At 35.5% G+C, this 72,089-nt stretch overlaps 6 protein-coding genes and 1 long non-coding RNA gene across 8 annotated transcripts; 5 read left to right on the plus strand and 2 right to left on the minus strand.

Annotated features, from left to right (window-relative positions):
- Window positions 1-4,066: 4,066 nt before the first annotated feature.
- Window positions 4,067-10,368, minus strand: LOC101898830 (uncharacterized). Its single transcript, XM_059127739.1, has 5 exons — window positions 9,954-10,368; window positions 5,188-5,284; window positions 5,040-5,128; window positions 4,381-4,514; window positions 4,067-4,322 (listed from the first exon to the last, which is right to left on the minus strand). Exons 1-5 carry the CDS (start codon window positions 10,005-10,007, stop codon window positions 4,238-4,240), a joined length of 459 nt encoding a protein of 152 aa, XP_058983722.1. The 5' UTR covers window positions 10,008-10,368; the 3' UTR covers window positions 4,067-4,237.
- A 1,404-nt stretch (window positions 10,369-11,772) lies between these two features.
- Window positions 11,773-15,599, plus strand: LOC101900378 (uncharacterized). Its single transcript, XM_005183287.3, has 3 exons — window positions 11,773-14,803; window positions 14,870-15,154; window positions 15,223-15,599. The coding sequence occupies exons 1-3, from the start codon at window positions 14,738-14,740 to the stop codon at window positions 15,433-15,435; spliced, it is 564 nt and encodes a 187-aa protein (XP_005183344.2). The 5' UTR covers window positions 11,773-14,737; the 3' UTR covers window positions 15,436-15,599.
- Window positions 15,600-20,418: 4,819 nt separating this feature from the next.
- LOC131804645 (uncharacterized) lies at window positions 20,419-21,921 on the plus strand. The gene is made up of 3 exons (XM_059127702.1): window positions 20,419-21,125; window positions 21,192-21,476; window positions 21,545-21,921. The coding sequence occupies exons 1-3, from the start codon at window positions 21,060-21,062 to the stop codon at window positions 21,755-21,757; spliced, it is 564 nt and encodes a 187-aa protein (XP_058983685.1). The 5' UTR covers window positions 20,419-21,059; the 3' UTR covers window positions 21,758-21,921.
- A 9,767-nt stretch (window positions 21,922-31,688) lies between these two features.
- Window positions 31,689-33,305, plus strand: LOC131804678 (fibrous sheath CABYR-binding protein-like). Its single transcript, XM_059127736.1, has one exon. The coding sequence runs from the start codon at window positions 32,566-32,568 to the stop codon at window positions 33,256-33,258; it is 693 nt and encodes a 230-aa protein (XP_058983719.1). The 5' UTR covers window positions 31,689-32,565; the 3' UTR covers window positions 33,259-33,305.
- A 4,524-nt stretch (window positions 33,306-37,829) lies between these two features.
- Window positions 37,830-39,212, plus strand: LOC131804658 (uncharacterized). The gene has a single exon (XM_059127719.1). The coding sequence runs from the start codon at window positions 38,167-38,169 to the stop codon at window positions 39,118-39,120; it is 954 nt and encodes a 317-aa protein (XP_058983702.1). The 5' UTR covers window positions 37,830-38,166; the 3' UTR covers window positions 39,121-39,212.
- An 11,653-nt stretch (window positions 39,213-50,865) lies between these two features.
- LOC131804668 (uncharacterized) lies at window positions 50,866-51,732 on the minus strand. Its single transcript, XR_009343216.1, has 2 exons — window positions 51,658-51,732; window positions 50,866-51,543 (listed from the first exon to the last, which is right to left on the minus strand). It is a non-coding gene; the product is annotated as an uncharacterized LOC131804668 (long non-coding RNA).
- A 4,588-nt stretch (window positions 51,733-56,320) lies between these two features.
- Window positions 56,321-60,083, plus strand: LOC101898662 (DDB1- and CUL4-associated factor 7). 2 transcript variants are annotated; one of them, XM_020036672.2, is made up of 5 exons: window positions 56,321-56,966; window positions 57,459-57,698; window positions 57,765-58,224; window positions 58,288-58,469; window positions 59,081-60,083. In XM_020036672.2, the coding sequence occupies exons 2-5, from the start codon at window positions 57,508-57,510 to the stop codon at window positions 59,277-59,279; spliced, it is 1,032 nt and encodes a 343-aa protein (XP_019892231.1). In that variant the 5' UTR covers window positions 56,321-56,966; window positions 57,459-57,507; the 3' UTR covers window positions 59,280-60,083. The 2 variants fall into 2 exon arrangements, with proteins under 2 accessions (XP_019892231.1, XP_005183334.1); XM_005183277.4 differs by having other exon boundaries at window positions 56,323-56,966; window positions 57,500-57,698.
- Window positions 60,084-72,089: the final 12,006 nt, after the last annotated feature.

A 72,089-nucleotide genomic window follows, 5' to 3' on the forward strand; every position in this document is an offset into this window, starting at 1 on the left:
TCACTATATATAATTTTTCACCAAAGAAATGAAATAAGTGCGAAATGCTAACTGACATCTACCTTTCAACTACAGGGCCGACATCGTGGTTCAGATGGAAGATGCGAACACATTTAAACAACCAAAAATTACAGAAGAAGCCTAATGGAGCTCATTTCAAAGCGTGGACCTACTTCATTTATGTGACAATCCGTCCAATGAGAGCTCAAAATGCAAAATTCTTTGGGAGTACAATCAGTAAAATACCAAATATAAAGGGTGCAAAATAATAGAGCGAATGGGACTCTTAGTAAGAAAAGGTTATCTATCTTTCCAGAAATTCTTCACAATCATTCAAGATACCTTAAATCACTTTTGCAGGTCATGATATCGATTACTAACTCACGATAAAGGTACATCCCGATTTCATATTTATATAACCATCATATGATTTAAGCTATTTTTGGGGTCTTGGCCACTTTTTTCATTGTTTGGCCCTTATTTGGCATCTTTGTTTCTAAGGTACCTCCTGATTTTACCATATTTCAAAGGATTTGGCTAAAAATGTCTATTTGGGGGGTGAAAATCCTTCACAAAAATTTCAACATATCTACAAATTTTAGAATTTTTTCCATATAATAGTACCCCCTCAAGTCCACCTTTTGGCGGACAAACACACCGACATGGTTAGGGGGACTTATAAGAACTCTAATGGACAATCTGAGGTGCTAATGACTTTAAAATAGTATTTAACTTTGGCTATTCTTAATTCATTCAGCCCTCAATTATGAGGTGTACAAAATGCAGCAAATTCCAAATTACTGCTCATTTGACTGGAATATTTTGCTACGATTTGTACCATACTAAAAATTAGTTTGATCCCTTACATGGGGATAAGATTGATATATACTTTTTAATAGATTTGTATAGCACATCCACACCTTTGAAGCCCACGGTTTAAATATTGAAGCCCACGGCTTAAATATGGGTACAGGTATTTTAAAACACTTTTAATCGACCAGTACGCGAACACTTATATTAGTCATATCTGTGAATAATTATGCTTTGACAAATATGCATAATAGACAAAAACTACGGGCCGGCAACGCGGTCCGGGCCAGCTAGTATATATATATAATACAAATATGATTCTTTGTCTGTCCGTCTGTGGAACTCACTCTAGCTTCCGAACGAAATGATGTGGGTTGATAAAATTCTACTCAAATGTATATTATATCTGCAGGACTTTTGGTATTGAAAATGGCCCATGTAGGTCCACGTTTTGGTATAGCCCGGAATGGTTTCAAATTTTGTATTAGAAGTTCGTAATGGATTGTACAGCCTAAGACAGAAAATTGTCTGTGCAGGTCCACGTCTTCGTATAGCCCCCATATAACGGTATCCTTGATATTCTGTATTTTGATCATTTTAGCGACACCTTTCACCGGGATTGTTTCAAATTTGGTATTTGATATACGTAATGGATGCTACGGCCCATGACAGGAGATTGTCTGTGCAGGTCCACGTCTTCGTATAGCCCCCATACAACGGTACCTCCCGATATTCGATATTTTGATGATTTTAGCGACATTATTCACCGGAATTAAATTAAATTTAGTATTTGAAGTTCGTAATGGATACTACAGCCTACGACAGAAAATTGTCTGTGCAGGTCCACGTCTTTGTATAGCCCCCATATAACGGTATCCTTGATATTCTGTATTTTGATCATTTTAGCGACACCTTTCACCGGGATTGTTTCAAATTTGGTATTTGATATATGTAATGGATGCTACGGCCCATGACAGGAGATTGTCTGTGCAGGTCCACGTCTTTGTATAGCCCCCATATAAGGGTAACTCCCGATATTCGGTATTTTGATGATTTTATCTACATTATCACCGATTTTTTAGTTTCACATTTGAATATTGTAATGGCTTATGGCAAATGTTACCTATGCAGGTCCATGTTGTCGTATAGACCCTAATATAACAGCCACATTCGGTATTTTTAAGATTTTAACAGAATTAACGGATTTAAATATTCCATAATATAGGTAAAATCTCGAAATTTTTATGAGAATTAGGTTTGGCTACAAAATTTGGTACAATTGTTTTTGGAGAACGAATGGAGCTGGATATAATGAAAAAGTCGTAAAAGTTAATAAATATTAAACATGTAATATCGGGGTATTCGAACAGATGGAACCTTGGTACCTTTCGTAGGTTCTTACAAATTGGATAATGTTGACTCATTTCTTGATCTTGGTGTCATATTAGACATAAATTACGTTTCAATTTACATATTGAGTCTTGTGTTAATAAAGCAAAGTCTTTACTAGGATTTATAAAACGTTGGTCAAAGGAATTCGACGATCCTTATGTGACCAAACGCTTATTTATCAGCCTTGTTCGTCCTACTTTAGAATATGGCTGCATACTTTGGAATCCTTTCTATAAAATATATTCAAAAAAGATAGAGTCTGTACAGGTTCAATTTCTTTTGTTTGCTCTGAGAGGTTTAGGATGGAATTCAAATGAACTTCTCCCACCTTATGAGAATCGGCTTAAACTTATCGATCTTCCTACACTAGAAAAAAGGAGATTAATGCTTAGATGTATTTTTATCATCAAACTTTTGCGTTGTCAAATTGATTCTGAGTTTTTAACTGGTGAAATTAAATTCAATGTCCCCTCGCGAAATACGCGTTATTAGATACCACTTAAACTAACATTAGCAAAATCGAACTATGAAATAAATAATCCTCTCCGAAGTTTATATGCTGATTATAATAAATTCAAAGAAATCATACAACACGATTTATTTGTGTGAATCCTTGCATGTCATAAAAAACTCTATCCTACGTTCTTAGTTTATAAAATAGTTAATAGTAGACTTAGTTTCTATGATTTAATATTTGTATTGTTTAGCTTTACTGTAGTTTAGTTTAGATACTTTAATTCTTTTTCTCTCTTGCCATAAAAGAAAAAACTAAAAAATCGCATAAAAAGATGCCAGTAATGATGTTAATATAGATTTTGTAGTATTTTGTGACATTTTTTTAATTTTTCGCATGCGATTTTTTCAATTTGACTTATAATATTGAAGTGAATATTTTGTAATATTTTTGCACCTTACAACACAGGTTGGGGTTATTATATACAGATTGCAATTATCGTCCTATCCTCACGAAAATTTTCACAAGTTTAGGCTTTTTCTCAGAAGGGATAGGCCTATTGTTTTCAAAGATGTCCGCAATATATTTAGGAGTTGAAATGGATAAACAACTAAACGTGTTCCTGATTTTGCAGCCGTTATAAACGTCACAAATAGAAACGAAACAAAAAAAAATACATACTATTCTACCGAAAATAAATTACAGGCGATATCCAAAATACATAAAAAAGGCGAACTTCTGGCTTTTTATGCTGATTTCGTTGACGAATATAGCCACATATCGTAGACAAGCAAATCATATAGATGAGTCTAAATTTATTGCTTTTGGAGATGACCGCAAAATATTTAGGGGTTTCAAATGAACCAAAAACAGAAAAAATTTCCTGATCACACAATTGAAACCAATCGACACGCTTGAGAAGAGAGTTCAGGACTGGGAAGAGTTCTAGCGTTTTGGATGACCATTGCGCGACGGAGTGCGTAAATATTGGACAAATGTCCCTGGTAAAAATGCTAAGGGTAATATCTGGGCAGCGAAATCGAAAGCGAAATCTTCCAAATTGGCTTTAGACATAAAGGCGCTTCTAACATATTGTAGTGTCGTAGGGTATCACATTGTCGGCCCCGCACTGCTATGCTTTCTTGTTATATATACGATGTAATGTATACAAAAACATTTGTCAACTACGTTTCGAACTTGAATTTAAATAAAACAAATAATTTTGGATTTGGAATTATGAGATCGTGTATTATTTGCAATTTCAGCTTGATAGATACCCGTTAGCATTGCAGACTTGGTTATGTCGACTCCAAAAGTAAAATGAAAATGCTTTCCCAATTGTAACCACACCATTTCTAAGTAAATTTATTTTGTAGAAAGTATTGGTATAATTTGCTACTCTAATGTCTATATAAATAACGGAAAAAGTAAATGCTTCTAAAGGCACCGTATGATAAATCTGCTTTGAATATATGAATATTAGTTTATAATTACATAACAATATACAAATTCATGGGGCCAGTCAGTATTCAAGATCTATATCAGGTAGTCTGGTTAGAGGTCAGCGATAAGTAAGGGTTTTTATTTTCCTGGTTGAGGAATTTTGTAATTACGCTGTCTCAGCTCTCTCAAAATGCACATGCCATGGCTGTGGGCATTTTCACATCTAGAATTATTTTTTGAAATAAAATCGTTATGTCTCCTATGTGAGGTGATATACTTACTTCTCTGCTATCCCCTCGTTTTCTGTGTTGCAGATTTTCACAATTTCTTCCAAGTCGTCCTTGCCATCGGTGTACATCATAGAAAGCATATCGACAGTTTTTTCCTCGTCCAATGTTGTTGAGCCCTCAGCAATCTTTTGAAAATGTGTTTGAAATTTATAGAAATAGCGGAAAAATATTAAATAATTGAAGTAATACAAAGGTTGTAGGCCAAAATGGAATACAATTAAACTATTAAATAATGAAATAGTTCCATTCGAATTTTCCTATTTTTTATTAAAGAAAAGATTTTTTATATTTTTTCGAATTACAAATATAGACACATCAAAAACGAAAATTCAAGGAAAAGAAAAAAGAATTTCAAACGGAATACAATAAATGCAAACGGAATACTTAAATAACAATTAAAATGTTTCAAATTACGTCGGTGTAGTGACAAATAAATTAAATTAATATATAAATAAATTAATGAGTAAAGTTGTTAATGAGTTCTAAATAGAGGTATTCATTTGCTCTTTTCCCGAACTGCAAGAATTAACTAGCTTTTAATTTTTTTTCTAGTCATCGTAAAGCGAAAATCGGTTATCTTAGTAAAAACTTGTACATTCTTGCAGTTCTGGAACAGTGTAATTACAAGTTATTTGCATATCCATATTTACCAATTCAAATTCATGCATGAGACAATGTCTGAAACACTTCGAGCTTTGATGGGGGTTCTCGTCGTTCTTAATCAATTGCCTAATGTGTTCTGAAAATGTTCGATTTTAACTTATTCGGGTGAATAAAATAAATAGCACATTTATGTACCTCTGTCCGGTTTGGGGTCACAATTTTCACCGAAAGGTTCTAGGGCATCGATTAATTCCTCAGAGGTCATACCAATGTCGTCATCATCGTCATCGGCCTGAAAATATTTTTCATAGTTCAAAACATAGTAAAACATTGAGTAAAAATTTAATTATGAAATATTTCTTCATCGAATAATAATAATCATACACGCTACGATTATAATTATAATTTAAAGTTCAAAAGACTCAAAATGCCGAAGCATTTGTATCTTTTAAATTCGGACTTGTATTGCCCATTTGGTGCACAATTAATTTGAAATCGGATAAAGATATATATGGGAGCTAAAATCGATAAAATTTGGCAAAGATATTTCTGAGCGGTATTTTATATACTTCCCTGAATATCGTTGTTACGGAGTGCATATTACGGCAGTGTGTAACAAATATAACAAATCGGATGAACATTATATATGGGAGCTATAGCTATATCTGAACCGATCTTTTTTTTTTGACATGCTAGCTTCTAGACTCAATTCGGTCGTAAGTGCCAAATTCCATCCCATTTGGACAAATATTAGACGTTTGGTGCACAAAAAAGAGTAAATCGGACGAAGTTATATATGGGAGCTATAGCTATATCTGAACCGATTTCAATAAAATTTGATAAACGGACGAAGTTATATATGGGAGCTATAGCTATATCTGAACCGATTTCAATAAAATTTGTTATACTTATTTTCAAGCCTATTTTGGTTGTATGTGCAAAATTCTACAATATTTGGGCAAATATTAGACGTTTGGTGCCCAAAAAGGGGCAAATCGGGCGAAGATATATATGGGACCTATATCTAAATTTTATCTCCAATTTCAATAGGGTTCGTCCTTGGGCCAAACAAATGATTTGTGCAAAATTTTATCTGGATAGGGCAATAAATGCGAACTGTACTTTGTTTACAAAAACACATGGACAGACGGACGAATGGACATGCATAAATCGACTCAATGTGATTATGCAGATCATCAAAAGGAACTATGAGTCTATCTCGTTCCCTTTTGTCTCTTACAAACAAATGCACAAAGACATAATACCCTGACCACCTTGTGGTGTAGGGTATAAAAATAAAGAATAAAGTCCGTTAAAAAATTTCTAAAATTTTAAAAATACCGCATGTAGCTGTTATATTAGGGTCTATACGACGACATAGACCTGCATAGGTAACATTTGTCATAAGCCATTACAATATTCAAATGCGAAACTTAAAAAAAAACGGTAACAATGTAGCTAAAATCAACCAAATACCAAATATCGAGAGGTACCGTTATATGGGGGCTATACGAAGACGTGGACCGGCACAGACAATTTTCTGTTCTGGGCTGTAGTATCCATTTCGAACTTCAAATACCAAATTGGAAACAATTCCGTTGAATAATGTCGCTCAAATCAATAAAATACCGAATATCGGGAGTTACCGTTATATGGGGACTATACGAAGACGTGGACCGGCACAGAAAATCTCCTGTCATGGGCTGTAGCATCCATTACAAACATCAAATACCTAATTTGAAACAATTCCGGTGAATAATGTCGCTAAAATCATCAAAATACCCAATATCGGGAGTTACCGGTATATAGGGCTATAAGAAGACGTGGACCTACGTGACCCATTTTCAATACCAAAAGTCCTGCAGACATAATATACATTTGAGTAAAATTTTATCAATATACTCCATTTCCTTCGGAAGCTAGAGAGATTTTCACAGACGGATAGATACATCGCTAAATCGACATAGAATTTTATGCTGATTAAGAAGTTTTTCTCTTTATGGGGTCTAAAATGTATATTTCAAGGTGTTCCAAACGGAAAACAACTTTAGTTTTAACTCCGACGCCAAAGCCATTTTGTGAAATTAGCGATGACGAAGGGATCCGTGTCGAAAATTCCCCCATTGCTTGTAGTCTTTAACTTGATAGAGCAGGACAATAGAAGTTCAATCGTTTTATTTTCTCCCTTATCCTCCTCCTGCCTGCAGCATTCGACGTTAGAGTTATCCCATTTCGACGTTTTTGATGGGATGTTTCGTTGGCCTGTTAGTATCCCTATCGATATCCGTAACGTTCAATTATTCATGGTTAATAGAGGCTGGGTTCTACGCGAGGATATATCTGCCCAGATTTGTTTTGATACCTTACACCGTAGTTCGGTGTACCAGCACACTTTGACTTTCTCCCTTGAGAATGAAAATGACGAAGAGTAGTTATAACATATCGGCGACTATTGTCGTCGACTGCAAGCCCATCATTTCCAATCCATCAACATTCCTATTTCGTTCAATATTAAAATGACCAGATACTCAGCAAAGCCGGATAGTAGTGTGCAGATTTCCCAGAGCAGTTCTATACCTCAGAACTGCACAGAAATTGAATGTAAAACATTCGTTGGTACAACTTGGAGGGTAGCCAAGTTGTATGATTTAGCCATAAACGATACAACTTTGTGTACAACTTCACTTTTCGTAGAGTTTGTGTGCAACATGCCCACAAACGTTACAATAGGTTGGTACAATTTATTTTTTTTTTGTACAACTGAGACACAACTTCGTACAACCGGCCTACAAACGATTCAATCTTGAATACAACCTCTCCAGTTGTATCGTGCGTGACTTGCATAAGAGCCGCTTTGCAGTCACGGGTTCAGTTATTTATTCCATTCTCCATAATTTTAATTAATTCTATCGCATTCATGATCTCTTCTTGAAAACACTGTTCTGTACCTTACTCTGGCCCCGTGCCTGTTTCCACCTTTGATCCATCTGTATATATCGGAGACTAATTAGAGGTAGGTTGCTCCGTTAAATTCATCCCTGCTTGGAATCAGTATCTCAGTTCTGTCATGATTGGTGATATGTAATCGCAGTTCCGTTTATGAGGGTTGAAGGTTAATTAAGCTCTTAGAAAGCAAGCAAGCTGGCATAATCCTGTCGTGTAGTATGCCGCAGCCTGGTACTAAGTTCAACAAATGCTATGTTTAAGGTGTGTTTTTTGATGAGGCCGCGGTTAGGATTAAAGCTGCTCACTGTAAGCTTGAGAGTTTCGAGCTATTTAAGTTTATCATTCCGTTTGTAACACTTCGAAATATACATTCTAGACCCCACAAAGTATATATATTCTTGATGAGCATACAATTTTATGTCGATATAGCGATGTCCGTCCGTCTGTCCGTCTGTGAAAACCGCTCCAGCTTCCGAACGAAATGAAGTAGGTTGATAAAATTTTATTAAAATGAATATTATCATTTTGGCGATTTAAGCGACGTTATTCACCGGAAAAGTTTCAAATTTTGGTATTTGAAGTTCGTCATGGATACTACAGTCTATGGCAGAAAATTGTAAATGCAGGTTCACGTCTTCGTATAACCATCATATAACGGTACCCTCCGATGTTCCGCATTTTGATGATTTTAGCGACATTATTCACCGAAATTGCTTCAAATTTGGTACTCGAAGTTCGTAATGGATGCTACAGCCTATGACAGGTCCACGTCTTCGTATAGCCTCCCATATAACGGCACCTCCTGATATTCGGCGTTTTGATGATTTTAGCGACATTATTCACCGGAATTGTTTCAAATTTGGTATTTGAAGTTCGTCATGGATACTACAGGCTACAGGACAGAAAACTGTCTGTGCAGGTCCACGTTTCGGTGTAGGCCCCATATAATGGTACCTTTCTATATCCGGTACTTTGATGATTTAAACATTCTTCACCGATTTCGCATTTGACTATTGTGTTGACTTATGACAAAGGTTGCCTATGCAGATCTACGTTGTCGTATTGACCCTAACATAATGGATTTTATTTTTTTGAAAATTGTCAAAATCGTTCGGCCCGGCCGAACTTAAAGTTTTTTTACTTGTTTACACTCCAAAATTGTGTAGATATAAAGAGAGAGCTTAAAGGACACTCCATCCACAACTGCTGGAACGAATTGATCTGGCTTGCGCTACGTGTGACCAGTGCCAATTCTGTCATTGTTTGGTTGGACCTAAAGCTGTTGCCCATCGAGACAACTTTGTAAGTTCTCACTGCATAAGATCTGACACTGTGGTTTCCCCGTAATTGTTGAAAATTTAAAATATTATCTTGGAATACAGAGGAAAGTAACGAGTTTTAAAGCAATTCCAATTCAATAAAGTCACAACGAGGTGAATTCAGACCCAAGATTTCTCTTGCTATACGCAAAAATAGTATTTTGCTTTTCTGGGTTTTTACGACAAAATGGAATTTTCCAATTCCCAGATGAGCCCGGTTGTTTTGTATAGTATATATAGACGAAATAAATTCCAAAATAAAGCAATACGATATTTCGGAGATGCGTTACCGCAATACTTCGGTATACATACTGCTCATCAATGTATGGCCACGTAACCATCGCTAGGAATACCAGTTTTAACCGACTGATATTATGTATTTTAAAGATCTTATTTGATTTCAAAGTCAAGGACATAATTTTTGACCCGATATTAAAATTTCACACACTTTCACAAGTCTTTACACACATTGATACCATTTTCAGTATGTATCTGGTCACATAAGTTTTGTATTGCTCTATTTTGAATATTTTATTGTCAATATTAACTGTTTAACCTTATACCGAATTTACATTTGCATTGAGGAGATTTTAGAATTGCTTAATTAATTAACTTTCTCAAACTGACATTTGCATTTTTTTAAAATTGTATCCTCTTGAATAAAATGGAATTCCCTTCCATGTAATATTTACTTACATAAGCGATCGCAATGAGACTTAAACAAATAAACAGATGTTTGCAAAAATTCATTTTTTTAACACTTTTTGCAATGTTAAAAAGTGTTAATTGAAACTATTTCAACACTGCCCCCTTTTTGCAGCGTTCTATTGTGGGTCGATACGCTTAACGAAAACACAATAAATTTGAACTAATTTCCAACGGAGCGTTGTTCTACTTTTATATTCATTCCTTTTCGAATAATTTGATCATGCAAAAATAAAACGAATGTAAACTGATATCTGATTGGGGGCAACATGTTTTCGTCCATTACAACCGATATTTAAACATGCACTCGATAAACTGTAGAAAGATTTTCATCGAATACAAATAAATTAGAATATTTATCCAATAAAAAATACAAACACACATATCGGCCGCATATATATGTGTCGTAGTTATTCCCACAATTGGTCAATTTCATCTCAAATTCATATAATTTATATTTGTAAATATTATTGATAGAAATCTTTAGATACGAAAAGTCGACATGTCTAATACAAATCTAGTTGGTAATTTTGAGAATAAAAGCGTTAATCATAAATCGGAATACTTGGGACACGTTTTTCAACACAAAAATTTAACATTGGTCCGTTGAGAACTGTAACGTTTAACTACAATATCCGATTTTCCTTTATGATATCGAAAAAATTGAAAAGCTAGTAGATTCTTGCAGGTTCTTCTTGCATACGTATTTATTGGTATAAATGTAAATGCATAAATTCAAAGTTTCATAGACATATACAAGTTTAGACTCAACTAATTATATAAATTTTCAATGACTATTTTTTGGGAAAGTTTTCAAGATTTTGTTGCATGCTTTTTATACCCTACAACACTATGTGTTGGGGGTATTATAAGTTTGATTGGGCCAAAAATTATGTAACACCTCGAAATATTGATTTCCCACATAGGAAAGTATATATGGATCTTCCTAGCTCGCCGAGCTGAGTCGATCTAGCTATGTATGTCCGTCCGTCCGTCTGTCCGTCTGTCCGTCTGTCCATGTTAATTTGTAATCACTCTACAGGTCGCAATTATGGCCCGATCCTTACGAAATTTAGCACGAAGGTGGGGCTAAGGTCAGAATAGAAGCCTATTTCTTTTGGAGATGATCGCCAAATGTTTAGGGATTGAAATGGACCAAATACTGAAAAAATGTCGGATTTTGCAGAAGCTATACAGGTGGCAATTATAGACCAATCGACGCGGAATTTCGCATGTAGCTAGAGTTAAGGGCGGGGAAGAAGCCTACCAATTTGGGTGGTCATCGGATAATATTTAGCGGGTAAAATAGAGCATATCTTTTGTGTTGAAAAAATTCAAAATTTTTCATTAAACCGCGAATATTTTAAATCCCGGCGAAATCACAAAGCCATGACAAGGTTACTTCTGATCTTCAGATTGATGTTAACAGCCAACAAATCGGATATATAGCAAAATATGTGCGATATATATGTCTATCAAAGAAGATATGCTTGAAAGATCTCTTACATGTCGAGAATAATGAATAATAAATGTTAATCTTTTGCCACTTCTGAGAGATTATAGGTCTTTGGGAAATATTGGTTCCAGATCTAGGAAGACCATTTACGTGCAACATCTACAAATAAATTGGAAATGAGCAAATTAGTTTAAGTTGCTATTATTCGAAAATTAGAGAACGAAACCTGATGGTTTTCTTTTATTATTTGTCACAATATCTTGTGGAATTCTTTCAAGTATCTCGCCTATATAAACTGTATCGTTTATTATAGTGTTGTAGGGTATTCAACGGTCGGCCCCGCTCGACTGTAGCCTTTGCTTACTTGTTTTATTTTGAGATGTATTTTCCGATTAAAGTCTTCTCTTTGGCAAAAAGTTGGCAAATGAAGATAATTTCTTCGTTTATACCATGGTACAACAAGGAGGTAGAACTGAAACTTCGTGTCAGACTCATTCAAAATTATATAGAACAAGTTGTTTTCATTTTTTTCATATTTTTCCTCATTATACCCTACACCACAAGGTGGTCGGGGTATTATGTCTTAGTGCATTTGTTTGTAACAGGCAAAAGGAAACGAGATAGATACGTAGTTTCTTTTCATGATCTGCATAGAATCACATTCTGAGTCGATTTATGCATGTCCGTCTGTCCGTCCGTCTGTCCATTTATTTCCTATCCAGATGAAATTTTGCACAAATCATTTGTTTGGCCCAAGGACGAACCCTATGAAATTGGAGATAATCGGTCAAAATTGAGATATAGCACCCATATATATCTTCGTCCGATTTACCATTTATTGTGCACCAAACGTCTAATATTTGTCCAAATGGGATGGAATTTGGCACATACGACCGAACTAAGTCTAGAAGGTAGTATGCCAAATTTGGTGAAGATCGGTTCAGATATAGTTATAGCTCCCATATATATTGTTCATCCGATTTATTGTATTTGTTACCCACAGCCGTAATATGCACTCCGTAACAACGATATTCAGGGAAATATATCAAATACAGCTCAGATATTTATTTTTGCCAAATTTTATCGAGATCGGTTCAAACTTGGATATAGTTCCCATATATATCTTTATCCGATTTCAAATTAATTGTGTACCAAATGGGCAATACAAGTCCGAATTTAAGAGATACAAATGCTTCTTCATATTTAGTCCTTTGAATTTTAAACTATAATTATAATCCTAGCGTGTATGATTGAATTCTCCCATAAAAACTTTTAATTGTTACGTAGAGCTCAACTAAATTAGCAAAGTGGTGTAGGGTATCATAAAATCGGCCCCGCCCGACTTTAGGACTTTCTTTACTGGTTTTAAAATTTAAACAGAATTTTTTAAGGATTTCATTTTTTGAAAATTTCCAAATTCATTCCAAATGGTGGAGTGTATTCGAAGATCGGCCGACCGAACTTAATGTTCCTTTAATCTGGGGAAAAACTACCTTTAAACGGGATTTTAGCAATTTAAAATATTCCACAAAATTATTTCTCTTTTAAGACTAGAGGACTCTAAGAATCTATGGCCGAGTGGAAAATAAGGGCAAGACCCTCACAATATATTTTTGTAAATAGCATTTCTACATAACAGGAACACAAAATGTCAACATTTGGCAAAATTAACACGTTAAATCTTGAAAACGGAGTTCCTTACTATTCCAAAAACTGAACCGATATGGCCCATTTTCTGTAGCCATGATTCTCGATGTACTCCAAAGATCTCCATCAAATTTCAAAGCTCTATCTTAAATATTGTGAAATACATTTAAAACTACAGGGGTCCCATTTTTATCCCTCCACCATAGTGTAGAGGGTATATTAAGTTTGTCATTCCGTTTGTAACACCTCGAAATATACATTTCAGACCCCACAAAGTATATGTGTATTCTTGAAATCACTCTAGCTTCCGAACGAAATGAAGTAGATTGATAAAATTTTACTCAAATGTATATTATGTCTGCAGGACTTTTGGTATTGAATATTGGCCTTGTACCCCCATATAATGGTACCTCCCGATATTCGGTATTATGGTGATTTAAGCGACATTATTCACCGGAAATGTTTCAAATTTGGTGTTTAATGTTCGTAATGGATACTTCAGCCTAAGACAGAAAATTGTCTGTGCAGGTTCACGTCCTCATATAGCCCACATGTAACGGTACCTCCCGATATTCGGTATATAGATGATTTTAGAGACATTATTTACCGGAACTATTTCAAATTTAGTATTTGAAGTTCGTAATGGATACTTCAGCTTAGGGCAGAAAATTGTCTGTGCAGGTCCACGTCTTCGTATAACCCCCATATAACTGTACCTCCCTATATTCGGTATTTTGATGATTTTAGAGACATTATTTACCGGAACTATTTCAGATTCGATATTTGAAGTTCGCAATGGATACTACAGCCAATGACAAAAAATTGTCTGTACAGGTCCACGTCTTCATATAGCCATCATATAACAGCTCCTCCCGATATTCGCTATTTGGATGACTTTAGCTACATTATTCACCGATTGTTTTTTCTAAGTTTCGCATTTGAATATTGTAATGGCTTATGACGAAAGTTACCTATGCAGGTCCATGTCGTCATATAGACCCTAATATAATAGCGACATTCAATATTTTTAAGATTTTAACAGAATCTTTAACGGATTTTATTGTTTTTGAGAATTGCCAAATTCGTTGCAAATGGTGGAGGGTATTCAAAGTTCGGCCTGGCCAAACTTACAGCTTTTTTACTTGTTTTAGCTTAACTTTCATAATCTACTAGATTTCTTCCTTTAATTATGTAAAAGATAAAATATTGTCGCACAATGTAAAAGTACATATAGTGAGGACTGTACATTGTAATTTACTATCATATATCTAATTTTTTTTTTCAAGAGAAATTAACAATTTGCTAACAACAATTTAAAAGTCGAGCAGCTTTTTTCCTGCTTACTTTTATCGAATGTCGTTCAATAACTTTAATAAGGGAGTTAATTCGCTCAACAGAGATCACTGAGTAATTTTTACGGCAATTGTTATTGTTCAAACCCATTTTAAAATACGTGAGGCAGATTCATTCGATGCTTCACATTGACCTTAACCGCAACAGTCTAACCTTGAATAAAAGAAAAGTAGCAACAGAATTGCAGAGATCAAAACTACCGCATCAGCATAAAACCGAAGAAAATTTGAGTATAAATAAGTCATGGAATCATTGGTAAAGACATCACAGTGTCTATTCAACTCTCAACAACTTGCACTTGCATTATTGCTCCGCCAATATGAAATTCGCTGCAACGGTTATTTTCTTCGCTTTTGCCTACATAAACTTGGCTCACAGCAAGAGCGTAAGTAAAACAACAACTAAGGCTAAAAACTAAATAAAAATTCTAAACAATTTTTTCCGATTACAGCTTAAAAATTATTACGCCAACAGTGTGACTGAATATAAGGGCCAGCGCAAACCCTTGGCCAGTCCCATGGCTAACGGCATACATGATAGCAGCTATACCCGTTCAAAGCGTCAAATTCCCCAGGCCATACAAGATTTGCAGGATCTTCTGACCAACACCAAGAAAGACTGTGCCAAAGAATTGGGTTTTGGTTCATCCGTAAATGACAAGACACTGCTGTACGAGGAGAATCCCACGCCACAAGAAAAGTGTTTGATGGCTTGCATCCTGAGAAAAGTTAATTTGGTAAAATACTCACATAACTTCCTTTCATTTGATGATGAGGTTTAGTAACCGTTTTTGCTGTCTTTTAGATGGACAAAAACAACCGGTTGTCTGTAGATACCATTGCCCGAATTGCCGGCAGTGTCTCACAGAACAATGAATTGGTTATTTCGGTGGCAGTGGCCACGGCCAACAACTGCAACAACTTGATTAGCACCAATCATCCTTGCGAAGCTGCTGCCCAAATCAACAAATGCATCGGCGGTGCCTTGAAGGCAAACAAATTGAAATTATTCTATTAAAAGTATTATATTTTTAATATGAAATATCTGTAATTTTTTCTACTTTTTTTACATTTTCCATATATATTTGCATCAATTTTTAAACAATAATCAATATTTTTTATAATTTTTGTCGAGAAAAATTTAAATTAATATTTGAAATAAACTATAATTTTTCAATTAAATTATTTTTGGTAATAGCGTAATTACATATAATAACGTAGAGAGACATATGTCACTAAATAGACCGAGAATTTTAAACTGATCAAAAATGTTTGGATATTAAGTAAGAAGTTACAAACGGAATGGCAAAGTTGATTTACCTTACATAGTGAGTGAGATTCATAGAAATTCAGTAATTGCCCAAATTTAGCCAAACAAAATTGTTAATTGCAAATCGATAGAAAATGTTTTTAAATCTTTCAAAACAGCGAATATCAGACGGTCACGTAATGTAAGGGGGCTTTATAGGAAAGTGGGCCTACACTTGTAGGTTAAAATATTGAAAATGTCGAACGGTGTCCTACTGACAGTTTAAGTTGGCCGAACCCATTATATGGGTGCTATGTGAATCTATATAGCACATCTTCGTATTTACCCTTTATTGGAATTGTGTGGAAAAAATTATATCGTCCGTCCTCTAAGGCAGTGTCCTATTTGGTCCAAACATGGTACCTTGTAATATTATTATCAAACTTAGATCGAGTTCGGAGATGGGTAATATCCATAGAGGCAAACATTCAATCACCGTGTTTCTGTTAAAAACTTTTTTTATTTGCCTAGGTGTACGACTTTTTCGACGTATAAAATTTTTAAAATACCTAATATAGTAAGATACCGTTATTTTAGGTTCTATACGAAGATGTGGACCTGCATAGGCAATTTTCTGTCACAGGCTGTAGTGCCCATTACGAAGATCAAATACGAAATTTGAAACAATTCCGCAGAATAATGTAGCTAAAATCATCAAAATACCGGAAATAGGAAGGTACCGATATTTAGTGGCTACGCGAAGACCTGGACCTGAATAGATAATTTTCTGTCATAGAGTGAAGTACCCATTGGGAACTTCAAATACGAAATTTGAAACAATTCCGGTGTATAATGTTGCTAAAATCATCAAAATACTGAATATCGGACGTACAGTTATATGGAGGCTATACCTCAACGTGGACCTATGTAGCCCATTTTCAAAACCAATAGTTCTGCAGACGAAACACACATTTGAGTAAAATTTTATCAACCTACTTCAATTTGTTCGGAAGCTAGACTGATTTCCACAGACAGACTAACGGTCATCGTTAAATCGACATAGAATTTTATGCTGATTAAGAATTTATGTATACTGTTGGCGTAATACCAATGCACAGTGGTCGAGGTCGCATGGGAACAGCGGCCAAAAATACTTTCAGTGCAGATATCAATATGAATCTTTGGTTATGGTACATTGATGGGATAAAAATAAAAAATGTGACAAAATGGATATGGTCGAGGCATGTTTTGGCATGGTCCCCTTACAACGTACCTCCCGAATAAGGGTTATTTGTCCAATTTTCGTCACATTTCTACACAAGATTCATAGTTTCATAGACATATACAAATAAATTCAAAGTTTCATAGACATATACAAGTTTAGACTCAACTAATTATATAAATTTTCAATGACTATTTTTTGGGAAAGTTTTCAAGATTTTGTTGCATGCTTTTTATACCCTACAACACTATGTGTTGGGGGTATTATAAGTTTGATTGGGCCAAAAATTATGTAACACCTCGAAATATTGATTTCCCACATAGGAAAGTATATATGGATCTTCCTAGCTCGCCGAGCTGAGTCGATCTAGCTATGTATGTCCGTCCGTCCGTCTGTCCGTCTGTCCGTCTGTCCATGTTAATTTGTAATCACTCTACAGGTCGCAATTATGGCCCGATCCTTACGAAATTTAGCACGAAGGTGGGGCTAAGGTCAGAATAGAAGCCTATTTCTTTTGGAGATGATCGCCAAATGTTTAGGGATTGAAATGGACCAAATACTGAAAAAATGTCGGATTTTGCAGAAGCTATACAGGTGGCAATTATAGACCAATCGACGCGGAATTTCGCATGTAGCTAGAGTTAAGGGCGGGGAAGAAGCCTACCAATTTGGGTGGTCATCGGATAATATTTAGCGGGTAAAATAGAGCATATCTTTTGTGTTGAAAAAATTCAAAATTTTTCATTAAACCGCGAATATTTTAAATCCCGGCGAAATCACAAAGCCATGACAAGGTTACTTCTGATCTTCAGATTGATGTTAACAGCCAACAAATCGGATATATAGCAAAATATGTGCGATATATATGTCTATCAAAGAAGATATGCTTGAAAGATCTCTTACATGTCGAGAATAATGAATAATAAATGTTAATCTTTTGCCACTTCTGAGAGATTATAGGTCTTTGGGAAATATTGGTTCCAGATCTAGGAAGACCATTTACGTGCAACATCTACAAATAAATTGGAAATGAGCAAATTAGTTTAAGTTGCTATTATTCGAAAATTAGAGAACGAAACCTGATGGTTTTCTTTTATTATTTGTCACAATATCTTGTGGAATTCTTTCAAGTATCTCGCCTATATAAACTGTATCGTTTATTATAGTGTTGTAGGGTATTCAACGGTCGGCCCCGCTCGACTGTAGCCTTTGCTTACTTGTTTTATTTTGAGATGTATTTTCCGATTAAAGTCTTCTCTTTGGCAAAAAGTTGGCAAATGAAGATAATTTCTTCGTTTATACCATGGTACAACAAGGAGGTAGAACTGAAACTTCGTGTCAGACTCATTCAAAATTATATAGAACAAGTTGTTTTCATTTTTTTCATATTTTTCCTCATTATACCCTACACCACAAGGTGGTCGGGGTATTATGTCTTAGTGCATTTGTTTGTAACAGGCAAAAGGAAACGAGATAGATACGTAGTTTCTTTTCATGATCTGCATAGAATCACATTCTGAGTCGATTTATGCATGTCCGTCTGTCCGTCCGTCTGTCCATTTATTTCCTATCCAGATGAAATTTTGCACAAATCATTTGTTTGGCCCAAGGACGAACCCTATGAAATTGGAGATAATCGGTCAAAATTGAGATATAGCACCCATATATATCTTCGTCCGATTTACCATTTATTGTGCACCAAACGTCTAATATTTGTCCAAATGGGATGGAATTTGGCACATACGACCGAACTAAGTCTAGAAGGTAGTATGCCAAATTTGGTGAAGATCGGTTCAGATATAGTTATAGCTCCCATATATATTGTTCATCCGATTTATTGTATTTGTTACCCACAGCCGTAATATGCACTCCGTAACAACGATATTCAGGGAAATATATCAAATACAGCTCAGATATTTATTTTTGCCAAATTTTATCGAGATCGGTTCAAACTTGGATATAGTTCCCATATATATCTTTATCCGATTTCAAATTAATTGTGTACCAAATGGGCAATACAAGTCCGAATTTAAGAGATACAAATGCTTCTTCATATTTAGTCCTTTGAATTTTAAACTATAATTATAATCCTAGCGTGTATGATTGAATTCTCCCATAAAAACTTTTAATTGTTACGTAGAGCTCAACTAAATTAGCAAAGTGGTGTAGGGTATCATAAAATCGGCCCCGCCCGACTTTAGGACTTTCTTTACTGGTTTTAAAATTTAAACAGAATTTTTTAAGGATTTCATTTTTTGAAAATTTCCAAATTCATTCCAAATGGTGGAGTGTATTCGAAGATCGGCCGACCGAACTTAATGTTCCTTTAATCTGGGGAAAAACTACCTTTAAACGGGATTTTAGCAATTTAAAATATTCCACAAAATTATTTCTCTTTTAAGACTAGAGGACTCTAAGAATCTATGGCCGAGTGGAAAATAAGGGCAAGACCCTCACAATATATTTTTGTAAATAGCATTTCTACATAACAGGAACACAAAATGTCAACATTTGGCAAAATTAACACGTTAAATCTTGAAAACGGAGTTCCTTACTATTCCAAAAACTGAACCGATATGGCCCATTTTCTGTAGCCATGATTCTCGATGTACTCCAAAGATCTCCATCAAATTTCAAAGCTCTATCTTAAATATTGTGAAATACATTTAAAACTACAGGGGTCCCATTTTTATCCCTCCACCATAGTGTAGAGGGTATATTAAGTTTGTCATTCCGTTTGTAACACCTCGAAATATACATTTCAGACCCCACAAAGTATATGTGTATTCTTGAAATCACTCTAGCTTCCGAACGAAATGAAGTAGATTGATAAAATTTTACTCAAATGTATATTATGTCTGCAGGACTTTTGGTATTGAATATTGGCCTTGTACCCCCATATAATGGTACCTCCCGATATTCGGTATTATGGTGATTTAAGCGACATTATTCACCGGAAATGTTTCAAATTTGGTGTTTAATGTTCGTAATGGATACTTCAGCCTAAGACAGAAAATTGTCTGTGCAGGTTCACGTCCTCATATAGCCCACATGTAACGGTACCTCCCGATATTCGGTATATAGATGATTTTAGAGACATTATTTACCGGAACTATTTCAAATTTAGTATTTGAAGTTCGTAATGGATACTTCAGCTTAGGGCAGAAAATTGTCTGTGCAGGTCCACGTCTTCGTATAACCCCCATATAACTGTACCTCCCTATATTCGGTATTTTGATGATTTTAGAGACATTATTTACCGGAACTATTTCAGATTCGATATTTGAAGTTCGCAATGGATACTACAGCCAATGACAAAAAATTGTCTGTACAGGTCCACGTCTTCATATAGCCATCATATAACAGCTCCTCCCGATATTCGCTATTTGGATGACTTTAGCTACATTATTCACCGATTGTTTTTTCTAAGTTTCGCATTTGAATATTGTAATGGCTTATGACGAAAGTTACCTATGCAGGTCCATGTCGTCATATAGACCCTAATATAATAGCGACATTCAATATTTTAAGATTTTAACAGAATCTTTAACGGATTTTATTGTTTTTGAGAATTGCCAAATTCGTTGCAAATGGTGGAGGGTATTCAAAGTTCGGCCTGGCCAAACTTACAGCTTTTTTACTTGTTTTAGCTTAACTTTCATAATCTACTAGATTTCTTCCTTTAATTATGTAAAAGATAAAATATTGTCGCACAATGTAAAAGTACATATAGTGAGGACTGTACATTGTAATTTACTATCATATATCTAATTTTTTTTTTCAAGAGAAATTAACAATTTGCTAACAACAATTTAAAAGTCGAGCAGCTTTTTTCCTGCTTACTTTTATCGAATGTCGTTCAATAACTTTAATAAGGGAGTTAATTCGCTCAACAGAGATCACTGAGTAATTTTTACGGCAATTGTTATTGTTCAAACCCATTTTAAAATACGTGAGGCAGATTCATTCGATGCTTCACATTGACCTTAACCGCAACAGTCTAACCTTGAATAAAAGAAAAGTAGCAACAGAATTGCAGAGATCAAAACTACCGCATCAGCATAAAACCGAAGAAAATTTGAGTATAAATAAGTCATGGAATCATTGGTAAAGACATCACAGTGTCTATTCAACTCTCAACAACTTGCACTTGCATTATTGCTCCGCCAATATGAAATTCGCTGCAACGGTTATTTTCTTCGCTTTTGCCTACATAAACTTGGCTCACAGCAAGAGCGTAAGTAAAACAACAACTAAGGCTAAAAACTAAATAAAAATTCTAAACAATTTTTTCCGATTACAGCTTAAAAATTATTACGCCAACAGTGTGACTGAATATAAGGGCCAGCGCAAACCCTTGGCCAGTCCCATGGCTAACGGCATACATGATAGCAGCTATACCCGTTCAAAGCGTCAAATTCCCCAGGCCATACAAGATTTGCAGGATCTTCTGACCAACACCAAGAAAGACTGTGCCAAAGAATTGGGTTTTGGTTCATCCGTAAATGACAAGACACTGCTGTACGAGGAGAATCCCACGCCACAAGAAAAGTGTTTGATGGCTTGCATCCTGAGAAAAGTTAATTTGGTAAAATACTCACATAACTTCCTTTCATTTGATGATGAGGTTTAGTAACCGTTTTTGCTGTCTTTTAGATGGACAAAAACAACCGGTTGTCTGTAGATACCATTGCCCGAATTGCCGGCAGTGTCTCACAGAACAATGAATTGGTTATTTCGGTGGCAGTGGCCACGGCCAACAACTGCAACAACTTGATTAGCACCAATCATCCTTGCGAAGCTGCTGCCCAAATCAACAAATGCATCGGCGGTGCCTTGAAGGCAAACAAATTGAAATTATTCTATTAAAAGTATTATATTTTTAATATGAAATATCTGTAATTTTTTCTACTTTTTTTACATTTTCCATATATATTTGCATCAATTTTTAAACAATAATCAATATTTTTTATAATTTTTGTCGAGAAAAATTTAAATTAATATTTGAAATAAACTATAATTTTTCAATTAAATTATTTTTGGTAATAGCGTAATTACATATAATAACGTAGAGAGACATATGTCACTAAATAGACCGAGAATTTTAAACTGATCAAAAATGTTTGGATATTAAGTAAGAAGTTACAAACGGAATGGCAAAGTTGATTTACCTTACATAGTGAGTGAGATTCATAGAAATTCAGTAATTGCCCAAATTTAGCCAAACAAAATTGTTAATTGCAAATCGATAGAAAATGTTTTTAAATCTTTCAAAACAGCGAATATCAGACGGTCACGTAATGTAAGGGGGCTTTATAGGAAAGTGGGCCTACACTTGTAGGTTAAAATATTGAAAATGTCGAACGGTGTCCTACTGACAGTTTAAGTTGGCCGAACCCATTATATGGGTGCTATGTGAATCTATATAGCACATCTTCGTATTTACCCTTTATTGGAATTGTGTGGAAAAAATTATATCGTCCGTCCTCTAAGGCAGTGTCCTATTTGGTCCAAACATGGTACCTTGTAATATTATTATCAAACTTAGATCGAGTTCGGAGATGGGTAATATCCATAGAGGCAAACATTCAATCACCGTGTTTCTGTTAAAAACTTTTTTTATTTGCCTAGGTGTACGACTTTTTCGACGTATAAAATTTTTAAAATACCTAATATAGTAAGATACCGTTATTTTAGGTTCTATACGAAGATGTGGACCTGCATAGGCAATTTTCTGTCACAGGCTGTAGTGCCCATTACGAAGATCAAATACGAAATTTGAAACAATTCCGCAGAATAATGTAGCTAAAATCATCAAAATACCGGAAATAGGAAGGTACCGATATTTAGTGGCTACGCGAAGACCTGGACCTGAATAGATAATTTTCTGTCATAGAGTGAAGTACCCATTGGGAACTTCAAATACGAAATTTGAAACAATTCCGGTGTATAATGTTGCTAAAATCATCAAAATACTGAATATCGGACGTACAGTTATATGGAGGCTATACCTCAACGTGGACCTATGTAGCCCATTTTCAAAACCAATAGTTCTGCAGACGAAACACACATTTGAGTAAAATTTTATCAACCTACTTCAATTTGTTCGGAAGCTAGACTGATTTCCACAGACAGACTAACGGTCATCGTTAAATCGACATAGAATTTTATGCTGATTAAGAATTTATGTATACTGTTGGCGTAATACCAATGCACAGTGGTCGAGGTCGCATGGGAACAGCGGCCAAAAATACTTTCAGTGCAGATATCAATATGAATCTTTGGTTATGGTACATTGATGGGATAAAAATAAAAAATGTGACAAAATGGATATGGTCGAGGCATGTTTTGGCATGGTCCCCTTACAACGTACCTCCCGAATAAGGGTTATTTGTCCAATTTTCGTCACATTTCTACACAAGATTGTTCTGTTATTTGACATTTTACGTTCTAAAGACCTAAAAAATAGTCTTATGCCATGTTTACGTTAGAAGTTTTTGTACGGTTAACCTATTTTGAGAGGATTTATTTGAAGTTAAAGTAATGGATATGACAATTTAAATCCAAATCCAGTGGGTTAACCCTCATATATATAAACGTACTATTACTGAAAATTATTTGGAACGGCCTGCCTTCAGGTAGAGTCCCTCTGTAAAGGTACCTCCAAAAAAATAAGTATTTTTATACAAATCAATTCCAAATTTGATTATTTTTTGTAAACAAAATAGACAATGTTTTTGTAAACAAAATAAACAAATCAAAATAAAATTAAATCAAAGTTACTAATGGATATATATAAATTTCAGTGTTATTCAAGTAAATCGAATGCAGATTTTAATAATATATTTTATTGTTTGGTAACGTTCGCTGTCCCGTTATAAAAGGGTCAGAGCTCAGAAGAAAATGGTTAATAAGATCTGTGTTTGTTGAAACACGAGCATTTTTTCAGGTATGATTTAGTCGAAACTTTTGTATATATTTGTTGGCAGACTTCGTGGCCTCCCTATAATTCTCCAATCGATACAATGACATATTTTATAGAGTCGGGAGCATGTATTAAAATTTTATGAACTGTGGGTGTAAGATAGTATCATGGGTATCTATTTTTTAACTCTTTACCAGTTTCCAGTGTAAAGTCCTTAAATTTTTCGACATTAATATGGCATCCGGAAGTCAATCCTTGTAACAATATTGAACACCTCTCATTTACATCTTTATCAATCCAAACAACAAAAACATATTCTATGTCATTAGCACCATAGAATTGACAAAATTGCAGCGAAGTCACTTCAGTATATTGGGCATAACATACAAATCTGACAAAATCTGAAAGTTAAATTAGCACTTCAAGAATCTTAGGACCATTACTAATGGCGTGAAAAAAAATCACATTGGAGGATTCAGGGGGGAAAACAATTAAAACTTTAACTGAAATCCAATTTTATTTTCAAAATTAATCTTAAAGGCAACTTAGAATACTCACATCGTCTATATTATACCCAACTACTAAACACACAAATTACTGCACTAAAAATAAGTCAATAACTTGCTTGTCAATAATTATACCAAGATTTGTCTATTTAAAATGTATTTAATTTTGTAATACAGCTCTTTTTTTACTCCACTTTTTCACTGATCCCACTGAAAAAAGCAACTAACTGCATTTCCTCTTTTTTGATGCTATTCTCGAAGTGGGCCGTTAGAATGAAGCCAAGATTATTATGTTTTCTAAAAAGCTTAACCTCTTAAGAGTTCATGTGTACACATTTGATAATAAATATCTGATTTTAATTTTTTGAATTTTGGCCAATGGCAGCGACCACTGTGCAATGGCGTGATACCGGTACAAATAAACCCAAAAGTTAAGAGAATAAAAACAAGGATTATGCAGTTTTGTGTATTTGTATTTTTAATGGTTTATTTGTAAAGTGTGTGAGTTTCAGACGAAACTAGACTTTACCTTTGCGTGCGATATCAACAATAGCGAAAGAACAAGTGTCGATGCAGATGAGCACAATAACGGCACAAGGTTGTGACCAGCATCTATGACCGCAGCATTGGAAAATGCCTCTCTGCATCCGAACTGAGCGAATATGACTTTTAGGAGAAAATGCAGTAGAGAGCGTAAGCTCTCCCTCACAATCTGAGCTAAGCGAAAGTGGCTCCTAAAAGTGAGGCACAGAAGTTTTCCCATTGATCTCGACTGAGAGGCCAATTAATGTAATTAATTGGAATGCTGGGGAAGGGAGGACAATGTATCGAAAAAATTCCTTGGCGTAACCAAAGTATCGAACTTATACATATACTTTGTAGGGTCAAAAATGTATATTTCGAGGCGTTACAAACATAATGAAAAACTTAACTTCGTCATTTCGCAACAACAAAACGCGGGTGCTCAATTCTTGTTCTATGAAAATCTTAAATGAAAACTTTAATAAAGGCAACAAATGTCAAATAAAGAATTTTATAAAGGAAATACTAGGAAATAAATTTCATATTTTCATAGAACAACAAGTAAAAAAACATTAAGTTCGACCGGGCCAAACTTTAATTCCCTCCACCTTAGGGTAAAGGAAGCATTAGAAGAAATGTGGTAAAAACCAATAAAATGGCAAATATCGGGAGGTACCGTGGACCTACACATACAATGTTTCTTCATTATGACCTACAAATACCAATTTTCAGACAAATCCGTGAAAAAATGTGGTAAAAATCATCAAATTACCGAATATCGGGAGGTACCGTTATATGGGGGCTATACCAAAACGTGGACCTGTAGTTACAATGACTCACCACACGAACTGGGACCCATTATTATCTACAACTACCAATTTTCAGAGAAATTCTTGAAAAAAGTGCCAAAAATCATCAAAATATCGAATATTGGGAGGGGACTATATCAAAACGTGGACCTATACATACAATGTTTCGCCACACGAACTTGGACCCATTATGACCCACAAATACCAATTTTTAGACAAATCAGTGAAAAAATGTGGCAAAAAAAAAACTAAAATACCGAATATCGGGAGGTACCTTTATATGGGGGCTATACCAAAACGTGGACCTATACATGCAATGTTTTGCCACACGCACAGGGACCCGTTATGACCTACAAATACCGAATTTCAGACAAAGCCGTGAAAAAATGTGGTATAAATCATCAAAATACCGAATATCGGGAGGAACCGTTTTATGAGGTTTCATACCTTTCCTTCTTTTTATACTGGTATATAACGTTTACAACTTTTCATTTTTAGAAAACCTAAACCATCATCCCCCTTAAAAGGTCAAAATTTTTACCGAAAATAAAACAAGGACAGGAAATAAAACAAGAACAATTTTTTCAAACTTTGCAAATCCTAATGTTTGTATTTGTGCTAAGTCAGAAATGAAAATGGAAATTAAAGGCCACCTCCATCAAGTACCTCCCCAACAAAGGGCAAAAATTTTGATCTATTGTAACTCTATAAAATGTTTAACAAGAGCCCGACTGTCTTCAGATTTCACACATTTCAATATTTTTCCCAACACAAGATTTGGTATAAGATACGGATAGAACAGACTACTCCTTATAGTACCTCCCCCACAAAGAGGTCAAAATTTTGAATAAACAAAACACTCGAATAATACGAAATAAACATCTCACACTTTCTAAACTTCACACATTCAACTAACACAAGATCTGGTATGAAGATGGTAGATACTGGTCCACTCCTTCTGATATCTCCCTAATAACCGATCAACATTTTTGAATAACTATGACTCCCATAAAATGAGAAATAAGCAACCGATTTTCTTCAAATTTCTTCCAACACAGGTTCAGGTGTGAAGATGGAATATATTAACCCACTCCTTCTGGTAACTCCTCCGTAAAGAGCCACAATTTTATTTCGCACAACTCGCGATACAGTCAGTGATTCTTTTCAAACTTAGTATATATTTGTCTCATTCGCACATCCAAATATTTTTATCGGTATTAGATGAAGTGTGAAAATGGAATACTTCCCTTCACACATTTCAACATTCTCCAAAAATTATCTGATATAAAGTGAAAGAAGTTAATTTACTGTTTTTCTTCAGTGATGATTAATAAATAATTCTATTTGTGGATTATGGGCCCGTTTCTGCATGACGATACGAATGTGAATGCAAAAGAAAACCCCCATCTCGAAATATTGGACCAAGACCCACGACATCGTCCGTCTGTCGATGTTATTTTGTAACCACTGTACATGTCGCAGTTCTAGACCAATCCCTACGATATTTCACATGGAGTTAGGGCTAGGTCAAGCCTATTGTGGGGGGAGATGATCGCAAAAGGGATGAAAAAATTGCAATTACAATTCAAGAATTCCACTTGTAATTTGAGAACTTATTTTGTAATTCGTAATATTCCTCTTCGATTGTCAACTCTATTCTCTATTCGGAGATAAGAAAGCAATACAACCGAATGGTTTGGCTGTTGATTTAATTCTCGATCCGGCTTGAAGGATCAATGTTTGAGAATAGAATCCAATCTCCCTCTTCGATTGTCAAATCTATTCTCTATTCGGAGATGAGAAAAGAAAGAACAACCTTATTCTTTGGATGTAGTTTCAATTCTAATTATACCTTCCACCTTGGAAAGGAGGGTATATTAACTTTGTCATTCCGTTTGTAACATCCTTAAATATTCGTCTTAGACCCCATAAAGTATATATATTCATAATCAGCATAAAATTCTAAGTCGATTTAACGATGTCCGTCTGCCTGTTGAAATCACGATGCAGCCCACATTATTTGACGTAGAGCGCCAAAATTTAGCAGAGCTATTTGCATTGTATCTAGGATGGTTAGTATTGAAAATGAGATATATCGGTCCACGTTCTGGTATAGTCCCCATATAACGGTACCTCCCGATATTCGGTATTTTGATGATTTATGCCACATTTTTCACGGATTTGTCTGGAAATTGGTATTTGTAGGTCATAACGGGTCCCTGAGCGTGTGGCAAAACATTGAATGTATAGGTCCACGTTGTGGTATAGCCCCCATATAACGGTACCTCCGGATATTCGGTATTTTAGTTTTTTTTGTCACATTTTTTCACGGATTTGTCTAAAAATTGGTATTTGTGGGTCATAATGGTTTCCAGCTCCCGTGGCGAAACATTGCATGTATGGGTCCATGATTTGGTATAGCCCCCATATAACGGTACCTCCCGATATTCGGTAATTTGATGATTTTTGCCACATTTTTTCACTGATTTGTCTAAAAATTGGTATTTGTGGGTCATAATGGATTCTAGTTCGTGTGACGAAACATTGTAATTATAGGTCCACGTTTTGGTGTAGCCCCCATATAACGGTACCTCCCGATATTCGGCATTTTAATGGTTTTTGCCACATTTTTTCCAATGTTTCTTTTACCCTAAGGTGGAGGGTATTAAAAGTTTGGCCCGGCCGAACTTAATGTTTTTTTACTTGTTTTTATTTAAAATTATTTTCCTTAAGTTCAGTAGTACTTCTATCTTAACCTAAACTTACACCGCAACAGAAAGAAAATAGTCTCAAAAGGGCTAAAGAGTTGCTTCCCTTGGCCGAAAGTGGTGAACTGCCGAATTTGGTTTTCTCCGATGAGAAAACATTCGTTGTCCAGCAGTTTGTAAAAAAACAAAATGCCGTTTGAAGGCCATAATTCCTGCCAAAGGCGATCAATTCAAACAAATCTAAAATTATTCTAAAACTGGATGATATTTCCGACATTTTTTTCTTTCATTCAATAAAATTAAAAAAATGTAAAAATTATGGCGTTTGACTTCGTTGCAGTTTTTTATCTCACCCTGTACTCCCCACAACAACGATATTTAGTGTCATGTATTTGATTCAGAATAGAAATACCTCTGCTTAGTTTTATAGAGATCGGTTCAGATTGGGATATAACTCCCATGTTTATTGTGCCTAAAAATGGATGAATATCGTTTCAGACCCAAATGCCCTCGTCAAATTTAGTAGAATACGAAGTTTGGTATATTTTAATTCTCATAAATTCCCCATAAAAAGTGCATTTGTTTTATATGTGGCTCTAGCAAAATATACACTTTAACCCTAATTTTCAAATGTTTTTTTCGGATTTCCAAAGGCACGAACAATGTGTAAATATAATTAAAATTCCCAGAATTTTCCATTGTATGGTGGTTCTGCTCATGTTCGAACGGAGTAGTGCAATGATGCCATTAATGATATTAAAGCAGGAATTTATTACATTCTTTGTAACGACTTAAGAAGCAAAGAAGAATGATATTTTAAGTAGTTCATTTATGTATCCCAATATCCAGGCCAAAGGGTTTCAGATCTACAGAAACTTTACCGTAATCTATAGAGTTGTAGAGTATCCCACGATCGGCTGTCGCCTTTGGCCAATTACTTGTTTTCAGTTAAACTCGCTCCACCATTTGAAAATAAAATAGCAATTAAAAAAAATAAAATCCGTTTAAAATCCCTTTCAAATCTTAAAAATACCGAATATACGACGACGTGGACCTACATAGGCAACTTTTGTCATAAGCCCTTACAAATATTCAAATTTAAAAAAAAAAAACGGTGAATAATGTCATCATTGTCCATTTTCAATACCAATAGTTCTGCAGATATAATATACATTTGAGTAAAATTTTACCAACCTATTTCATTTTGTTCGGAAGCTAGAGTGATTTCCACAGGTAGATAGACGGACGGACATCGCTTAATGGACATAGAATTTTATGCTGACCAATATATATATATATATATATATATATATATATATATATATATATATATATATATATATATATATATATACCCCCCAACTTAATAGCTTTTGTTTTTATACTGTGTGGTCTATAATGTATATTTCGTGTTGTTACAAACGGATTGACAAACTTAATATACCCTCCATACTATGGTGGAGGGTATAAAAACAAAAGCTATGAAGTTGGGGGGTTTCTTTCCCATTTGTCATACAAAGACTAAGACCTTGTTTCAGAACACCAAACCCATTTTTTCGGTCGGTTTTGCCGACAGATGTATACCCTCAGCCCTCTTCACCCTCTATGGAGTGGGGTTTTGAAAGAATGTGTCAATATTGTTCATTTCGTATCGGACCTAAATAATTATGATATAAATATTATAATAGCAGATAGATAAATCAATTGTAAAGAATCGCTGAGTCGTTTCGCAATTTATGACAGATAAAAATATTGAAAATTGAGTCCCTTTGTGGGTGAGGTACCAGCAGTTGTTCGCAGATACATAGCATCTTCACAACAGATCTGGTGTTAGCAAAAATGCTTGTATGTGTGAAATTTGAAGAGAGTTGGATTTCGCTTCCTTTGATCGTTATGTTTTCCAAAATTAGATTATTGCTTCCCATTCTGTGCATAAAATATATATTTTTAAAATTTCGACCATTTGTGGGTGAGGTACCAGAAGAAGTGGACCGATATACTCCATCTTTACACCAGACCTTGGGCTAATAAAATGATTGGGATGTGTGAAATTTGAAGACAATCGGACTATTACATCACATTTTATTCAAAATTTTGACCATTTGTGGGGGAGGTACTTGAAGGAGTGAGCCAATGTTGTCCATATTCGCACCAGACCTAGCACTGATGCAAATATTACGACTTGCAAAGTTGGAGCAAAATCGGATCATCGTTTCTCTTTCTGTGCAAAAAAGGAGTGAACGGATATATTCCATCTCAACACCAGAGCTTGGGTTAATATAAATATTGGGATGTCCGACATTTGAAGACAATGGGACTCTTACATCACATTTTATGAGAGTTGTAACTCTTCAAAATTTTGACCATTTGTGGGGGAGGTACTTGTAGGAGTGAACCGATATTGTCCATTTTTACACCTAATATAGAACTGATATTAGGATTTGCAAAGCTGGAGAAAAATCTGATTATCCCTTCTCTTTCTGTGCAAAAAATATATTTTTTGCAAATTTCGGCCTTTTGTGGGGGAGGTACCAGAAGTAGTGGACCGATATTACTCATCTTAACACCAGACTTTGGGTTAATATAAATATTGGGATATGTGAAATTTGAAGACAATCGGACTCTTACATCACATTTTATGAGAGTTGTAATTATTCAAAATTTTGACCATTTGTGGGGGAGGTACTTGATGGAGTGGACCGATATTGTCCATTTTCACACCTGGCAGAGTACTGACGCAAATATTAGGATTTGCAAAGTTGAAGCAAAATCGGATTATCTTTTCTCTTTCTGTGCAAAGAATATTTTTTTTTTACCTTTTGTGGGGGAGGTACCAGAAGGAGTGGACCGATATTGCCCATCTCCGAACTCCATTTAAGTTTGACAAAGATATTACGATGTACTAAGTTTGGACCAAATCGGATACTCCCTTCGAGAGTTATCGTGCGCACCAGCCAGCCAGACAGACGGACGGACATCGCTAGATCGACTCCAAATGTTCTGAAACGGATTTGGTCCAAAGAGACCTAAGGTCTAAAACGACTAGGCACGTTTTGACCGTATCAAATGATATATACCCTCTGTAGCCAAATGCTGAGGGTATAAAAATGTACTTCTGTACCTACCTACATCATACACTTAAACCAAGTCTTTTATTCTTGAATATTTTCCACAAATCATTTAAATCTATCAACTTCAGTCATTTGCCTGTCCTTCTTGGAAAATATCCAAGTCGAACACAATTTAAGCAAGTGACAGGCCAGCCACTCAAATTCGTTGTTCTTGGTTTTTGAACATATCAAGAATATTTCTTTGACGGTATGACACAAAATGCAGCGATTGACCTTCAAATAAAAATTCTCTTTGCAATTTGTATAGAGCTCTTTTTCAATTTGTATTTCTCTTAGAGTAACCCCAATTTGCCGGTCTCTTCCACAATTCGGTGTGCACAACTAGCTAATACAAAGTAATATCTACCCACATAATATATATATTTTGTTTGTACGTGTCCATTAATATTTCTTCAATTTATTGCTCGAACTTGTACATAATCATCGATTATTGACGTATACGGTGAGCATTATTGAACTTATCCACCAGCGACCAAAAAACAAGAAAAAAAAAAACAGTGTCGCAAGGTTGGAAACCCATTATTACACTTTTAAATTTCAGCGATTATGCTTTGAATTATAATACCAACAATAACAACAATAATGTGTGGCGTCCACGGTATGATGCGAGGAGGCAGGGAGACGCGGTCAATGCACATTGAAAAAAGTCTCACGTGCTGCTGCGTAGGCCAATAGATATACCAACGACATGAGCCAACGTTGTCAGACATCGAACCTCAAGCAAAAACAAAGCCAAATAAATGCTGGCTTCACTGAAACTAGGCCCAAGTCAATGCATGGGTTCAAGAACTTTGAAAATTCCCACCACTCATGTACGACAAACTAACACATGTTCAGTCCCAAGTAGGAAGAAGTATTTCAATAACATTTGCTCCACAAACCTATTGCCGAGGCTCGTAAATTAAAATTCTCCATAAGAACTGTCATAAAATAACAGCCGGAAAAGAACTTCCGCCAGTTTGTATATAAGAACAGAATATCTGTCGGATATCAGTGTACTTATCAATCGAACAGAAAACGGAAAACATCCTTAACTCTTGTTTCCGGGTATTTTGAAAAAAAAATTTAAAAAAAAAATGTTGAAGAAATTTTTGATTGTTTTTCTTGCTGTGGCAATCGGATGTGCAGCCGCTGATCCCATACGTCAAAAACCTCTAAGAAGACGGGTGTCAGCACGCCAAGAAGTGGCACCACCAACACCAGCACCCACCGGTTATCCACCAGCCGGGGTTACACCTGAAGTACCATTTGAATTGCCTACCGAGACCCAAACACCCGATGAAGTTTATGGTCCACCAGAAGCACCTGAGCCACAGCCCGATGAAGTTTATGGCCCACCAGAAGCAACTGAACCCCAACCCGATGAAGTTTATGGTCCACCAGAAGCAGTTGAACCCCAACAACAACCCGAAGAACCTCAGCCCGACGCAGTTTATGGTCCACCAGAAACTGAAACAACATCCACCACCGAGGTTGCTGAAGAATTTCCCCAGGAAACAGAAGAAGTAGTTCCTGTCGAAGAAGAGTTGGAAGAAGAAGCAGAAGCTGAAGCTGAAGATGTTGATGAAGTAGAGGAAGAAGTTTTACTTAGTGACGACGGTTCCGTCATTGCCGTTTCCACTACTTTTGATCAGAAACCCGCCCGTCTGGTCTATCAACGTTTCCCCCAAAGACGTCAACCACCCACATCGGTACCAGCCCGTTTGAGAGTGGCTAAGATCCGTCAACCCAGTGCCATTGTTTACACAACCAGATACCAAAGATTGTAAGGACCAGAGTTTCCTTGCATTGACATGTACTTAGGGATATTTTTTATTGTTTTCTGTTGTTTTCTTTATTCGAAAGTGGAATAAACCCGCTTATTTTCAATAAAAATGAAGTGTTTGTATAAAATTACAATATTAAAAAAATATCATATTTCTGTTATACAGGGTAACTCATTTAAGAGGACAAAAGTATTGTATTGATTTTCTCCAAAGTCTTAAAGTGAGAATCCATCAAACGCTTTTTTGACTAGCTTTAGTCATTGGCTGGCTTCTTCGTAAAAGAAAACAAGTAAAAAAGCAGTAAGTTCGGCCGGGCCGAACTTTGAATACCCTCCACCATTTGGAACGAATTAGAAAATTTTCAAAAAAAAAAAATAAAGTCCATTAAAAATTCTTTTAAAATCTTTAAAATATCTAATATAAGAAGGTGCCGATATGTGGGGATATACGATATTGTGGACCTATAAAGACAAATCTATGTCTGCGTGTAAAGTACTCACAAGGAACTCCTTGTGTCGATTTTCAAAATACCGAATATGGCGGGGTATCGTTATATTGGAGCTATACGTTATCATTAACCTATATAGAGAATTCTCTGTCGGGGGGTAAAGTGCTCACAAAGAACCCCTTGGGTACAAAGAACCCCTTGTGACCATTCCGTTGAAAAATATGGCTAAAAACATCAAAATACCGAATATCGGGGGTACCGTTATATGAGGGCTGTACGATATCGTGGACCTATATAGATAATTCTCTGCCGAGGTATAAAGTACCCACAAGGAACTCCTTGTGTGGATTTTCAGACAATTCCGATGAAAAATGTGGGTAAAATCATAAAAATACCGAATATCGGGGGGTACCGTTATATGGGGGATATACGATATCGTGGACCTGTATAGACAATTCTCTCTCAGGGGGTGAAGTACTCACAAGGAACTACTTGTGGGGATTTTAGACAATTCCATTGAAAAGTGTGGCTAACATCATCAAAACACCGAATATCGGGGGTACAGTTATATGGGGGATATACGATATCGTGGTCCTATATAGACAATTCTCTTTGAAGGGGTAAAATGTCCACAAGGGACTCCTTTTGTGGAATTTCAGACAATTCCATTGAAAAATGTGGCTAAAATCATCAAAATACCGAATACCGTGGGGGTACCGTTATATGGGGGCTATACGATATTGTGGACCTATATAGATAATTCTCTGCTGAGATATAAAGTACCCACAAGGAACTACTTGTATGGATTTTCAGACAATTCCATTGAAAAATGTGGCTAAAATCATCAAAATACCGAATATCGGGGGTATCGGGGCGAAGAATCAGGAAATTTAAAAACAAAAGGGACATAATTAGTATTTATGGTCTTTATGATGAGAGGCAAATTGCTATCTTCTTTATTGGACTTTATGCGAAATTAATTTTGCAAAATATCCCAATCCCAATCAGTGACTGCTCGTTCTATTCGCTTGGGAAAGGTGTCCTTAAGAAAAACTAAGTAAGGCAAACGAAAAGGATAAATTGCTCTTCAATCATGCCGAAATATCCGAACAAACAGATTAAGCATAGGCTAGCTAGGTAGATGGCGCCCAAATCGTTTTATATACATAAAGAAAATCCACAATAGCCATCTGATTTCAATGGAAACCTGCACTTACCACATTAACATTGCGGAAAATGAGATAACAGATTACAGGTCACAGATATGGCCAAACAAGTCTGGCAAAACAAACCTAAATGTAGACATTATCCCTGGCGTCATTTAACCATATAGAGTGCGAAATTGTGACAAGAGTCATAATGGGAAGCAACACCAATTATCGTCATCTTTGCGAGGATGAGAAGCAAAAACCGAAACCTGTCATGACAATGCCCGATCTTGACTATCAATCAAAATACCAAGTATTGGTGGTTATAATTATGTGTGCGCTATAGGAAAACGTGGACCTAAATATTCAATGTTGAGCCGCCAGAGCTAGAACCCACTATGACCAACAAATACCAATTTTTAGACAAATCCGTGAAAAAATATGGCGAAAATCATCAAAATACCGAATATCCGGAGGTACCGTTATATGGGAGCTGTACAGCAAATTGGATCTATACACACAATATTTCGCCACGGAAAGTAGAACCCATTGTGACCCACAAATACCAATTTTTTGACAAATCCATAAAAAAAATGTGGCGAAAATCATCAAAATTCCGAATATCCGTAGGTACCGTTGTATGGGGGGCTGTACAGCAAATTGGACCTATACACACAATTTTTCGCCACCGAAAGTAGAACCCATTCTGACCCACAAATACAAATTTTTGGATAAATTCATGAAAAAATGTGGCGAAAATCATGAAAATGCCTAATATCGGTCGTTATATGGCGGCTATATCCAAAACGTGGACCCATATATCTCATTTTTAATACCAATCATCCTACCCGCAATACAAATTGTTGTGCTGAATTTTGAAGCTCCAAATCAAATCTTGTGGGCTGTATTATGATTCCAACAGACGGACAGACATTTTTAAAATCACTTAGAATTTTATGCTGATCATGAATATACAGGGTGAGATAAAAACACTGCAACAAACACAAGTCATAATTTTAACAGCATTCCTGACGAAGCGCTTGCTTGAGGTGATCGACACTTTGGTATTTTTTAGTGCCAAACTGGCTTTCCCAAATACGGATTGGTATCCGGAGATTTTGGTGGTCAGTGTGCGCTGGAAATGAAGCGAGGAACCTCATTTTGTAACCATTCTTGGGTGGTGCGTGCTGAGTCCTGTTGGAATGTCCAAGGTCTGCGCCCGAAATGTTTGCGTGCCCAAGGCTTTAATACACCCTCCAGAATATTTAGGCGATAATATGCAGCATTTATTCTGATGCCGTTATGGCGGCCCAAGCCATCACCATGGCCGGCGCTTAAGTTCTGGTGGCCAACCTAAGGTGCACATTTTCAGCTGACCTCTTTGGCAAGTAAACACGATCATTTCGTTTGTTTACAAATTGCTGGACGACGAATGTTTTCTTATCGGAGAAACCCAAATTCGGCAGTTCAACACTTTCGGCCAAGTGAAGCAAGTCTTTAGCTCTTTTGAGTCTATTTTCTTTATGTTGCAAGAACTTACAGCACTTTTTGGAATTTCAATGGCTCATTTTGCCAAATGTGATATTGCAATATGTTCAGCCACCGCGTCGCGGGTTTCGATCAAGTCGCTTCTTTACTTTTCGAACCTTTTCTGCTGATGTTGCTGCTTTCTTCCGTCCACTTCCTTGACGTCGGGCCACGCTACCAGTAACACGGCAACGAGCGATGGTACGAGACACAAAAGATTTATTCGCATTTAAATGCTGGAGTGCTCTAACGATAGCCACTAGTGGTTTTCCAGCCAAATATAAAGAAATCACACTTTCACGCTTGAATTCCATTACGAATAACCTTTTTTTTCTGGAAAATTCTCACCAAAATGCTTTTGTACGTTTGTAAACAATATAATGAGCTGTCACTGGAATAATTTTAACAGCTGTAGGACGATTGGCTTAGAAATGACAGCAGTCTGAAGTTGGTTGTAGTTTTTTCATCATCATCACGCAATTTCTTTATGGGGTCTACGACGAATATTTAGGAATGACAAAGCCAATATACCATCCTTTTCAAGGTGGAGGGCATAAAAATCACCCTTGAAATATTTACAAAACACTGAAACCAGAATTCTGTAAGGAACTTGTCCAAATTTTCCTAAAGACCCATTATCAGGTCTTATCGTTTGTAATACAAATTCCGGGTTCAGTTCAGAGTTTGATGTATGCTATCCCATACATACTGCGACGAATATTGTATATTAGATAGATTTAACTGAAAATAGGCCATCTCAGAATTTTACATTCAAAGCCGGAAACAGATATACCTAAACATACATTTCATCAAGTAAACCGTACACCAGCAAAAGAAAATCATCACGCAATTTCTCAAAAGATAGTCCATTGGCGCATCTGACTTTTGGGTGCTGGGGGGTCTCCCTATATTCACCAAAGACTTTCATTCCAAAAATTTATTTTTCACTACCCTGACTTTAATCCTCATTTTTTCATATCACCGTCAATTGCTTCAGAATGGATTTTGAAAAGCCTATCTGTGTGCCCTGCCCTCTTAAATCTTTGAGAGGTCGTATACTTTATGCTTCACACTGTAATGTATACGTCAGAATTAATTCTCCATTTCCTTGCTACTTCAAAAAAAAAAAAAATATTTTGAATCCATTAATGTGCTAAACACGTTTCATCGCCAAAACAAAATTGTTTAACATTAGTTTACAATACCACATACATACATAGTGTTTTATGGACCTATCAAATCATGTAAAGTTGATGATTCATAACAAAAATCTAAAACATATTTTTGAAAGAACACCTCCATTGTATATTCCCATGAATAGGTTTTAAGCAGAAAACACAAGTGACTGAAATAAAAAATTATTATTTTGTAGAATTGAATGTTATGGGGTATCCAATTTGGACACAACATTAACATTTACAATTGCTGTGATGCGTATGACAAACACACGCACACTCACACAGTCTCTTACACTGACCATTGGAAATTCTTAAACACAAAAATCAAAACAATTTTGTTAAAAATGGTTAGGTTGCCCAAAAAAAAAACGTTATTTGTGACTAACCGACCAACCGCCTCATTTCAAGGTTAGAGGGCCAATGCAAAAGACCAATGAATATTTAATTAAACATTGCGTATTTAATGCGCTTCCAAATTAACAACCTAAACAGTTGACACCCAACATTGCAATCGAACGGAATAACTGAACGGTGTTGGTGTTTTTTTTTTTCACTTCTTCTTCTTCTCCTTACAATTTTACAACGAATCGGAATTATTAAGGACGTAAAAATGACGGCCAAATTTCAGTTGGGTATTTTATTTTTAACGGCAGTAGTCGCATCAACACTGGCGGAACCAGTGGTGCACAAATTACGGTTACGTTTTCCTGGTCCCAGCAAGATTGTGGCAAAACCCATCAAACAGCAAGTAGCCCCCTATCCACCGGCTGGATTAAAACCTGACCCTCCATTCGAGGAGGAAGAACCTGAAATTACGTATCTGCCACCCGAACCGGAGTTGATATACGGACCACCTGATGAGGTTTATGGTCCACCGGAACCACAAACAACCTATGGGGTACCGGCCGAAACTTATGGACCTCCACCAGCTGTATATGGACCACCCGAACAAACCTATGGACCCCCCGAACAAACCTATGGTCCACCCGAACAAACCTATGGCCCACCTGAATTGACTTATGGTCCTCCTGCCACAGAACCGGAATTTGCCCCAATTGTTAATTCCGTCAATGCACCTTTGCAAATTTCTTCAAAATTTGTGCCACCTCGTCCCGGCAAGGCAGTAAGTTTCCGCCCAAATCAGGTCAGCTTTAAACCACAATCAGCTGCCGTAATTAATGCACCATTGCAATTTTCTTCGCAATTCGTGCCACCAAGACCCGGCAAGGCGGCAAGCTTCCGACCCAGCAACAACGGTTTCATACCATCAGCTGCCATCATTAATGCTCCCTTAAGACCTGTATCCCATTTAACTGTTCCTCGTCCAGAACGCGTCATCAATTTCCGCCCAAAGCCCTTTCAAGCTCAACAACTCTTCCCCCAAACGTCACTAACGTTGCCTCGTGTGGAACGTCCAGTTGCTTTCCGTCCTAGACGTATTCCATCACAACAACAGCAACAACCAAACCGATTCAATCGTCCACTATCATCCAATATATTTGGTGCGTCGAAAAATAGTGGCCGTCCTTCCGGTCGGCAATTGCCATCAACAATTTTCAATTGAGATTGGAATTTTTATTGAACGTTAAATGGAGAAAGAGCTACAGATTTCAACATTTTTCTTGTTATTGTTATTTGTTTTGTTATATAATTTATAATTTAATAAAGAAATGTATTTTATTTAATCAATATTGTTTGTTTTTTGTTTGTATTTTTCAAAGGAAAACAAGATAGAATTGTTGATACTTTTGGTGATCTGCATAGAATCGTGGTCTGTGTCGAGTTCCTCTGTCCACGTGTTTTCGTAAGCAAATTACAGGTCACTCTTATTATCCGATTAATACAAAAATTTGCAAAGTTCCAATATCTAATCCCATTAAAATTGTTGGTGATCTGTTCAGATTTGGATATAGCTCCTCTATCGTCTGATTTCACTTTTATTATACCCTCCACCATACATAGTAGGGAGGGTATATTAAGTTCGTCATTCCGTTTGTAACTCATCGAAATAATAATTTTAGACCCCACAAAGAATATATATTCTTGTTCAGCGTAAAATTCTAAGACGATTTAAGCCTGTCCGTCCGTCTAAAATTTTGCACAGATCTGTCTTTTGTCTATAGGCAGGTCAAGTTCGAAGATGGGCTATATCGGTCCACGATATCGTATAGCCCCCATATAACGGAAACCCCCGATATTCGGTATTTTGATGATTTTAGCTACATTTTTTAATGGAATTGTCTCAAATTCTACACAAGGAGTTGTTGTCTATATAGGTCTACGATATCGTATATCCCACATATCACGATACCCCCGATATTCGGTATTTTGGTGATTTTAGTCACATTTTTCAATTGTCTGAAAATACACACAAGATGTTCCTTGTGGGTACTTTATCCCATAGAAGATAATTGTCTATATAGGTCCACGAAATCGTATAGCTCCCATATAACGGTACCACCCCACATTCGGCATTTTGATGATTTCAAAAAAAAAAAATTAATGCAATTGTCTTAAAATCCACACAAGGGGTTCCTTCTGAGTACTTTACCCCCTAGAAGAGAATTATCTCAATAGTTCCACGTTTCAGTACAGCGCCCATATAACGGTACCCCAGATAGTCGGTATTTTCATGATTTTTGCGGCATTATTCACCGGAGTTGTTTCAAATTTCGTATATATAGTTCGGAATACTTACTACAGCCCATGGTACAATGAAGAGAAGGTAGGCCCGTAAAAAACAATGAGCTCCGATAATTTTTTACGAGAGAATAACGGTTTTCGTCAGTGAGTGTCTTCCAACGCGTGCGATAGTGCTTGTTTGTAAAGAAAAAATTAGTGGTGGCGTCAACTTAATAATCGATTTAAATAAATTAAATTTAATACTTTTGGAATCAGAAATATTTAATAATAGTAAATAACAGTCTGAAGATCACTTTTATAACTTAAAAACATACAAATCAAGCTTTTGTCTGTTACATTATTTAATGCCGACATTAGGAACAGAAAAAAAAGATATGCCAGTAGTCGGTAGGGCGTGCCTATTACTAGAAAAATATCATTTTTGACCTATTTCACCAAAACTTGAGAAAAGTATTAAAAAATAATCCAAAAACTACTCAAATAAAAAAATAGTTTTGAGTCGGCAGTTGCTTTTATTTGTGCTTTTTGACCAACTTTTCTAAATTAAAAATATAATTGGTTTAGAATGATAATTAAATAAAACACTATTTAAAAACGAAATTAATTTCGAATTCTGGATTAAACTGTGAATTAGTAATATATCATTATTTTATACTATTTGAATTAAAAAATAAACAAAAAAATATTTTTTTACTGAAATTCCATATGCCGACTACTGGCAAATAGACATGCCGAGCATTGGAAAATGGTGCCGACTACTGGCAAAAAACTACTTTTTTAGTAAAATTGCAAATTTTGCCAATTTAATAAAAACACATTCAATTGTTGTTTATTATTTCGAAAACTAAACAAAATTTGGAATCTACACAACTTTATTTTTCTGCAATTAAAAGATTTTACTCAGAATGTTGAAAGATTGAAAAAAACGAAAATCCTAAAAGTGCCGACTACTGGTAAACTTACCCTATGAAAAATACATGAATCTTTATTTGAATTGAATATAATATAATATAATATAATATAATATAATATAATATAATATAATATAATATAATATAATATAATATAATATAATATAATATAATATAATATAATATAATAATATAATATAATATAATATAATATAATATAATATAATATAATATAATATAATATAATATAATATAATATAATATAATATAATATAATATAATATAATCTATATATATAAATGTAAGTTGTGTTAGTTACTACGCTTATAACTTAAGAACAGCTGGACTGATTTTAACGATTCACACAAATTCGGAGTTGTCTCCTCTCCGAAAAGGATAATATCCAGAAAAATCGCGTAAAAATGTGATATATTAACATTTTCATTTTGACTTTTCAAATGTACAATAGTAATGTTTTATTTTGTATGATTTTTTTCCATTTTGACTTACTTTTTTCTAATGTACATTTGTAGTGTTTTTTATATTTTATTTTTGAATTCAAATATTAATACCAATTTATTTAATCGACTTGATTTCTTGAGAATTGAAATTGATGGCGGGTTACATGGAAGCGTAGTACCGAATTATATGGTGGCGAAACGGAATAGATGATATCGAAATAATTTAACGCGGTCACACCAAAAGAAAGATAATTATTAATTAAAAAATAATTACTTTGTCAAAATAGCTAAAAAAATCACGGAAAAGAGATCTCATTGCAAAAATTCTCAAATCGGGAAAAAATCGAAAAAATTTTCAGTGGAATCGAATTTTAAAATGATAGTAATGGTCTTTAAACATTTGCTGTAATAAATCAGCGAACAGGTTGAAGATTTTTTCAATTTGTTATTCTTCTTTTGTCATTTTTTTCAAATTGTATTATCATATTGAATTCAGTGGATTTTTTGTGAACAAAATAAAGAATAATTTTTCACTATATACAATTTTTCACCAAAAAATAAAATGAAATAAGTGCGAAATACGATGTTAACTGACATCTAATTTTCGATTACAGTTCCGACATCGTGGTTCAGATGGAAGATGCGAACACATTTAAACAACCAAAAATGACAGAAAAAGCCAAATGGAGCTCATTTCAAAGCGTGGACCTACTTCTTTCATGTAACAATAATCCGTCCAATGCAAAATTCTTTGGGAGTACAATCAGTAAAATACCAAATATAAAGGGTGGAAAATAGTAGAGGGAATGAGACTCTTAGTAAGAAAAGGATTTCTATCCTTCCAGAAATTCTTCACAAACATTCAAGATACCTTAAACCACTTTTGCAGGTCATGATATCGATCATAACTCACGATAAGGGTACATCCCGATTTCATATTTATATAACCATCATATGATTTAAGCTATTTTTGGGGTCTTGGCCACTTTTTTCATTGCTTGGCCCATATTTGGCATCATTGTCTCTAAGGGGTTAGGGAACCATCATACAGATAATTGCCACATAGGAATTTATTTAAGTAAAGTCCCCACATTGGAGTATACCCAAGTCCACTTTCACATATAATGTGTGGTCAGAAAATAAAATTTTGTATTCTATTGGATTTGTAACCCCCAAGACAATATTGGTTGGAAACGTATATTTGGGATATAGATCTATATGAAATAAATTGTGGAAACATGAACAAATTACAAATATATGAAATTAGCACGGGACCGAATATTTGTTGAATCGTCATTGAATTATACTATGATGAAAAATATGGTGGATAAAACTATTTTTACTCATTTAAATCACGCGAAATTTTTTTCAGTTGTTGTTGTTCTGCTATATTTTTGATTTGGTCTCTATTTGTCATATTGGATTATAATGGCTAGAAGAATGTTTTCAATATAGGTCAATGTCTCGGAGTAATGCCCATATAAAAGTACCTCCTGATTTTACCATATTTCAAAGGATTTGGCTAAAAATGTGTATTTGGGGGTGAAAATCTTACACAAAAATTTGAACATACCTACAAATTTTAGAATTTTTTCCCTATAATAGTACCCCCTCAAGACCACTTTTTGGCGGACAAACAGACCGACAAGGTTAGAGGGACTTATAAGAACTCTAATGGACAATCTGAGGTGCTAATGGCTTTAAAAAAGTAATTTACTTTGGCTATTCTTAATTCATTCAACCCTCAATTAAGAGGTGTACAAAATACAGTAAATTCCAAATTACTGCTCATTTGAATGGAAAATTATGCTACGATTTTTACCATACTAAAAATTAATTTGATCCCTTACATGGGGATAAGATTGATATATACATTTTAATAGATTTGTATAGGACATCCACACCTTTGAAGTCCACGGTTTAAATATTGAAGCCCACGGCTTAAATATGGGTACAGGTATTTAAAAAGCCTTTTAATCGACCAGTATGCGAACACTTATATCATTCATATCTTTGAATAATTATGCTTTGACAAATATGCATAATAGACAAAAGGTACGGGCCGGCAACGCGGACCGGGCCAGCTAGTATAATATAATATAATATAATATAATATAATATAATATAATATAATATAATATAATATAATATAATATAATATAATATAATATAATATAATATAATATAATATAATATAATATAATATAATATAATATAATATAATATAATATAATATAATATAATATAATATAATATAATATAATATAATATAATATAATATAATATAATATAATATAATATAATATAATATAATTTAATGTTTGAAAATTATATTTGCGAAATGCGTCTTCATCAAGAAATAAGTGCTATCAACAAAAACAGAGATTTTTGAAGTAAAATTCCTTAAAAATATCCAACATTTTACCCTTTCGGAGGGGCCTAGGCACCCATCCTGGCTACTTCGGTTGCTGCTGGTTAAATACCAAATGGATAAGTACCGAGATGTTTGCCGAAATGCTGGGTATTAGCTTCTTTAGAGTTATTATGTCATTTTCGGCTTTTTAACAAATATAGCGATTAAAAATAATACTTTAATTATTTGGCTAAATACCAAGATAAATATCCGAGAATTTAACCAAGTGTTGAGTTAAACTATTTTATAGAGAATTTTGAGAACAAATTTCCAAAGGTATCGTTATATAGGGGAAGTAGAAATCATTAAAACTCTAAATAATCAAATTTGCAATAATTTCGTGGGAACATTTTGTGTCTAAAATCAGGAGTTACCCTTACATGAAAACGAGGACCGATATACCTAAAGAAATACAATCTATACCCTACTCTCCTTTTCATGGTGGAGGGCAAAAAATTACTAAAATGCTCACATTTTTCATTTATTTGACCTTAAATTCGTCGAATAACGGTACTTTACCTTAAGTTAAGCTTTGTATTAGTTTCACAAGAACATTTAATGTAATTTGTCATGTAATTTGTATGGGTAAAAATAGTTTGATGCAAGAAAGGCGGCAATATTTATTATCCCTATATAGAGAAGTTTTCCATACAAATTGCAGCAGCGTCAGAAGTAAAAGTGCAGAAAATATATCAAGAAGTGTTTCCATAATACAAAAGAAAGTCTAAAATGTAAATCGTAGACGAAATATGGAAAACATACTTATCCAAACTCCTAATAATAAACCCAAAATTAAAAGTTATTTACAAAATAACACGCTTAATCACAAATTTTAACAGCGATATCCTACAAATATCGCTATGCACGGTTAATGTGTGATACTTGCATCGGTCCCCGAAATTCGTTTTTAAAAAGTTGTTCACGCCATCTAGTAAACAAAAGATTTTAATATGTAGAGTCATCTAGTATGTAAATCAATTCCTATATTTTGCAGCACCATCTAGTGAATATATTAGGTTAGGTTTGTGTCTGAATATAGGGTTATAATTGGCATGTAGATGGCACTAACTCCAATTATAATCACAACCGAATAAACATTTCGGCCGTTGTTACACAGATTTGAGTTGACACGAAAACTCTAATTATTTGGCAGTGCTTCCTCAGCAACTTCGGTATACTGTTGTCGGGCCAAACTTTTAATACCCTCCACCTTAGGGTAAAGAAACATTAGAAGAAATGTTTCAAAAACCATTAAAATGCCGAATATCGGGAGGTACCGTTATATAGGGGCGATACCAAATTGTGGACCCATACATGCAATGTTTCGCTACCGGAGCTGGAACCCATTATGACCTACAAATACCAATTTTTGGACAAATCCGTGAAAAATGTGGCAAAAATAATCAAAATACCGAATATTGGGAGGTACCGTTATATGGGGACTATACCAAAACGTGGACCTATACATGCAATGTTTCGCCACACGTACTAGGACCCATTATGACCCACAAATACCAATTTTTAGACAAATCAGTGAAAAAATGGCAAAAACTATCGAAATACCGAATATCGAGAGGTACCGTTATATGGGGGCTATACCAAAACGTGGGCCTATACATACAATGTTTGGCTACCTGAGCTGGAACCCATTATGACTTACAAATGCCAATTTTTAGAGAAATCCTTGAAAAAATGTTGCAAAAATAATCAAAATATGGGGCTATACCAAAAAAAAATGGGGGGCTATACCAAAACGTGGACCTATACATACAATGTTTTGTAACACGTACAGGGACCCGTTATGACCTACAAATACCAATTTTCAGACAAATCCGTGAAAAATGTGGCATAAATCATTAAAATACCGAATATCGGGAGCTACCGTTATATGGGGACTATACCAGAACGTGGACCGATATATCTCATTTTCAATACCAACCATCCTAGACACAATACAAATTGCTCTGCTAAATTTTGGCGATCTACATCAAATAATGTGGGCTGTATCGTGATTTCAATAGACGGACAGACAGACGGACTTTGTTAAATCGACTTAGAATTTTATGCTGATTATGAATATATAAGCTTTATGGGGTCTACGACGAATATTTAAGGATGTTACAAACGGAATGACAAAGTTAATATAACCCCCTTTCCAAGGTGGAGGGTATAAAAATCTCCCATTATTCTTGTTATACATGGAAACATTGATATTTTTATACCATCCACTATACTATGGAAGGTATATTATCTTTGCCATTAAACTTGTAACTTCTAGAAATAAACACATAATATCCTAATAAGTATATACATTCTTGATCAACCTAAAATCCGAATTCGATTTTGTACCTAAAAGACAAAATTAATTTTTTTCACTGCACTAGCTTTAAGCCGGCTTATTATAGGCTTATTTGTGTTATTATAGGTTTATTCGTAAAAAAAAAACAAGGAACATAGGATCAACATAAAACTCCTTTGTTTTTTTTTACAAAGAAGACAGCCGCTGACTTAAGCCAGTCAAAAGAGCCTTTTATGTACTCTCACCTTTATTCTGTTGGTTACATAATCCCCTAAATGTTTCTTCTTAAGTCTCTATCAGACGATATGCTTTTACATATGTAGTGCCAAATTCTCCAAATGTTGCACACGTCGTGAGATACGTGGACGACATTTTATTTGGGAAGTACATGAGCAAAGTACATACTTTACCATTACAGCAAGGCCTATTTTCATCGGAAAAATTAACGCTCCTTTCCACAAGCTACAAGAATATGCTAGTTTTCAATTTTCTTCGATATTATAAAGGAAACATCGGTTATCGAAGTAAAAACTTTTACATTCTTGCAGTTCTGGAACAGAACAATAATCACAACGTTAGGAAAGAAATATAAAAATATACAAGTGTGTGTTAGCAGGAATTATGAGTTATATGTTATTTAAAAAAAAAAATTGTTATTTAAAAATATTACACAACCATAAATAATGTGTTGACCAATTTGTTTTATTTTATGTGTATGTTGCTTGGGTTCCTTAGGTCAGTTTTTATTGCAATGGCAATAAAGTTTAGTTTTATTTCATGTTTCATTAGATTTTCCAACAATATCAGAGTTTAGTATAAAGGGGTACTGCCATGGCTCAATAAGAAAGGTGGCTCATCTTCAAGGAACTACAAAAATGCAACTCTGTACTGGAATCTTATTATGTCAAATAGACTTTTAAAACATGCAACAACTGGTTTAGTTTATCAATAATTTTTTTCACAAAAATATTATATTGCGGAAAACTACAAAACTTCAATGGAATATTAGGATTTCTCAACAAAATTGAATGCAAGATAGTAGGGCAAGATTGTTTTATACCAAATCTATACATTTTTTTCGGTAACGTGAAAGATATGCATTCATATTGTCCCTAAATTTGAAATAATTTCAAATTAAATATTTTTCTTTTTATTCAAAACAATACATCCAAACTTTTCATTGGTCTGTACACAAGCGAGCTAAAATCTTCTCATGTTCTCGCTCTATTGTCCATATCATGGCAGAAGAATACAGGTAGATGCATCAACGCTTGGGAGCATTGATATGTCAAAAAATTTTAAATGTTTTTTCAAATATAAGTAGATTTTTTAATATTTTCTTATACGACGTCATTCGAAGGTTATTATAATTCGAGCTTTTTAACAATTTTTAAAAATTTAAATAATTTTTCATTCAACATTTTCAACTCCAAAATTGGTTTGACAGTTCATTGTCCCAGCAGCTGTGTCGATGCGTCTACCTATATTCTTCTACCATGGTCCATATCTAGATTTTTTGTTTTAGTTTATTTTTACATTTCGTTTTGCCCACAGATCCAATAAAATCTCGGTGTCTCTCTGGCACCGGACACTTCGCTGCTATTCTTTTGGCGTCTGCAAATAAAAATAATAATTTTTTATTATCATTTTTAGGTAAGAACACATGGTAAAATTAAGAAGGTAAATCTATTTCCAAAAAGCATATTGATCTCTGCATTTTCTATGTCAAATTTTACTGCATAGACAAAAGGTTCCCCTTTCTGATTTGTGTGTATGCAGTGAATTTATAAATATACGTTTTAACAATGAGGTGTTGTCAAAAGAAACATTTGTAAACATGTGATTGCATGATTTTACCTTTATAATTCTACCTTTGTAAAAACTGTGGTAGAAGAATACAGGCAGATATATGAAAGCTTGGAAACATTGACATGTGAAATTTTATTAGATTTTTTTATGTGTAGATTTGTATATTTTTTCTGTACGACGCCAAACGGAGGTTGTTATGATATGCATTTTTTTAATTGTTACAGAATTGAATAAATTTTTATAAAAAAAATTCTCTTCCAAAATTGGTTTGACAGTTCGTTGTCCCAGCAGCTGTGTCAATGCGACTGTCTGTATTCTTCTACTATGGTGAGGTTAAAAAAGTAAAGTCATTTCAAATAAGACTATCTCTGCATTTTCTGTCATTTACCTTTGAAAATTTCTCTGAATAAAAAATTTGTCATAGGCCATAATTTTCGGCAGCGTTGTCATATGAAATTTGTTTAATACAGTTTAAATTCAGTTTCATTTTGTGTATTAACAACAATAATGATACACACATTAATTTGCATTAAGTGATTTATGTACAAAAAGGCTGCCGCCTGTCTAGGGTATTACTTCCAAAAAACAACAAATGTTGCATCCTCCTCTGAATTCAGAAAGTCCCCTTAAGTCCAAAAAATGAAAATAATGCTGAACAGTTGTCAATTAACAAATGAAAAAAAAAAACAAGTAAAAAAGCTGTGAGTTTGAATACCCTCCATCATTTGGAACGAATTTGGCCATTTTCAAAAATAATAAAATCAGTTACAAATTCTGTTAAAATCTTAAAAATACCGAATGTAGCTGTTATATTAGGGTCTATACGACGACCATGGACCTGCATAGGTAACTTTTGTCATAAGCCGTTAAAATATTCAAATGCGTGAACTTAAAAAAAATCGGTGAATAATGTGGACATGCACAGACAATCTCCTACCATAGCCTGTAGTATCCATTACGAACATCAAATACCAATTAAGAGTATATATATTTTTTGTAGGGTCTTACATGAGTAAGACAAAGGAATGACAAAGTTAATAAACGAGCATAATTTTTATACTGTGAAGGAGTTCCCCATATAAATTGCAGCAACCTAGAGAACAAAATGCAGAAACTACATCGAGAAGGGTTTTTGTAACACAATGGAGGGTCTACAATGTCATTTGTAGAATGAATATGAAAGATTTCACGCCAGCTGGTATCAATTTGATATGTCAAACCAGTAAGGAAAGCTCAAAAGTCGGGCGGGGCCGGCTATATGATACCCTACACCACTATGCATATTTAGTAGAGCTCTCGTAAAAAGGTTTATACAGGGCATTTCAGAGCTCTATGAGATATTTGGTACAAAATCAAAATCTATCTAATTCTATCGTGCATTTTACGAACTATAGCTATCTCTGACCCGGGTTTCTCCAAATTTTACGTATTAGCTTCTAGACTGGTGATTTGGGCTGATATTGACCATTTAGTGCACATTTAACCCGAAATCGGATGAAGATATATATGAGAGCTATATCCAAATCTGAACCGATTTCGATAAAATTTAAAACAGCTATTCCTGTGCTCCACCTAATACCTGGTACCAAATATCACGGTTGTGGAGTGAATATTACGAATGTATGGGACTAAAACTCTAAATCGGATGAAACATATATATGGTTGCTATATCTATATCTGAAGCGATTTTCACTAAATTTGATATACTTGCTTCTAGGCTGAATTTGGTCCGATGTACTAAAATTCAGTCCATTTGGACTTATATCAGCCATTTGGTGCACAATCAACCCGAAATCGGATGAAGATATATATGGGAACTATATCCAAATCTGAACCGATTTCGATAAAATTACAAGCAGCTATTTCTGGGCTGTATCTTATATCTAGTACTAAATATCATTCTTGTGGAGTGCATATTACGAATGTGAGAGGCTTAAACACCAAATCGGATGAAAGATATATATGGGAGCTATAGCTATATCTGAACCGATTTTCTCCAAATTTGATATACTTGCTTCTAGGCCGAACTCGGTTGGGTGTGCCAAAATTCAGGTAATTTGGACTGATAGTGGACATTTGGTGCACATTTAACCCGAAATCGGATGAAGATATATATGGGAGCTATATCTAAATTTGATCCGATTCTCACCAATTTCAATAGGGTTCGTCCTTGGGCCAAAAAAATATTGTTCATCTCAATCGGATAATAAATGCGACCTGCATTTTGTTCACAAGAATACATGGACAGACGGACGGACGGACGGACGGACAGACGGACTGACATGCATAAATCGACTCAGAAAGTGATTCTATGAAGGTTCTCAAAAGTAACTATGGGTCTATCTCGTTTCCTTCTCCATGTTACAAACAAATGCACAAAGACATAATACCCTTACCACTATGTGGTGTAGGGTATAAAAATTGTTGTAATTTGAATTCGCCATAGAGAAACTTAGAATACTCTCAGCCAAATTACTACATCGGCTATATACCTTTTGATACGGTCAAAATGTGCCTCATGGAAATAATGGTTTTGGACTCTAGATATTTTGGATGAAATCCATATTAGACATTTGGAGTCGATTGAGCGAAAAAACGAACGAAAAAAAGGCCACAATTTAAGACATAGAGCTTTCACGAGGTAATTGGTTTAGAACGGAAAGCATAATTTTGAAAATCCCCCTAAAATAATTTAGCGCAAATGATTATGCATATTTTTAATGGCGAACGTATCATTTTTATAAAATCCAATTTAAGATAGAAACAAATAGTGTAATATTCTGCCAATGTTAAAATTGTTTATTTGACTAATCTTAAATTAAAGACATATGGACGGTCAGTGATTTTATATATCTTAACTTTCTCCGATTTGAATTCTTAAAGACATTAAATAAAAAATTCGATTCATTTGAAAAACAACAATTTTAAGAAATTAATGATTACTCTCATGAAATAGTTCTTTAAAATTCAACAATGTCGGACTCGGAAATATTCTTTAGAATCTACGATTGAACGCCGGAAGAATGTTTTTAAAATTCATTATTTGGGGCTCGGACATTTTCTTTAAATCCCTGAAACTATTTCAAAATCCACAATTTGAGAACTGGAAATATTTAAAAATCCAGGATTTGATGTAGTGAAGAACTCTAGATTGTTTCAAATTTCACGAGTTGGGTCTTGAAAAAATCCGCTATCTGGGGCTGAAATTTTTATAAATTTCTACAAACACATCGCAAAAAAGTTCAAACAAATCCACCATATAGTGAGTGCATTTTTGATGGGTTGATGATTTCTTGCCTTATTTTGAGTTCTCCGAATTCGTTTTGAATTTGTTCCAACTGAGATTATCATTCCACGCGGTATTCACCCCAATATTTATATACCTTTTGCTTTTATCGAGTTCTCTTATATCGAGGACCAGCATAAACTGTACGAGCAACACAACATTTCCCTGCAAAATTTAATAGAAATTGAAAAAAACCAAATTTTTCAAAATTAAATGTTCTGATTGGTGCAGAACAATTTGCCTCAAATTTTATATGTCAAGTAATTTCGCCTAGCTTACAATTTTGACATATCAAGTTCGAACAAAAGTTGCTTTGTTGTAATTTTCGCCTATGTTGCTACCTGGTATTTCTACCATGATACCCCCAAACACAATTTTTTCTTTTGGTACCCTTATTCTGTCAGAATATACATGTGTGTGCGTATGGTTTTGAATAAAAAAGGGAATTTAGAGACAACAGAAATGCATATTTTCCACGTTACCTGTCCCTCTATCTTAAATTCAATTTCGTGATGAAACCCCAATATTCCATTCATGTTTTGTGGGTTTCGCGCAATATAAAAATTTTGTGAAAAAATATTAAATAAATGGTCTGTTCCAGAACCTGGTTCTGGAACAACCCTAAACAAAACCAAGTGTTGCTTGCATGCATGGTAGAAAAATGTAGGTAGATGCATCAACACTTGGGAACATTATTATGTCAAAAAAAGTACTTTGTCCAAAATAAGTAGATTTTTATATATTTTCTTATACGACGCAAATCGGTAATTGTAATTATATGTATTTTTCAACAATTTTTACAAATTTCAATAAATTTTCATTCACGATTTCCAATTTCAAAATTGGTTTGACAGTTCGTTGTCCCAACAACTGTGTCGATGCGACTACATGTATTCTTGGCATGCATGGAACAATTACAGAAGGTAGAACAAAGCTACCCCTAAATACAATTGTTTTCTTTTGGTGCCCTTTTTCTGTCGAAACAATAAAAAAAAATGTATGCATATTATACCCCTTAAAGGACAACACATTGTACAATTTTCGGATAAAACTGTATTGTTTTCAATGATGTTGATTCAGTATTGTGGAATAACCCCAAAATTCCATTCTAATTGTTGCATGTTTAAAAAGTCTATTTGACATAACAAGACTCCAATACAGAGTTGCATTTTCTTAGTTTCCTGGATGTTAAGCAACCTTTCGTATTAAGCCATGGATATACTGAACTAAAATCATAATAATAAGCCCAAAACAAAAGTTCTAACTATTTTCTGTTCAAGGACGTGCAAGAATCTACTAGTTTTGCAAGTTTCTTCCATATCATAAAGGGAAAATCGGCTATAATTATAAAAAATTGTACATTCTTGCAGTTCTGGAACAAACTATATATAGCATGCTTCACCATGAGTTCGCAATAGATGGTCTGTTCCACAACTGCAAGAAAGTATTTTTTTACTACGATAACCAATTTTCCCAATTGGTTTGACAGTTTATTGTCCAATGCCACTGCCCAAGGTAGATGTACTAGGTAATCGCATCAGCCCAGCTGACGGCACCATTAAATGTCAAAACAAATTGTTGTAATGGCGAATTCGCCCTAAATGAATGCAACAACAAATTTGTTTATGTTGTCTTCCCTAAAACTATTTTTATAATATTTCAAATAATTTAAGAGCAAGTTAAGAGTGGCGGCCTTCCTCGATATCGAGGGGGCCTTCAATAATGTTACATTAGAGGCAATTCACAGTTCTCTCGAAGGACTTAGTGTGCCACCACTTCTCGTCGACTGGATTGATGTTATGCTCAGCAGCAGAATCATCAACTCTAGCATCGGGGAGTGCTCTGTTAGGAAAACGGTCACTAGGGGTACTCCACAAGGAGGCGTTTTGTCACCACTGCTTTGGCTTCTGGTGATAAATAACATTCTACTTGATCTGGAACACAGCGGAACAAAGGTCGTGGCTTACGCCGACGATGTGGTCCTGCTGATTGCTGGGAGATTTCCGCAAACTATTACAGATCTTATGCAGGGAGCTCTGGTTAAACTCTCCAGATGGGCGCGCTGCAATGGTTTAGGCGTGAACCCATCTAAAACTGAGCTCGTACTTTTTACAAGGAGGCGGAAAATACCCGTCCTCTCTCTCCCAATGCTGGATGGTGTAACTCTAAGCCTTTCTTCGGAAGCAAAATATCTCGGTACCATTCTAGACCAGAAGTTAAGCTGGAAAAGGAATATCGAGGAGCGAGCGAAAAAGGGCTTAATTGCACTTTATTCCTGCAAGAACTCCATAGGAAAGAGTTGGGGGCTTAAACCCCATATTATCCGATGGATATATGAGTCAGTCGTCCGACCAATCCTAACCTATGGCGGACTTGTGTGGTGGCATTCCCTACGGAAAACCACCTTCAGCAAGAATATTGACAAAGTACAAAGAGTCGCATCGCTACTAATTACAGGAGCGGTCAGGAGCACGCCACAATCCGCTCTAGACACCCTACTCAACTTAAAGCCTTTAGGCTTATTTGTAGAGGAACTAGCTGCTAGGTGTGCCCTGCGACTCAACGAATTGGGACAATGGCGGAGTCAACCCTTCGGGCACTCTGTCATTCTTAAGTATGTGGAAAACGTAAGTAATCAGGCTATAGCTAGTGACTATATACTCCCTAGGCTCAGCTTTGATCTACTTGACATCCGTATACCAAACAGGGATATCTGGTCCCGTGGCACTCCACCTTTCGACGGTATAGCGGTCTATACTGATGGTTCAAAGATGGAAAGTGGAACGGGTGCTGGAGTCTACTGTGAAAGCCTAAGTATCCGAAGATCCTTCAAGCTAAACAGCGATTGCAGCGTTTTTCAGGCAGAAATTTTTGCTGTCAGAATGGCCATAGAACTGTTGAATAATAGAATTAACGAACGGGATGGACCGGTGACTATATATGTCGATAGTCAAGCGGCCCTAAAAGCTCTAAATTCTTTCACAATCAAGTCTATGACTGTTCTGGAGTGCAAGAATGCCCTGGAAAAGTTTAAGTCAGCTGTCAAGCTCTGTTGGGTCCCTGGGCACTGCAACATATCTGGCAATGAATCTGCCGATGAATTGGCCAGACGCGGATCTGAGTCAGTAGATCTAGAGATCGAGAGCTCAGTGAAGCCACCTTTATGCCACTTCTTTCAAGTTTTGCATAAACACTATCTTGGAAGATTTCAACAGAACTGGCTATCTGGAAGGGGATGCAACATCTCCAAAAAGATTTGGCCGGTGAACTCCGAACGGAGATCACGGTCACTCTTGTCCATGACGAAGTTGGACTTGAAGCTTGTGGTGGGCCTAATTACAGGTCATTGCAACATAAAGGCCATGACTTCAAAATGGGGGGGTGACGACACTGAATACTGCAGGCTATGTCAGGACGAGGAAGAAACAGAAACGGTGGAACACTTACTCTGTCATTGTCCTACCCTCATCGGAGTAAGACATAGGCTTCTGGGTAAGCACTTACTGCCTGACCTGTCATACCTCTCCGAAACAGAACCAGCAGTCATTCTTCAATTAGCCAGAAGACTAAAATGGCTAAGGACGACACGTTGATTACACCGTGGACGCAAACCCACTAGCTTCTCTAATTCTTCTAAATCCTATATTCTATACTAACTATCTTTCTTATCTCACTTCCACTTCTTTCTAGACTAGGATGATCACAATGGGCCAATAGGTCTCCGAGTGGAGTGGTTGTTGTTTTTACGCAACCACACATCCTTTAACCTAACCTAACCTAAGTTAAGAGTGAAACCAGTAAAAATAATTAAAAGAAAATGAAGGAAGGAGTATAGAATGGAGTGCAGCTTTAAGAATTAAGTTAGCCTCAACATATAAGATTCCCAAAGCACATCACGGGAAGTGGTGCAAGAATTCGACTCTTGTCATTTGCAGTTCCGGAAAACTTTCGGTTTAAACCAGTAAAATATAGTCATTATAAGTTTCTTGGTTTAAAAAATATCGCAATACTACAATTAATACTTATTTTACTCTTATTTGTTTTACAATAAAAACTTTTATTGCGAAGTTCGTTTACGACGAGAGGCACACAAAATAAAATGTAAACAAACACCTCGTTTCTGATTGGTTGAAACAAATTTGCCGCAACCTTTAAATGTCATGGCGAATCTATGTTTTTCGCCTTAGATGCCAATTTTGACATTTGAGGGGACCACAAAAGTTGCTTTGTTGTAGCAATTCGCCGATGCGGTTACCTGTTAGATCTACCTTGCCACTGCCTGTATTCCTCTACAATGTTTCTGACATACCAATCCAGCCGTAAGCAGATTCATGTACCTAATTCTGTTCTAGAGAGAGAGAGAGAGGTCCAGCGATATAAGAGAAAGACCCTAGATCATGAAGCCTATCAAGCATGACTGAATAGCATTCATACTGATGCAGTCGCAGAGGTAGTTAACAATTACAGTACGAATGTCATCTTCGGAGTCCACTACTATCCATTGCAGCTGAAGAACGTCAGTTGCCTAGACAAACTAGGGTAGTTTTCGCCCAACTACGTTCAGGATGGTGCAGCCGTCTCAACTCTAATTGGGCACGAATTGACCAAGATGTGCGATACAGCCAAGCCTACCCAACTCCGTTCAGAGGATTTTTGGCTTCAGCCCATTAAGGTTGCACAATTCCTAAACCTGGACATCGAAGAGGAACCGGATTTATCAGTCCATAAATTACAGAGCATGTTATCACTGCTACAACAACAACCTAATTCTGACAGCGAACAACATTTTTCCAATGTCAATGGGAATATGCCAAATATCGACTATTGAAAAATCGTTATTGATTCAATAAATCGGCATGGGAACCCGGCGGCGAATTAACAGCCGTCATTCAAGACCAGCAGATTATTAATCGATTTTGATCGATAAGTCCAAAATCGACCTACGAATCCCTAGTCGCATATATATACATTCATTTTCGGCTTGCAGGCGTCCGATTAAAAAATATCTTTTTAAATATAAAAATCAATGCAAATAATTGTGTAAAACATCAAAAATTCAACATCACATGCATGCCCAAGTGATGAGCAATAGTTTGTAAAACAGAAACAACAATTTATGTCATAAATAAATGTGATTGCAGTGGTTTTAGCCGTCGTCGTTCAGCGTTCGAGACCCAGCATTTTTTTTTTACTTTTTTTTGTGCAGTCCGGAACAAAAATACAGACAAGCGGCGAAAATGATTTGAGCATAATTAAATTGTTCAAATATATTTTGGAAACAAATAAACCTTTTTTGTCGCACCACCATCGCCCAATTCATTCCTCATCGCCATTTATTTCTTATTTTTTGGTTTGTCATATAACCATTCGGTCAGGTTGTCTGTTCTTTGTCGTCGCCACTCAGACTGATGTGGTAAACAAAAAGTATTGCGTTTCGACATTCTTGTTGACGGCGAATAATTGGCAGGTATTCTTCCTTCGCTTGCACTTTCACAAGCATCATCACGTCGACAAGCGGAACAGCAGCGGACATTGGCAAACCGCATTGAGTAGCAGAGTGACTAGATTTCGACATAAATAAATTATAGGTAAGTTCATTATTTTTAAGGAAATCAATTTCAACAGAAGACCTTCCTTTGCAAATGATTGTCAATGATGTAGGGGTAGGGTGGTGCTCAGTAAACGGGGTGACCTATGTGTTCGTTGTTGCCGTGATGCCATTGACCGTGTTTTGTAAACATTAACCATCTGATTTATACTAATTTTTTTATTTAACTGAGAGATGAAAAAGAAATGAATGCCTATAACTTATCCAAATGTAACTATTAATCGGATGATAACAATTTTGTTTGCAAATTTGGGAATAGTGGGAACAGTTGTGGCATATACCTACTATGTGACTATATTATTATAGATTTGTAATTCCTTACAAAAACACTTAATCTGGAATACCATTGTAGTTTAATTATAGCCTGTTGCTATTCTAAAAACAACACTAAGTCTTAGTCCTTTATCTGAATCAATAGTTTTATATTTAGTTAATGACATATTACTGACAATTCGATTGTATATATTTATAGCTATCATTAATTTGAAACAACTCTTGACTATCCATCCACAGATATAGTTATGTCTGCCACCGCCGGGAAACGGAAGGAAATCTACAAATATTTGGCACCATGGCCATTATATTCGATGAACTGGAGTGTTCGACCAGACAAACGCTTTCGTCTGGCTCTGGGGAGTTTCATCGAAGAATATAACAATAAAGTTCAAATAATAAGTCTGGATGAAGAGACCAGCGAATTTAGTGCTAAAAGGTAATTTTCATGTTGCCCAACATATTCCCTCTTGATTAATAATTATTATTTTTTACATTTCTTCAGCACTTTTGATCATCCATATCCGACAACAAAAATTATGTGGATACCCGATTCTAAGGGTATATATCCCGACCTTTTAGCCACCAGTGGTGATTATTTACGAGTATGGCGTGCCGGAGAACCAGATACCCGCTTAGAATGTGTTCTAAATAACAACAAAAACAGTGACTTTTGTGCACCATTAACTTCATTCGATTGGAATGAGGTTGATCCCAACTTAGTTGGAACTTCTTCAATAGATACGACTTGTACAATATGGGGCTTGGAGACGGGACAACCACATGGTCGAGTATATGTGGCTGGGCATGTAAAAACACAACTTATAGCTCACGACAAAGAGGTATACGATATTGCCTTTTCGCGGGCTGGTGGTGGTCGTGATATGTTTGCTTCAGTCGGTGCTGATGGTTCGGTGCGAATGTTTGATTTAAGGCATTTGGAGCATTCAACAATTATTTACGAGGTAGGGTATTTAAATTTCACAAATTTATGTTTTACTTATTATTTGCAATGTCTTTTTAAACAGGATCCCACACATACAGCTTTACTTCGTTTAGCATGGAACAAGCAGGATCCAAATTATTTGGCCACCGTAGCAATGGACTCGTGTGAAGTTATAATATTAGATGTCCGTGTTCCTTGTACACCTGTTGCAAGACTGAGCAATCATAGGGCGTGTGTCAACGGTATAGCGTGGGCGCCGCACAGGTAAATATAAATTTATGATGTATTTAGTCTCATTCATCCAGAAGAACTTAAATTGGCAGTGCAAACGCGAGAAGAATTATTATAAGCAGTCAATGACACCCATTTTAAATTATTTTTAATTTTTATTTGCATATTGTTCAGTACTTTTTACAAAATTTGAAAATATTTTGGCAGTAACTACAATTGACATTTGTAGCATTATACTTTCTTTGTAATTGTATTTGAGGCAAATTCTATAGTTCAAGCTAAAAATTGCCTAAGAAATTCTTTCACGATGTACTGCTGTGTCTTAAAAATATTGTATTAAGGACTTTCTTCCCATAGAGGAATATTGCGTGCCTATAACATAATTCTCATACATAAATTTTTATGTGACAATATACATGCAATTCTGATATTTATGTTCACCTATAATTTCGTCGTAGAGTAGCCATGCATAGAAGTTTTTAGAACAGTCCATGGGCTAGTTACCTAGCGCACTAATTGAAAATAAATAATAAAAAGTTAAATAAACTCTCCACTGATATACATTTTGATATATATTAATATTTTTCAATAACAAAACACAAACTATACTCACATGTTTTTTTTTTTTGTTATCATTTTTGTAGTTCCTGTCATATATGCACTGCCGGTGATGATCACCAAGCACTGATCTGGGATATACAGCAAATGCCACGTGCAATCGAGGATCCAATTTTAGCTTATACAGCTGCCGAAGGTGAAGTCAATCAAATTCAATGGGGTGCAACGCAGCCCGATTGGATTGCAATTTGCTATAACAAAGCATGTGAGATCTTGCGTGTCTAGAGACAACAGAATCATCGTCACCGTAGCAATGCTCAAAGGACGTTGTATATTGAACGAGTTCTCATATATGCACCACCACCACAAAAACAACAGCCACAACCACAGCCACAACAAAATTTAATAATAATGAAACAAAAACAAAAAAATCTTATATTAACTACTAATACTACTACTACTAACTATAACGATATAGATAATTATTACTACGTACGTATAGTCTACAAAATGTCATCGTCGTCGTCGTCGTCTCACAGTCATCGTCATTATTGCCACTAAGAAACGAACGAATAATGATCGATAGAGATAATATTTTCAAAGTGAAATCTTAACAATCGACACTAAGTGTGTGTGATATTGTTTTTTATTTGCACACCATAATAAGAAAACTCGAAAAAGCAGTGAAGTAGATTAAAAATCGGATAAATAAAAACCAACCAAAAGCAAATACACAACGTAGAAAGAAAAAAAAAAAAAAAAACAAAACAAAACAATGCATACACAGTTCAACATTTGTTTTCCTCTTTGTTTGCCAAAATTAGACGAAAAAAGTAATCAACAGCTAATTGAAAATGCAATCGCTAAGAAAATTCAGCGAGAATCTGTAAAGTTCTAAGAATGTAGTTTACTTTGAATCATTAATTTTAAGCGATTTAGTTTTTAATTCATAAGTTTAAGAGAACATGTAGTTTGCAAATTATTTATATACATTTTTATTTATATGTTTATTTTAAGTGTATAAAACAAAAAACGAAAAATAATAACTGATCGTGGACAATTTAGTTGGAAATGCTCACAGAATACATACATTTTTGTTAGTTTTATTTTTGTTTTTAATTTCTTTATTCTTCATTTTCGGAAATAACGTAAATTCGTCAAAACCAATAAAACGAAAGTAACTAAATCGGTTTCAATTACAAACTTTATAATTAGGGTTTTTAAGAACAGCATGAAAAATAAATATGTATTTAATTCCTATTCATTAATATTCTCCAAATACGTTTAGATCTTTATGTTTTCCATATTTGTTTACATTTACAGTTCAAATATTAGCTGTCATTTAAATTGAGTCAAACTCACAAACAAAATTTTTTTATCATAAGTAATTTTACAAAAATTTAAAGATTACAAAAAAAAAAAAAAAACAAATTATTATCGATTTTGTTTGTCCTATTTTAATTACAATGTTTTTTCTCTTGAGAATACAAGCCACAACTTAATCGTAGAGTTCGACGTTTGAAGTCATAACGTCATATGAATGAATTAATATGGAATTTTAAGTCAGACTGACTAAAATCTGTCTACTTTTAATAAAGCAACAAAATAACGAATTTAATGTCGAAACTCAGTTCCAAACGATTAATTTTTATCAATCTGAGCACATTAAAGACACATCTTCATGCAAGGCATGTGTGGATCTCTAATTTGGAAACTCAGTGTGAATCTAACATACTAAAAGTGCATTTAATTTTTAATCCCATTAATGCCAAGTCTTTCGGCCCAAAGTGTGCTTTACTCCGACATCAAAATTAGTCGTTTTTTTTAAATATACAGCGAGAGATAAAAAACCGCAACAAAGCCAAACGCCATTATTTTTACAAAAAATGTCGGAAATAGCATCAAATTTTAGAATACGTACGAATTATGGCCTTCACACGGTCAATGAAATTATCTCACGCTGCCCGAATGTTGCTCTGCGGTAGCTCGCTTGCTTGAGGTGACCGGCACTTTGGAATTTTTTAGTGCCAACCTTGCTTTCCAAAATACTTCAGACACAATAGTCCAATGGATTGGTATCCTAAGATTTTGCTTGCCATTGTGCGCTTGAAACGAAGCGAGAAACCTCATTTTGTAACCATTCTTGGGTGGCGCGTGCTGTGTGCGATGGTGCTGAGTTCTGTTGGAATGTCCAAGTTCTGCGGTCAAAATGTTTGGGTGCGCAAGTTTTTAATACACCCTCCAGAATATTTTCGCGATAATATTCGGAATTTATTCTGATGCCACGGTCGATTAATACGAGCTGAGAGTGATCATCGGCTGTTATGGCGGCCCACACCATCACCATGGCCGGCGCTTGAGTTTTGGTGGACAACCGAAGTTGCACATTTCCAGCTGACCTCTTTGGCAAGTAAAACCGATCATTTTGTTCGGAGAAAACCAAATTTGGCAGTTCACCACTTTCGGCCATGCGAAGCAACTCTTTAGCTGTTTTGAGTCTATTTTTTTCTGTAACAAAGTCGTGTCTATAACGACTGACTTGATCCCTAAGAAAGGTCAAGTTTGTTAATTTTGAAAGTAGTCCCCATGGAATAATAACTTGTGTAGAAATGTAGTTAGTTGTAAACACCATGTCATCGATGTTCAATTGACCAAGTAGTGCGAACGACAGAATTACGGGCATTTATAAAATACAACAATTTATATTCTTTTTGTGCAAAATGCATCGCTTAAAAATTAGTGAAACATTTATTCATATTTTATTCCTATTTGATATATTTCTTGCGAACATATGTTTGACAGCAAGAGAAAACTATGGTCAAAATTAGCCTCCTGTGTGACCTCATACAAATTGTCTTGGTTTCATCGTAAGATTATCGTATTTCCTATGAAACAAATAGCTATGGCATTGTAAATGCTTTCACTGATCTGGGCGATGAACATATAAGGAAGTTTTTAAATGTTTTTCCATGGTGTAGGGAAAAAACGGGGAAATACAATATTCTTTTTTTAAATTAATTTTTTAACTTTAAATGTCTACACAAAATCTATTGCAATTAAAACCGTTTTAGTTATTTTTCTTCAAATTATGAATTTTTGTTATGAAAAGAAAACTTTTTTTTTTTGGTTTTCTATAAACACAAGCAAATATGCAAAAGAACTTTGAAATAACAAGAACAACAACAACAAAAAATAACCAATAAATTTTTTATACAACAATAACAAAAATCCTACCTCGTTTTCCATTAAGGATTATTTGAAATGAAAACTAAACAAACATAAAAACCAAAAAAGAAGCAAAAACGGATAAAACAAAAGAAATTCAAATAAGAAATGCAAAATTTTTAAATTAAGTAAAACAAAATGAGAAAAGTGGAAGTAAAAAGAATTGAACATTTAGCCTTATTTACTAAACAAAAAAGAACAAACCAACAGAAATAACAACAACAACAACGTGACGAAGAACAAAACAAAAAATCATTTTCAGCTACTACGGCAGGATAAGGGACTCTAATTAGTTTCAACACTTTCTTTTTTATTTAAATTATGTTCAATTGAAAAAAGCAACAAAAAGAAATATAAATTATGCAAAAGAAAACAAAAGACAGAAATTATAATTAATGTAACAAAACAAAAAAAACGTGAAGAAATATAATGCAGCTTTTTTGTAACTTTGTAACCACAATATATTTTATATTTTGCAATTGAAAAACCAACAAAAACCACACAAAACGGATATCCAACAAACCAAAAAAAAAAAAAAAAAAAAAAATATGAAACAGATCATCAACCATAAACAAGGAGTGCATGCTTTATTCTGGAAATATTTGTTGCCACCAAACGCCATCATAATATCATAACTAAATATCCGACTTTAGACTGAATTCAAATCAGGGCAATAACACAAATTCATAAACATAAAACAAGAACAGCAATGAAAGTTAAATGTTATAAGAAAATTAATTGTCAAATATTTCATTTTTTTATATATCTCAAATTACGTTACTACTACAATTTTTACACTTGCCTCTAAGTTTAGAAGTTGCATTTGGTTTAGTTCCAAAAAATCAAATTGGCTGGCTCTATTCTAATGTATGGAAATCGAATTGAAAAACATAAAAAATAATTTACAAATAAGTCATGTGTCGTAGTGTAACACCATTTCACATACACATCTGATCTGATCAGTATATCATATGAAAATTCTATATTCTCGTGGTAATTAATAAAATAAAACAAAACATTCAAATTTAATTTAAAAAAAAAATAACTCCATTGGTTCTTTTAAATCTAAATTTTAAATTGGCGCAGTTTGTGTGGAATGGTATGTTTAAATAAGCTTGATGGAATAACTAACGCTTGTTCCAAGGAACACATGATTTTGAAATGGTTTGCATATTTCGCTTATGCATTTATTTATCTTCTTTCAACAACATTACAACATTCTATTCTATATTTATTGTGGCTCTGGTATAATTTAATTAAGGTGTATATTTGACACGGTTAAACGCAGGACAGTGGAGGAAAGCTTCGACAGCGACAACAACAAGAACTCCCCCAATCCCACTGCAGCGGGTTATACTATACCGGATGGACCCGAAACAACAACACTTCAGTTTCGGCCAGCGGCTGCCAACCCAGTTTATCCATTTTTCTGTGTTGAAGCAGCATGTCCCGGAATGTTTGCTCCGGATTTTATTGTTCCGTGCCGGGATTGAGGAAAACCCCAGACCTTGGTTCTGCTCGGTTTGTTAGAACGTCATCCACTACAGATCTGTTTCGGTGCGATGTAATGGATGTAGAGAATGGACGCACTTTAAGAGCTGTTCCGGACTAAGGCGTTTGCGTTGCGACTTGTTGCAGTAGCGTAGTCCCCAGCGGGTCCAAGTATTCGTCGTCCTCATCTGAGTCGTCTTCGAAGTATGGAACTCCTATTCAATACCGCAGCATCTTACGCCACATGTTGTTGTTCTAACTCCGGATTGAGCATCGTTCTTGCAATTCAATTTGCTACGGACTCCGAGGCAAAATAGAGGAGATAGTGGAATTCATGAATCGGATTGCAGGAAACCAGGCTGAATAAAAATTGCAGCCTACAACGTGGTTATGGTTACAACCTATTAAGGAAGGATCGCACCAGAAGTGGAGGTGGGGGGTTAGCGTTCCTGTTACACCATTTTGTTCAGTACAGACCTATCTCGCTTGTGCTAGTCTCTAGGGACCCATACATGGAATGTATGGGGGTAGCAATCAAATGTAAAACTACCGAGGTAGAGGTGCCTTATGTGTATAACACACAGATTAATAGCTGTGAACCTCTTTATGTGCCAGATATTAGCCCATTGTTGGTAGGCAATAACCGCCTGGTACTAGGGGATTTTAGTGCCCATCATGAGTTGTGTCACTCCGTCCTAGGTAGTGACCAGAGGGGAGCAACGCTGGCAGAGCAGATTGACTGCTCCACATTCTGCCCTATAATCGAGGATGTCCCCAACCGAATAAGAGTGGAGTGTCACCCCTTCTGATAAATGACGTGACTTGGTAACCCGTCATTTCTCTTGGCTCAGACCATCTCCCGATAATCATCTCATCTGAACATCTGCACGCCGCACTTTCCTCAACCATTTTAAAGCCCACTGGCTAGAGTTCAGAAAATTCACCAACCGTCGCTTCAGTGAACTGCCTAACCCTTCTGATGTTCGGTTAGCAGAAAGGATTTTCCGAAACATCATCAAAGCTGCAGCCGCTCGCTATATACCTGCTGGTCGAATACCCGAGATAAGACCAAATTTCCCCAGCAGAGGCAGCGGGATTAGCAAATGAGCGTGATGATCTCCGTCGTTCCAACCCTACTGATCCTAGAATCAGTGATTTGACAGTGGAAAGCAACCGGTTGGCACAGGTGCATATGAGGAAAATTGAGTAGACCATCTGAAGTGTTGTAACATTGGAAAAGATATGAGTAAGCTGGGAAAAGGATGATAGGACCTCACTCACTTTTAACGACGTAACGGTGACTGATCCGAAGAGGTTGCGCTGAGTAGTATAACCGACAATTTCTCAGGCCGAAGCGAAGAGTACTACATTCTATCAGATCTCTTCCCGCCGAGGAGGAACCACCACGGTTTACGATGGATGATGTTGTAAATGTCACCCGGAACACTAGTACGGAATCTCAATGGAATGTTGAAACAACTGGATACGTCGGGAGTTGAGTACCTGACAAAAGTTCTCAATCTGTTGTTAGCCACCCACATAGTTCCCAAAGCCTGAAAAATGGGTCGGGTATTCCCGCTACTGAAGCCAGGCAATTAACCAGCAAAGGCGAATCGTACAGGCCAATTTCGCTTTTGTCGCCAGTAGCACTCTCGAGGCTCCCCTATCCAGTTGCAAATAATCAGCACGGATTCCATCCACACCATAGTACCACAACAGCATTATACGCCATTTCCACACATATTAGTAGAGGATTGAACCAGAACAAGCCGTGTGATAGAACAGTGTTGGCAGCCCTTGACCTATCAAAGGCATTTAAACTACCCTCCGGCCAAGTTCGAAACGTCGGATAATCAACCATATGTGTGGACACTACGTGGGATTCCGGAACGAGAAGTTCAATTCCGTGGAATTCCGGAACGAGAAGTTCAAAGCCCATAGAGTGAAACAGGGAGTTCCCCAAGGTGGTTGATATATTCGGAACTGTTCCTCTACCTTTCCGGAATTACTCGCCCCCAGACGTCATAGAGATCGCAACGTATGCGGATGACAGTAAGATCATGGATCTCTCGGATCTTGCCGCATACTTTCACGCAAGGAATATGAAAATATCCACCACGAAATCAACGGCCACACTCTTTACCACATGGTCTGGGGAGATGAGAACACAGCTAAATATGCAGGTCGAGGGAAATTTAATACTGACCACGAACTACTCCAAGATTCTAGAGTCCACATTCGACAGCATGATCAAGTCGTCCGCGCAAGCCACAGCTATCTGCGACAAGATGAAAAGTAGGCGCTAGCCAGCAGCACTTGGTGTGCGAACAAGGAAACCTTATTGAACTCTTATAACGCGATAGGTCGATCTGTGGTCAGCTATTGCGGCTTCAGTGTGGTCTGCAAATACTAGTGCTATGCAGTGGAAGCACATCCAGTCCTGCCAGAATGCTGCCCTGAGAACTGCGACATGGTGCCTCCTCATGACACCAGTGGATCATCTACATGAGGAGGCGAAAGTTCTTTACTTACGTCAGCATAATCATTCGCTTTCGTTGCATTACCTGCTTTGGCGTTACCGTGGGAGTCATCCCAACCATTATATTCTGGATACAACTCCGTCACCTAGGCGTGTCAGGAAGGACATACATTATCTGGAGAGAGAGGTCCAACGCTATAAAAGAGAACCTCTAGGTCAAGTAGCGTATAAGGTAGGTCTGAGTGGCATTCATACCGATGCAGTCGCAGATGCAACCAGCAATTATAGAATGAATACCGTCCTCGGAGTCCACCACCCAAACATTGCAGCTGAAGAACGTCATCTGCCTAGACAAATCAGGGTAATTTTGGTGCAATTACGTTCAGGATGGTGCAGTCGTCTCAATTTGTATTGGGCACGAATTGACGAAGAGTTGAGTGACGTCTGCCCGGCGTGTGACACGGGCCCGCACAATGCGCTGCATCTCTTTAATTGCACTGCCAAACCTACCCAACTCAATCCAGCAGATCTCTGGTTACAGCCCATTAAGGTAGCCGAATTTTTAAACCTGGAACTTGAACCAGATTTACAGAATCCTAACATCTACATGTACTACTGCTACAAATCCCCTGATTATTGAGAAGTGGGGTTGATTCGCGTGCGTGGTGATAGAGAAAAGAAATAGCAAAGGAATGAAAGAAAAGTAATTATTAGTAATCAATTCTAAGTAGTTTCATCCTTTCTTGGGATATTTCTTCTTCCTATGATACGACAAAATTACCTTAGTAATTTGGGGTGGCATCAGAGTCCTGGTTACTATAACCGTCGTCGAGGTTCATGCAATCACAGAGGATTGCGGTGATCGCCGAGGATCGAGGATCCAAATATTCCAATAAGAGAAAGGTTAAAGCAAGGAGATCAAACTCAGCCAGCACCGTCCGTTAGTATCTGCTACGGTATCTGTCGAGCGAAGATTGCCGAGGAGATGAATGAAAGCAAAAAATGTCGGAAATAGCATCAAATTTTAGAATATGTTTAGGTTTGTTCAAAATGGCCACCTTTGGCACGCATTATGGCCAATGAAACCGTCACAAGCTGCCCGAATGCTGTTCTGCGGTATATTGGCCCCTTCCCGGCGAAGCGCTTGCTTGAGGTTCCAATCCTGCTTTCCAAAATACTCCAGACACAATAGTCCAACGGATTGGTATCCGGAGATTTTGGTGGCCATTGTGCGCTGGAAATTAGGCGAGGAACCTCATTTTGTACCCATTCTTGGGTGGCGCGTGCTGAGTGCTATGGTGCTGAGTCCTGTTGGAATGTCCAGGGTCTGCGGCCAAAATGTTTGCGTACCCAAGACTTTAAGACACCCTCCAGAATATTTTCGCGATAATATTCGGCATTTATTCTGATGCCACGGTCGATTAATACGAGCGGAGAGCGACCATCGGCTGTTATCGTGGCCCACACCATCACCATGACCGGCGCTTGAGTTTTGGTGGCCAACCGAAGGTGCACATTTTCAGCTGACCTCTTTGGCAAGTAAACACGAGCATTTTGTTTGTTTATAAACTGCTGAACAATGAATGTTTTTTCATCGGAGAAAACCAAATTCGGCAGTTCACCACCACCACTTTCGGCCACTTTGCGAAGCAACTCTTTAGTTTTTTGAGTCTTTTACGGTGTAAGTTATTGCAGTCTAAAGTTGGTTGCAGTTTTTTCCATCTCAACCTGTATCTGTTGAAATCATGATACAGCCCACATTAGGCACAATAGTTTGTATTGTGTCTAGGATGGTAGGTATTGATATATCGGTCCACGATTTTGGTATAGCCCCCAATACCGATACCTCCCGATGTTCGTTATTTTGATGGTCTTAGCCATATTTTTCCACGATATTCTCTAAAAATGGGTTCTAGCTTCAGTGGCGGAACATTGTACAAGTTTGAGCAAAAGTAATCCTCCCATCAGAAAATGCTATAAATTTTACGATTAGCTCACATTTCCTTAATTACAGCAAAAAAAAAAAAAAAATATCGGAAGTTTACTTTTGCGCCACCTTGTTTATGCATATGTTCTTGACAGATATTCCGATGTTTTTTTGTTTTGTAGTAATTAGGACATTAGAGGCCAATCGTACAATTAATAGCATTTTTTGATAGGAAGATTACTTTTGTCAAATCGAAACAATATGTACGCTATAAAAACAAACAGTGGACAGGGCAAACATTTTGTATTTTCTTAAAAAAATAAAAACCTATGAGCCACGAAAGAAGAATTTGAATTCTTTGTCCTCTTATAACAAAATAATTAGGTGTGCAATCTCCAAAATAATTTTTTTTTTTAATTTTCAGTAACTAATTATACATATTTAGAATATCTCATAACTTTTGACACAAATATTTCCAGATCGATGACTTCTTGGCACTGACCACCAATCATATGCTCTTTTTATTTTCAGTTCATATGTTCGGTTTTTAACTTTTTGGTAAAACTCTGACTGCGTTATTGAATTAAATCCAATGACAAAAATTAACAAAAAAAAATAATAATAATAATAAATTACAATAAGTAATACAATATAACACACATAAATGCATATACATATATATTTTTATTATATATCATTTAATAATAATTTCACACACAGAATTGTGAATATCAATAGAAATTGAAGTAATAAGGAGCTGTAGTCCGTTTTAGTAAAAAACACTTTTATTTAAAAATTGACAATTTTTACACAAAAACAACAATATCCTTATTATTTTCTTTGTCTGTGATATGTCACAATATCCCCATTCAACAAAGTAAGAATACATTGTATATAGATCTAGATACATGCTCGATATTTTTGAAATAACACCGCGCGAAACAATGTTGTTCTTCGGTTACATAATTCAATTCAGTTTCGGATATTTTTCAATTTAAGTTTCCCTTTTTACCACATCAAGTCTTTGGTTGTGCACTTCGTACCAAAACGCATTTCCTGGTCATTACCTTTTCATTAGCAATTTTCTGTTTCATTTCTTCGTAACATGGCCTACATAAGGTCAGCCAGGAATACTGCTTATGTAGGTCTTGGTTCGTAAATTCAAAAATTGTCAGGGTCTACTGACAATGGCGAAAATAATCGATATAGAGGGTATGTGATTGTAGAGTACAACATAGATTCAAGATAATTTGTCTTGTGTAAACGTTTAGTAATGTTTAACTACAATTTGGACATATTTGTGGTACTAGGGCCTAGGCATGGTACATTAAAAAATAAGGCAGAATAATAAGCTGTGAATCCAAATTGTTTCTAAGTGTGCCCGACTTATGTCACTCCAATGTTTGTATTTATTGTTTTATTATACCCCCACCATAGTATGGAGGGTATATTATGTTTGTCATTCCATTTGTAACACCTCGAAATATACATTTTAGACCCCACAGAGTATATATATTCTTGATTAGCATAAATTTCTATGTCGATTTACCAATGTCTGTCCGTCCGTCTATCCGTCTGCGAACGAAATGAAGAAGGTTTATAAAATTTTACTCAAATGTATATTATGTCCGCAGGACTTTTGGTATTGAAAATGGACCATGTAGGTACACGTTTTGGTATAGCTCCCATATAACGGTACCTCCTGATATTCGGTATTTTGATGATTTTGGCCACATTATTCACCGGAATTGTTTCAAATTTAGTATTTGAAGTTCGTAATGGATGCCATAGCATGTGACAGGTCCACGCCTTCATATAGCCCCCATATAACAGTACCTCCCGATATTTGGTATTTTGATGATTTTAGCTCCCGGTAGCTACCCATATTCGGTATTTTGATGATTTTAGCGTCATTATTCGCCGTAGTCGTTTCAAATTACGTATTTAGAGTTCGTAATAGGAACTACAGTCTGTGACAGAAAATTTGCCTATGCAGGTCCAGGTCTTGGTATAGGCCCAATATATCAGTACCTCCTTATATTCGGTATTTTGAAGATTTTAGGTACAATACTCACCGAAATTGTTTGAGATGCCGTATTTGAACTTCGTAATGGAAGCTACATCCTGTGACACCCAGGTTTTCCTATAGCTCCTATATAACGGTAACTCCCTATATACGGTATTTTGATGATTTTGGCTACATTATTCACCGTTAATTTCAAGTTTCGAATTTGAATATGGTAATGGCTTGTGACAAACAATGCCCATGTAGGTGCACGTCGTACAGGCTCTAATATAATGGCTATATTTTTAAAATGTTAACAGAATTTTTGGCGAATGTTATCTTTTCCGAAAAATTTCAAATTCGTTCTAAATGGTGGAGGGTATTTAAAGTTCGGCCCGGCCGAACTTACTGCTTTTTTACTTGTTATTTGTTTAAATTCTCATTTCATCCCAGCGGACAGACAATTATATCAGTGTATATATAATATTTTGTCCTGAAAATATAAACAAATGCGCTGTTCCAGAACTGCGAGAATGTAAAAACTTTACTACGATATCGGATTTTTCCTTTATGATAATGAATGATAATTCTAACTTATTCAATTCATGCTCTGTTCCAGTACCTGCAAGAATCTACTAGTTTTGCAATTTTTTTCCGATATCATAAAGGGAAATCGGTTATCGCAGTAAAGACTTTTACATTCTTGCATTTCATTAAAATCACATAAATACATTTCCTTAGGATCTGAGAAATTTTTTTTTTTTTGGGAGGTATTAAAATTTCGACTTATCAACTCATTAACTTGTTTATTATTTTTTATCGCTTCTGTCCTTAAATATTGAATTGTTCCAGACTATTTTAATTGAAATTTACCATTCACATTGTCACTCGTGGAGCGATTTCAAATATCGTACATTTAAGTTCTCAAACACTTTTTGTAAACCGAACAAAGAAATCACAAACATTCATTAGACTTGTAATAATCATTTATTTTATAAAAATCAATTTATTCTTAAGGAGAAATAATAACGGAAAATAATGTAACGTTTATCTTATAAAAATATAGTAGGTAAGAAACAAAAAACAAAATGAAAATAGCAGCAGCAAAAACCAACAGCAACAAGAACAACACACTTCAATAGAACTGATACATTACGTTTAAGATATAAAAACGACAAAATATTCATTATTATTAATAACCTCCACTATAATTTAGGAATAACATTTAAGATCCTCAATGCATACATACATACAGACACCCGATACAAAACGAACAAACAACATACATATATACAATAAAATATACATATATAACATCCTGACCTATCAACCAAGATCGACAAACAACACTAAACATATACATACAAGACACAGCCTACAAACCTCCTATACAAATACACATACGCCCGCCCACATGTAAAGACAAACACATCCAACCGACCCACAAAACCAACAATATCCACTTACAATACAAACAACAACAATTAGATTAACAACCACAGCAAAAGCAGCAACAACAAACAATTCTATCCTGCGAGAGAGAAAATAAGATTGTGTACACAAATTTAGAAGACAACAAACAAACAAACAACAAAAAATTGTAATAAATAAAATAATAATAAAAATAAAACAAAAGGCAAATGAAATAATATTCCCCAAAACGAAGAAAACAAAACAAACAAAATTTGAAATAAAACATTCTATCCATAGATTCGTTGAGTTTTATTCTTAAGCAATGGTTTGGACGTAATTCGACTTTCAACCGATCGACTTTTTTCATTTAACTGTCTGAAACAGGTTAAAATAGCAAAAAAAGAGAATAGGTAAAATAGCAAAATAGTTATGATTTTCCCTTTAATTAGATAAAAAATATTTTGGTTGGTAAGACAATATCCAAATTCGGGTTTTAATATTCCCACCTGATTTTTAATTTATACCATGGCAAAATTAGAAAGTGGTCCCACTTCA

This window comes from Musca domestica, unplaced genomic scaffold (assembly GCF_030504385.1).
Source record: "Musca domestica strain aabys unplaced genomic scaffold, Musca_domestica.polishedcontigs.V.1.1 47, whole genome shotgun sequence".
NCBI lineage: Eukaryota > Metazoa > Arthropoda > Insecta > Diptera > Muscidae > Musca > Musca domestica.

Bases quoted from the DNA above. Each gene is read 5' to 3' on its own strand.
- LOC131804678 (XM_059127736.1), top strand. From the start codon at position 32,566: ATGTTGAAGAAATTTTTGATTGTTTTTCTTGCTGTGGCAATCGGATGT.
- LOC101900378 (XM_005183287.3), top strand. From the start codon at position 14,738: ATGAAATTCGCTGCAACGGTTATTTTCTTCGCTTTTGCCTACATAAAC. The intron at 14,804-14,869 runs GTAAGTAAAACA...TTCCGATTACAG, and splicing joins ACTTGGCTCACAGCAAGAGC to CTTAAAAATTATTACGCCAA. The intron at 15,155-15,222 runs GTAAAATACTCA...GCTGTCTTTTAG, and splicing joins TCCTGAGAAAAGTTAATTTG to ATGGACAAAAACAACCGGTT.
- LOC101898830 (XM_059127739.1), bottom strand. From the start codon at position 10,007: ATGAATTTTTGCAAACATCTGTTTATTTGTTTAAGTCTCATTGCGATC. The intron at 5,129-5,187 runs GTACATAAATGT...GAACATTTTCAG, and splicing joins TGACCCCAAACCGGACAGAG to AACACATTAGGCAATTGATT. The intron at 4,515-5,039 runs GTAAATATGGAT...CATTTTCAAAAG, and splicing joins TCATGCATGAATTTGAATTG to ATTGCTGAGGGCTCAACAAC.
- LOC131804658 (XM_059127719.1), top strand. From the start codon at position 38,167: ATGACGGCCAAATTTCAGTTGGGTATTTTATTTTTAACGGCAGTAGTC.
- LOC101898662 (XM_020036672.2), top strand. From the start codon at position 57,508: ATGTCTGCCACCGCCGGGAAACGGAAGGAAATCTACAAATATTTGGCA. The intron at 58,225-58,287 runs GTAGGGTATTTA...CTTTTTAAACAG, and splicing joins ATTCAACAATTATTTACGAG to GATCCCACACATACAGCTTT. The intron at 58,470-59,080 runs GTAAATATAAAT...TCATTTTTGTAG, and splicing joins ATAGCGTGGGCGCCGCACAG to TTCCTGTCATATATGCACTG.
- LOC131804645 (XM_059127702.1), top strand. From the start codon at position 21,060: ATGAAATTCGCTGCAACGGTTATTTTCTTCGCTTTTGCCTACATAAAC. The intron at 21,126-21,191 runs GTAAGTAAAACA...TTCCGATTACAG, and splicing joins ACTTGGCTCACAGCAAGAGC to CTTAAAAATTATTACGCCAA. The intron at 21,477-21,544 runs GTAAAATACTCA...GCTGTCTTTTAG, and splicing joins TCCTGAGAAAAGTTAATTTG to ATGGACAAAAACAACCGGTT.